We start from the raw sequence: 72,089 nt of genomic DNA, 5'->3' as shown, positions 1-72,089 counted from the left end.
CGGCTGTATGTGATGAAACCTAAGATGACCTGGGGTACTAGTGTAAGAAATAACACGTAAAAAAACAAAAAACTGCATAGTTTCCTAGGAACGCGAAGCGAGGCGGCCATCTCCATCTCTGTCGGCGCCCTTATGATCACTCGTTGTCCATTGCTGTTCTGGTTAATGTTTATTGGCTTATTTCACTGTAGAGCTTCTAGCCCTGCTCATTATACCTTATCCAACCTTTCAGTTCCACCACCCACACATGCGATGACATCATCTGGTTTCAATTATGTTTCTAGAGACAATATCTCTCATCACTCAATGCCTAGGTTTACCTCCACTGTATTCACATCCTACCATACCTTTGTCTGTACATTATACCTTGAAGCTATTTTATCGCCCCCAGAAACCTCCTTTTACTCTCTGTTCCGGACGTCCTAGATGACCAATTCTCATAGCTTTTAGCCGTACCCTCATCCTACTCCTCTGTTCCTCTGATGTAGAGGTAAATCCAGGCCCTGCATTGCCTAGCTCCACTCCTATTTCCCAGGCGCTCTCTTTTGATGACTTCTGTAACCGTAATAGCCTTAGTTTCATGCTAGTTAACTTCTTGACGCTACCCATCCCGTTAGCGGGATGATTTTCGTCAGCAACCGCTGAATGGCATATGCCCACAGTCAAATAATATTACTAAAGAATATTCATATTCATGAAATCACAAGTGCAATATTGCAAAACACAGCTTAGCCTTTTGTTAATCCACCTGTCGTCTCAGATTTTGAAATGATGCTTTACAGCGAAAGCAATCCAAGCGTTTGTAAGTTTATCGATAGCATAGGAACACATTATGTACACTAAGCATTTAACTTCTTCGATATAGGGGGCGCTCTTTTAATTTTTGGATAAGATATTTTGTCCCGAAAAGATGCTTGACTATGCATATAATTGACAGCTTTGGAAAGAAAACACTCTGACGATTCCAAAACTGCAAAGATATTATCTGTGAGTGCCACAGAACTGATGCTACAGGCGAAACCAAGATGAAATTTCAAACAGGAAATGCCCCAGATTTTGAAGGCGCTGTGTTCCAATGTCTCCTTATATGGCTGTGAATGCGCCAGGAATAAGCTTACACTTTCTGTCGTTTCCCCAAGGTGTCTGCAACATTGTGACATATTTGTAGGCATATCATTGGAAGATTGACCATAAGAGACTACATTTACCAGGTGCTCGCTTGGTGTCCTCCGTCAAAATTATTGCGTAATCTCCAGCTGCGTGTATTTTTCCATTTGCTTCCGAGGAGAAACCCAACTGCCACGAATGATTTATCATCAAATAGATATGTGAAAAACACCTTGAGGATTGATTCTAAACAACGTTTGCCATGTTTCTGTCGATATTATGGAGTTAATTTGGAAAAAGGTTCGGCGTTGTAATGACTGAATTTTCGGGGGGTTTTCTTAGCCAAACGTGATGAACAAAACGGAGCGATTTCTCCTACACAAATAATATTTTTGGAAAAACTGAACATTTGCTATCTAACTGAGAGTCTCCTTATTGAAAACATCCGGAGTTCTTCAAAGGTAAATTATTTTATTTGAATGCTTTTCTTGTTTTTGTGAAAATGTTGCCTGCTGAATGCTAGGCTTAATGCTATGCTAGCTATCAATACTCTTACACAAAATGCTTGTGTAGCTACGGTTGAAAAGCATATTTTGAAAATCTGAGATGACAGTGTTGTTAACAAAATGCTAAGCTTGTGAGTGAATATATTTCTTTCATTTAATTTGCGATTTTCATGAATAGTTAACGTTGCGTTATGGTAATGAGCTTGAGGCTATGATTACGCTCCCGGATACGGGATTGCTCGACGCAAGAAGTTAAGTAGCTAGGTCACAAATCAGAAAAGCAATCAAATTAATCGTTTACCTTTGATCTTCGGATGTTTTCACTCACAAGACCCTCAGTTACACAACTAATATTCCTTTTGTTCCATAAAGATATATTTATACCCAAAATACCTCTGTTTGTTTGTCACGTTATGTTCAGAAATCCACAGGAAAGAGCGGTCACGACAACGCAGACGTATATTCCAAATAATATCCATAATGTCCACAGAAATGTCAAACGTTTTTATAATCAATCCTCAGGTTGTTTTTAAAATATATATTCGATAATATATCAACTGGGTGTGTAGGTTTTTCAATAACACCGGGAGAAACAATGTCCGCTTTACTCTGTAGTGCAAAACTCACTCTGAGAGCCCCCACCTATCCACTTACGCAATGTGATCTTTCACACTCATTTTTCAAAATAAAAGCCTGAAACTATGTCTGAAGACTGACACCTTAGGGAAGCCATAGAAAAAGGAATCTGGTTGATATCCCTTTAAATGGAGGATAGACATGCAAAGGATCAGAGGTTTCAAAATAAGAGGCACTTCCTGATTGGATTTTCCTCAGGTTTTCGCCTGCAATATCAGTTCTGTTATACTCACAGACAATATTTTTACAGTTTGGGAAATTTTTGAGTTTTCTATACTAATCTGACAATTATATACATATTCTAGTTTCTGGGGCTGAGAAATAGGCAGTTTCAAATGGGTATGTTTTTTAGCCAAAAACGAAAATACTGCCCCCTACACGCAAAAGGTTAACGTTAGAAGCCTCCTCCCTAAGATTGTTTTATTCACTGCTTTAGCACACTATGCCAACACAGATGTCCTAGCGGTGTCTGAATCCTGGTGTAGGAAGACCACCAAAAACTCTAAAATATCCATCCCTAACTACAACATTTTCAGACAAGATAGAACGGCCAAAGGGGGCGGTGTTGCAATCTACTGCAGACATAGCCTGCAGAGTTCTGTCCTACTATCCAGGTCTGTACCCAAACAATTTGAACTTCTACTTTTCACCTCCTCTAAAAACAAGTCTCTCACCGTTGCCGCCTGCTATAGACCACCCTCTGCCCCAAGCTGTGCTCTGGACACCATATGTGAACTGATTGCCGCCCAGCTATCTTCAGAGCTCGTGCTGCTAGGTGACCTAAACTGGAACATGCTTAACACCCCAGCCATCCTACAATGGCGGCAGCGTAGCCTAGTGGTTAGAGCATTGGACTAGTAACCGGAAGGTTCCGAGTTCAAACCCCCGAGCTGACAAGGTACAAATCTGTCGTTCTGCCCCTGAACAGGCAGTTAACCCACTGTTCCCAGGCCGTCATTGAAAATAAGAATGTGTTCTTAACTGACTTGCCTGGTTAAATAAAGGTAAAATAAAATAAAAATAAAAAATCTAAGCTTGATGCCCTCAATCTCACACAAATGATCAATGAACCTACCAGGTACCACCCCAAAGCCGTAAACACGGGCACCCTCATAGATATCATCCTAACCAACTTGCCCTCTAAATACACCTCTGCTGTTTTCAACCAAGATCTCAGCGATCACTGCCTCATTGCCTGCATCCGTAATGGGTCAGCGGTCAAGCGACCTCCACTCATCACTGTCAAACGCTCCCTGAAACACTTTAGCGAGCAGGCCTTTCTAATCGACCTGGCCCGGGTATCCTGGAAGGATATTGACCTCATCCCGTCAGAGGATGCTTGGTTATTTATTTTTTAATGCCTTCCTCACCATCTTAAATATCCATGCCCCATTGACGAAATTTAGAACCAGGAACAGATATAGCCGTTGGTTCTCTTCAGACCTGACTGCCATTAACCAACACAAAAACATCCTATGGCGTTCTGCATTAGCATCGAACAGCCCCCTGTGATATGCACATTTTCTGGGAAGTTATAAAAGCCAAGGCTAGGTTTTTCAAGCAGAAATTTGCTTCCTGCAACACAAACTCAAAAAAGTTCCGGGACACCGTAAAGTCAATGGAGAATAAGAACACCTCCTCCCAGCTGCCCACTGCACTGAGGATAGGAAACTCTGTCACCACTGATAAATCCAATATAATTGAGACTTTCAATAAGCATTTTTCTCCAGCTGGCTATGCTTTCCACCTGGCTACCCCTACCCTAGTCAACAGCACTGTACCGCCCACTGCAACTCGCCCAAGCCTTCCCCATTTCTCCTTCTCCCAAATCCAGTCAGCTGATGTTCTGAAAGAGCTGCAAAATCTGGACCCCTACAAATCAGCCGGGCTAGACCTATCTGGACCCTTCCTGTTTGGCCCTGTCCGGGGGTGTCCTCGGATGGGGCCACAGTGTCTCCTGACCCCTCCTGTCTCAGCCTCCAGTATTTATGCTGCAGTAGTTTAGGGTCAGTTTGTTATATCTGGAGTACTTCTTCTGTCTTATCCGGTGTCCTGTGTGAATTTAAGTATGCTCTCTCTAATTCTCTCTTTCTCTCTCTTGGAGGACCTGAGCCCTAGGACCATGCGTCAGGACTACCTGGCATGATGACTCCTTGCTGTCCCCAGTCCACCTGGCCTTGCTGCTGTTCCAGTTTCAACTGTTCTGCCTGCGGCTATGGAACCCTAAACCGTTCATATTTACTCTTGAGGTGCTGTCCTGTTGCAACCTCTACAACTACTGTGATTATTATTATTTGACCCTGCTGGTCATCTATGAACGTTTGAAAATCTCGGCCAAGTTCTGTTATAATCTCCACCCGGCACAGCCAGAAGAGGACTGGCCACCCCTCATAGCCTGGTTCCTCTCTAGGTTTCTTCCTAGGTTTTGGCCTTTCTGGGGAGTTTTTCCTAGCCACCATGCTTCTACACCTGCATTGCTTGCTGTTTGGGGTTTTAGGCTGGGCTTCTGTGCAGCACTTTGAGATATTAGCTGATGTACGAAGGGCTATATAAATACATTTGATTTGTTAGAGGACTGAGGGTCTTCCAAATATTGAAAGTGTGTAAATAGTTACCCATGTTATTTTGTAAATGTATATATTTTTTCCTCATATTTTTTGCTCCATTTTTGGGGGGTGTGTGTTAGAATACCATTTTGGCATTTTGTATATAGTTATTTGTTTCAAAATGTATACCTTCACCAATTTGGCCACTTGGGTACATTTGGGCTACTTGTGTGGGACACCTGGGTGACTTCATGATAAATGTCATGCAGCACACTCATTTTGGAAGTTATCATTCTGAAACGTTGCACAAGTACTGTTGCCCTCTTATATTTTTCACTGAAATTGTCCCCATCATCCTATCTGAATGTTTGTTTTATCTTGTTCATTTTAAAGATGATGATACAACAATAAAAATAAAAAACATTTTTTTCATTGTATTATCTAAACCAGATCTATTGTGTTATATTATCCTACATTCAATTCACATTTACACAAACTTCAGAGTGTTTTCTTTCAAATGGTACCAAGAATATGCATATCCTTGCTTCTGGGCCAGAGCTACAGGCTGTTAGATTTGGGTATGTCTTCAGGCGGAAATTGAAAAAAGTAGGGGGGGTTAACCTTTACCAGAGAGGAAGAGGTGAAGTGAGAGGGTTTACTCCGCCCAAAATATGCCCACAAAAGTAAAAACCCAGAAGTGAGCCATTTTTGTATGGAGGTCAATGAGAGAATGTTGAATTTGGTTTAAAAATTATGTTTAGCTAATTTACTACTTGAGGCTAATTTGATCAAATATAAGTTTCAAAATGGTTAGTTTGTTACGAATGCACTATTATAAGGGGATATACATGGCGTTCTGGCAACAAAAACAAAACATCAGAGTTGTGCCTCTTGTTCACATACATATCTGGTCTCAAATTGGCTAGAATGGTCCCTCCTGACCTTGCCTCCTCCCACCTGCTTTCCATTTTTGAGGACATGTATTTCCATTGTAAGAGCAGTCACTCTACTATCTTGTCAATATAATAGATCATATTTCCCCTTACCTAAATAAAGGACCCCCCCCCCCCCCCAGAGGAAGTTGCAGTCACTATTTTGATGTAATTTCCTGTTCTAGAGATTAAATGCACGTTTAGGTTCTAACTCGAAAGAATGACAAAGGCAACTTATACATTTTCACAAATTGGGTGTGGGAATTTCCACATGGAATTGTTTAACATCAACAAATAGCCACTGATGGCTGTCAGTGTAGTTAACTAGCATGCTAACTTAATCTAGCTAGCTAGCTAATGTTATTTTTTGTTGCTGATATGTGTTTTTACACATTGTAATGGACACAGTGCAACCTTTGGTAGGCTGCTGCAGGCTTCAGCTGTGGTACAGCAAAGCCAAGTCAGTCCGTGCTCATGGTTCTCACAGGGGAGGTGAAATTAAAGACTAGATTGACTTTGCTCATGATCATGCATGCTGCAAATGATATGTAACTACAAGGTACTCCAATGCTTCCCACAGTTGTGTGGAGTTAGCTGGATGTCATTTGGGTGGTGGACCATTCTTGATAAACTGTTGAGTGTGAAAGCTTTGAGCTTTGCAGTTCTTGACACACTCAAACCACTGCGCCTGGCACCTACTAACATACCCGTTCAAAGGTACTTAAATATTTTGTCTTGCCAATTCATCCTCTGAATGACACACACACAATCAATTTTTCAATTGTCTCAAGGCTTAAAAATCCTTCTTTAATTAACCTGTCTCCTACCCTTCATCTATACTAATTGAAATGGATTTAAAACAAGTGACATCAATAAGGAATCAGAGCTTGCACCTGGATTCACCTGATCAGTCAATGTCCTGAAAAGAGTTTCTAATGTTTTGTACTCTCAGTATATGTTTCTTAGGGGTAGCTTTAGGGTAGAAGCTAAATAACAATTGTATATTATTTAAACGCAGATTGTTTGGCCCCAATGCAATGGGTAGACAGGGCTAGACTACATGTTACATAACCTAGGCTAGATTATATTATGATACATGTGTTTGGTGTGTTTGAATGTTTATTCAAATCGCTGCTGGGTTTTTATTTCAGCTGTTAAAAAATATGAAGGTACATCATGACGATCATATGTCGCTGATAGGAAGGAGTGGGAAGAAGGTGAGTATAAAGTGATAAACGTGAAGGGAGGTGGAGGGGGAGCAGCAGCTAAGTAAAACAAATGTTTTGTGTGTGCCTAAAGTAACATCATGCAGAACATTGTAAAATGGTTAAGATGGCGCCGACAGAGGGCGCCTCACACTCTGATAAAACATTGCAGGTTTCTACAATTTTCACCGTATTTTCTAGTGTTTTTCTCAAATCTTCTTAATCCATTTGCTTCATGCATTGCTACATAGTTTCTTCAGTGATGCGTCAAGATACTTGGGAGTCCTACCAGAGAGTAGGAAGCAAAGATGCCGACAGAGAGGCAGACGTGGCAGGGTCTTAGTGAGATTAAGACGCTGGCGACCCGTCCTCCTTCAATCAATAATTAACAAACTTGACGAACTCAGAGCGAGGATCTCCTTCCAGAGGGACATCAGATTCTGCAACATAATTAGTTTTTCTGAGACTTGGCTTTCCTCCGACATCCAAACAGATTATATACAACCAGCAGGTTTTACAGTTTTTCGAGCGGATAGGAGGCGGGCTCTTTCTAGCAACAGCAACGGTTGTAGACTCTGCTTTATGACCAACTACACAAAGGAAACGTACTGAAACTTGCAAGCTTCTTCTGTCCCGACTTGGAATACTTGGTCAATAAATGTCACCCATTTTACTTTCTGAGAGAGTTCTCAGGGATTATCGCCATGGTTGTGTACATCCCGCCCCAAGCCAACACCAAAAATCTCTCAATGATCTCCATTGGATCCTGAAAAAACTGGAGACCGCATTCCTGGAGGCAGGGGGACTTTAAGAAAAGTAATTTGAGAACCGTGCTCCCAAAATATTATCAACACATCGACTGTCTAACTTCAGGAAATTCTACTCTCGATCACTGCTACAAGCATATTGACACAGGTATAAGGCAGTCTCCCGTCCTCCTTTCGGCAAATCCGACCATGACTCCACCTAACTTCTCCCCGTCTACAAACAAAAACTCGGGTGGTCAGGTCTGTAGAACGTTGGTCCGACCAATCAGAATTCCCTCTCCAAAACTGTTTTCATCACGTGGACTGGAATATGTCCCGGTTCGCCTCTGGAGATAACATTAGTGAATACAACTACTCAGTCACAGGATTCATAAAAAGATGCACGTGATTCAAAACTATCCTGAATCAAAAACCATGGATTTATAGCAGCCTTGTCGGAAAACTGAAAGAGGGAGATCCTGCTTATAAACAGGGAAAGGTGACCGGGGACAATAGTTTGGTTAAACACTACAAATACGACTTATGCAGATCGATCAAGAAGGCGAAACACAAGTATAGGGATAAAGTAGAGGAGCAATTCAGCAGGTCAGACACAAGGCTTCAAGTGGCTAGTCAAAGACCATGTCAACTCCTCCCTCCCGACACACTCAACCATCTCCAGTTTGCCTACCGCTGTGACAGATCCATGGACAACGCAATCGCTATTGAACTGCACACTGAACTTACACACCTGGACAAAAGGAATGCATATGTGTTCATCGACTACAGCTTCACTTTCAATACCATAGTGCCCTATAAGCTCATTACAAAGCTCACGGCCCTGGCTCTAAACTTCTCCCTATGCAACTGGGTCCTGAACTTCCTGTGGTGGTGAACCTGGGGGGGCCCAGGTGGGGGGCCCAGGTGGTGAAAGTAGGCAACATTACCTCCTCGACACTGATTCTCAACACAGGGATCCGCAAGCTGGCGTTCTCAGTCCCCTCCTGTAATTCCCTGTATACCCACGACTGCTTGGCCTCACACAGTTTCAACTCCATCATCAAGTTCGCTGATAACACAACAGTAGTAGGCCAGATTACCAACAACAACGAGACAGCCTAAAGGGAGAAGGTGCAGGAAAACAACCTCTCCCTCAAAATTAACAAAACTGATTGTGGACTTCAGGAGGAACCAGTCTGGACACGCCCCCACCCTAATCAACGAGGACGTAATGGATATGGTCAATAACTTCAAATTCCTTGGTGTACACATCGCAGAGAAGCTGAAATGGTCTAACCACACGGACGCTGTGGTGATGAAGGCACAACATCGACTCTTCAATCTCGGGATGCTGAAGAAATTTGGCCTGTCCCTAAGGGCCCCCACAGTGCACCATCGAGAGCATACTCTTGGGCTGCATAACAGCCTGGTACGATAACTTGACCGCCACAGACGGTCGACTGCGTGGCCACTGTCGTGTCTTTACTATCATTAAATTGAAGACTTAGTTTTTATCAAAGATTCTCTGTAATTAGTATTACACGATCAAACTGATTAATCATGTAACTGTAATTAACTAGGTAGTCGGGGCACCAAGGAAAATATTCAGAAAGTTATAATTTCCCAATATATATATATATTTCCCAAATATTTTCATATCTGATCAATATTCTTCTGATTAATTAATGATTTACTTTACCTCACGTTAGTCTCATTCCAAACGTCGTAAATTGTTGGTTATTTGCACGAACCCAGTCTTCACTATGAGTCATCCATACATCAATTGTCTTAAATCATTTATTTATTACTAACTACTGTAAGTAATTCACAGAAATGCATAAACAAAACAAACAAAGTAAATATGGTTACAAGAAATTATAGGAGAATGTGCCCTAGTGGGCTAAACCGGGAAGTGGGGGTCGACTAAGAAGTCACAACAGAGTTAATAATTATAACAATTGAAATGCTAATCCTTTACACATGAACGCTCACTCATTCGGGAACAATTGCAATCAATATATATATTTACGCTCAGTGTGTCATCTTAATCGCCGTTGAAAAGTTTGTTTCTTTTGTAGAATTGTCTCTCACTCTCTCTCTCTGTCGTGGTTATAGTGGGTAGTTCAGAGTGACATTCATTCATTTGTTGTAGAATGGATGTTTTGGCGGTTGTCGTTCTTCGCGTTCAATGATACCGAATTCCTAGCTGCAGACTAGTAATTAATATCAAAGACTTGTTCTTATTCTGTCGGTATGGATAGTCTAAGAGTTTAACCACGTGGTATGGTTAAAAGATTTAGCAATGGTCTGCAGCCTTTGTCCTCCCGTGATTGAGAGAAACATGGTCTACTGAGAATTTCTCAAAGTTGGGTTTTATTCGGAATTGCAGAAAAGGGGCTGTCCCAGGATGCCTGACCCGAACTGGGCTAATGGGCGGTCCTCTGATTTATTTAAACTCAAAAGGGAATTGGAGTTTCCTTCATTAAACAGTCCAAAATCACATTACACAATTTTACAAAGAGTATCATCCTCACTCATTCTTCTTATACAACAATTAGATGTAAACCTCATATATGAGGCTAATATATAAACAGTGTTATGGTAATGTGGTTGCACCGTCTCCCATGAGCTTCCCTAAGTTGTAACAAACGGACCAGTTCGTAGCTGGATTCTTCACCGATCTTTTATACCTTCTCCAGAACGTAAACGTTGTTCGGACTTCAAGTTCTGTGAGCTGGAAGAAATTCCTTTGTTCTCTATGAAACTTCACTCTATCTCTATACTGTGTGGCCATGAGGCAGGGTCTTCCCTGTGAATTTACGACCTCACTCTGACCACAGCAGTCTGGTTGTAGAAGCAGAGAGCGGGGGATGGTGCTCGCTGTACCCAAAGAGGGCACCACCCAAGCCATGCCCTGTTCTCCCCTCTTCAATCACTCAGACAGGGACAGTACAGGAGCATCATGGCAAAAACTGGAAGACTGGCCAATAGTTTCTACCCTCAGACCACCAGGCTGCTGAATACCACCACAAGTCGGCAACCTGCTCCCCTCTCCCTGGTAGAACGTCAATTAACCTACATGCTGCTCCCCCATGGACATTCATCACTGTTGCCGTTGTTAATATGTATATTATAGATTTTATTATTATAATTTATATCGTTTTTATTTCACTCATCCCCACACTCCCTCAATTGTCATGCTGCTCCCCCTATGGTCATTCCCCCACACCCCCTAAACCAGGCCTGGGCAATTATTTTCCATGGAGGGCCACATTAGACTACATTTTTGCCATCGCGGGCCAGAATCATACGACAGGATTATACCTCATGTCTATGACTGTGTGGTCAGATATATCTACGGTAAATCACGTCCAGATATGCTACTTATTTAATTTTTTTAACATGAGCAGAAATAAACCACATACATCCATGTTCTCCTTTTGGTAGGTATTTTCATTATTAAACATGCTGTCACGTTCTGACCTTTATTTCCTTTGTTTTGTATTTATTTAGTATGGTCAGGGCGTGAGTTGGGTGGGCAGTCTATGTTTGATTTTCTATGATTTGGGATTTCTATGTTTCGGCCTAGCATGGTTCTCAATCAGAGGCAGGTGTCATTAGTTGTCTGTGATTGAGAATCATACTTAGGTAGCCTGGGTTGCACTGTTTGTTGGTGGGTGATTGTCTATGTTGATGGCTTGTTTCAGCGCAGCTCGCATTAGCTTCACGGTTGTTATTTTGTTTATTGTTTTTGTATAGTGTTTCAGTGTTCAGTGTTTTCTTTATTAAAATTCATGATGAACACATATCACGCCGCATTTTGGTCTCTCCGACCGTGACACATGCAATGAACCACACGGAGAGAAAAGTGCACTGCATTCAGCACCACGGACAGAACTCTTGTTAACGGGTATGCACAAAACACAAGAAAGAGAGAGAGCTCAACATTACATTTAAACTACTCAATCAGTGTGAGGAGTGAAGTCTCTGATGGGCATTGACTAGAGCAGTGAAGTCAGGTATAGTTTCTGAAACTATGCTCAGGATTGCTGAGAGGTGAGAGTCAGTAAGAGATGATCTGTGCCTTGACTTGTTATATTTCATCACTGAAAATGTCTGTTTCGTACATAGGTTCACCCAAACAGTGCAAACACCTTCTGAGCATGACTCCTAATCTTTGGAAAGTTTTGTTCGTCGAGTGATGCATAGAATCTTGTCAGTGACATTGTTCTGAATAGTTCTCCAATCACTGCATCAGACTGACGATAGATCCACATTGAAGGTGAAAGGAGAGGAAACCAACAGCATATCATTTTCCAACACTTTAAAATCCTCACAGTTCAAAGCACGCAGCAGCGATGTGTACTTCTCCCGCTGGTCATCTTATAGGGAACAAACTAGTAGTGTCGGAATTTGGATGAGATTGTTGGCTTCTACTTGGCGGGTCGGGAGGAGTAATTTTCCTTTGAAGTCTTTGACAAGGCTGTACATCTGATGTGCAAAAAGGCCCTTCTCTTGTAGTTTGGAATTCAGTTCATTCATGAGGACCATGATGTCCACGGTGAAGGCAAAATCAGCCAACCGTTTTCTATCTTGCAGTTGAGGGAAATCCACATTTTCCTTTCATTTGCAAAAACACAGCTTCTTCGACTTCAGGTCCCACACCCTTTTAAGCACCTTCCCCAAACTCAGCCATCTCACATTTGTGTGGTAGGGGAGATCTGCACTCTGTCTCCCCCAACAGTGAGACAAACAGACTGTGGTTTAAAGATTTTGCTCTTATGAAGTTTACCACTTTAGTGACTGTATCCACAACATGGCTCATTTTCAGAACACATTTACAAAGCACCTCCTGATGCATAATGCAATGCAGGAAAATAATTTTCTGATCTGGGTTCAGCTCAGCTACTTGATCTTGTATCCTTTTTAAAAGGCCAATGTGTTTTCCTGTCAAGTTTGGGCACCCATCAGTGGGTATACTGGATAACTTTTCAAAACTCAGTCCCAGCTTCGCAACACACTAAGTAACCTCCTCCAATAAATCTGTGGTTGTGCTCTTCAATCGACTGCACTGAAGCAAGCTCCTCTGTAATTTCAAAATCTGGGGTTATGTCTCGTAAGAATATCAACAACTGCGCCATGTCACGTGCATTACTAATCTCATCCAGGGCCAAGGAGAAATAGGTGAAATCGTTTACCTCGTCTTTCAACTGTTGTTCCATTTTCTCTGCGATGTTCGTCTTGACAGGGAAACATTTTCAAACAGCTCTTTCTTGTCAGGGCAAAGTATTGCTGCTGAGTCAATTAAACATTATTTAATGAATTCGCCCTCAGCGAATGGCTTGCCATGTTTAGCAATTTTGTGGGACAGTACATAGCTAGCTCTCGCAATTCCGTCATTTGCTGAATCCAGTTTTGTGAAAAGTCCTTGCTGCTTTTGCAACTGAGAAAGCAACTCTTTCGATGCACTTGCCCTCTGCTCAGAAGGCATATTCATATATTTCTCTGCATGCTTCATCTGAAAGTGTCAGGACAAATTGTAGTCTTTCAAGACAGCGATGCTCTCTTTGCACACTAAGCACACAGCTTTCCCTGATATTTCAATAAAGAAATATTTTTATGTCCACTCTTGCTGGAACACCCTACATTCATTGTCTACTTTCCTTTTCTTTGAAATCTTTGAAAAACTAATTTTTGCGCAATTTCGAGCTAGATACTTTTCGTAACTGTGACGTGTGTGTCAGCCTGTCCTCATGCAGTTGTTATTTATACGTGCCTTCAAAATAAATGTCCCACAAGTGGTGGGAGTTAAATCATTACACAAAGGCGAGTATTTATTGGGCTTTTAAATTTGAATAACATATACGTTTTTCTAAACTTTACTATCACAAATTCTTTATGTGATCTGAGCATGATTCCGCGGGCCATATTGAATCAGGTCACAGGCCACATACGGCCTCGGGCCAGCCTTTGCCCTGCCCTAAACAGTCTTTACTCAGCCTCCACCCCAATGGACAATTATTTATCACTGTACAGTTATGATGTATACTGAACAAACATATGAACACAACATGCAACAATTTCAAAGATTTTACTGAGTTACAGTTCATATAAGGAAATCAGTCAATAGAAATAAATTCATTAGGCCCTAATCTATGGATTTGACATGACCTGGAATACAGATGTGCATCTGTTGGTCACAAAGATATGTGAAAAAAAAAAGAGAGGTGTGTATCAGAAAACCAGTCAGTATCTGGTGTGACCACCATTTGCCTAATGCAGTGTGACATATCTCCTTCACATAGAGTTCATCAGTCTGTTGATTGTGGCCAGTTTAATGTTGTCCCACTCCTCTTCAATGGCTGTGCGAAGTTACTGGATATTACCGGGAACTGGAACACGCTGTTGTACATGTCAATCCAGAGCATCCCAAACATGCTCAATGGGTGGCATGTCTGGTGAGTATGTAGGCCATGGAAGAACTGGGACATTTTCAGATTCAAAGAATTGTGGACAGATCCTTGAGATATGTGCATCATCATGCTGAAACATGAGGTGATGGCGGCGGATGAATGGCACGGCAATGAGCCTCAGGATCTCGTCATGGTATCTCTGTGAATTCAAATTGCTATCAATAAAATGCATTTCTGTTCGTTGTCCATAGCTTATGCCTGCATATACCGTAACCCCACCATGGGGCACTCTGTTCACAACGTTGACATCATCAAACCGCTCGCCCACGCAACACTATACATGTGGCCTGCGTTTGTGAGGCCAGTTGGACGTACTGCCATATTATCTTCAACAACGTTGGAGGCAGCTTATGGTAGAGAAATTAGCATTCTCATTCTCTGGCAACAGCTCTGGTGGACATACCTTCAGTCAGCATGCTAATTGCACACTCCCTCAAAACTTGAGACATCTCTGGCATTGTATTGTGTGACAGAACTGCACATTTTGGAGTGGCCTTTTATTGTCCCCAGCAAAAGGTGCACGAGTGTAATGATCCTGCTGTTTAATCACACCTGTCAGGTGGATGGATTATCTTGGCTCACTAACGGGATCTTAACAAATTTGTGCACTAAATTTGAGAGAAATAAGCTGTGCATTCTGTGCATATGAAAATTAAGACTTATATTTTTGTTCAGTGTATATAGTGATATTTATATTGTTGTTGTTTTTCTATTTTCATTATTTTATTTCACTTAATCCTGCATGTTGGAGCTTGGCGCCAAAGACTTCCACTGTACCCTGAAATCACAACTGCAACCCTGTACATGTGACTACTAAACACTCTGAATCTGAAGGATTTTTAGCTATAGGGAAGAGGCGTGGGATGGGACAGCTCAATCAGGTAGTGCAGCCTCCGCCTTTTAATTGACCTAGGAATCAATTATCATGGTGGCACTTCCTGTGCTGATGACTAGGGTGACAACTATTGTGTTTCCAGGGTCATGCTGTGTCGCACTAACAATGTGTTAACCATGTGCTAATGACCAAAGGTGAATAGAACAGAATACAGGTGATGCTGATTGAAGTTGGTGTGCCTTAATCCCCACAGATTCCCCCTCGTTAGCCCCACCATGAACACTATCCTGTTTAGCTAACACTAGAATCGAGAATTTCCTAGTGTTGATGCTGGCAAGTAGCTTATACAGTGCCTTCAGAAAGTATTCATACCGCTTTACTTTGTGTTGTGTTACAGCCTGGATTTAAAATGTATTAATTGAGATTTAGAGTCACTGATTTATACGCAATAACTCATAATGTCAAAATGGAATTTTGTTTGTATAAAATGTTAGATATTAATAAAAAATTCAAAGCTGAAATATCTTGAGTCTAAAAGCATTCAACCCCTTTGTTATGGCAAGCCTAAATAAGTTCAGGAGTAAGAAAGTCCTTAACAAATCACATAACAAGTGTTAAACATGATTTTTGACTGACAACCCCATCTCTCTTCCCTACACATACAATTATCTGTAAGGACCCTCAATCGAGTAATGCATTTCTAAAATAGATTCAACTACAAAGACCAGGGAGGTTTTTCAACGTCTCGCAAAGAAGGGCACCGATTGGTAGATGTGTAAAAAAAATAAAAAAATACCTTTGAGCATGGTTAAGTTCTTAATTAGGCTTTGGATGGTGTATCAGTACACCCAATCACTACAAAGATAAAGGCGTCCTTCCTAACTCAGTAACCGAAGAAGAAGGAAACTGCTTAGGGATTTCACCATGAGCACAATTGTGATTTTAAAACAGTTACATACAGGGTTTAGTGGTTGTGATATGAGAAAACTGAGGATGGATCAACAACATTGTAGTTATGTCCAGAATAAAAATATTCAAAAACATGCAACCTGTTTGCAACTAGGCACTTATTAAGTAATACTGTAAAAATGTGGCAAAGAAATTAACTTTTTGTCCTGAATACAAAAGGTTATGTTCTGGGCAAATCCAACGCAACACATCACTGAGTACCACTCTTCATATTTTCAATCATGGTGGTGGCTGTATCATGTTATGAGTATGCTTGTCATCTTCAAGGACTAGGGAGTTTTTGGGGGTAAAAATAAACAGAAAACAGCTAAGAACAGGCAAAATCCTAGAGGAAAACCTGGTTCAGTCTTCTTTCCAACATACACTGGGATACGAATTCATCTTTCAGCAGGACAATAACCTAAAACACAAGGGTAAATCTACACTAGAGTTGCTTACCAAGGCGACATTGAATGTTCCTGAGTGGCCTGGTTAAAGTTCTGACTTAAATCGGCTTGAAAATGGATGCCAAGTCTTGAAAATGTCTTTCTAGCTATGATCAACAACCAACTTGCCAGAGCTTGAAGCCATTTTTTAAAGAATAATGGCCAAAATTGGACAATCCAGGTGCGCAAAGCTATTACAGATTTACCCCTTTGGCAGCTGTGTAGATCGTTGACCAAAAATTACAATTAAATACATTTTAATCCCACTTTGTAACACAACAAAATGTGGAAAAAGTCAAGGGGTGTGAATACTTTTTGATGGCATTGTATATGTGAACATATTGCCTTGGATCTTCTGATAAGATAGCATTTCAAAACAATGCTACCATAACCTCAGTCATTCTAGTGTCCTTCTGGAGAAACCCTGATCCACCTAGCATAGCTAGCTATGCATTGATAGCATCATTGCTGTCTGGCTAGCATAAATAATTAAATCAAAAGAAGTAGCCTGGGTGTGTGTATTGAATGCTTACACCATGTGGTAAACCCCCAGAATTTGGCCAAATACAAAAGATTTTCATACTAAATCACATGATTGTTGTTAGTTTATCATGGAATTTAATTTTACAGTAGTTTGACCTTTGAGGTCAAAAACGCAACACACATAGGCAGTGCAGTACTGTGTCAAGATTAGCTCAATCGCAACAGATTATCAAGTATTTTTCAAGTCAATAACACATGTACATGACCTTGCTTCCCCAGTCGATAAGGACACGTGTTGCCTATACAGAGTATTAAGTAAGGTATGGATTTTGGGGTTATTTGAGATATTGGTATGGAAAGGTTAGGTGAGGAGCAGGATACAGAGGAGGAGATTATAAGAACTTGGCTAGAACCCTGTGCAACCTTTAACCTAGTGACCAATCTAGTAAGTTATCTGTTATTGGAAAGTATATTTTATACATTATGTCAACATATTGTATAACATGCATTAGCAATGGTACCAAAAATTGAATGAGAAGGAGAGGAGCCAGATGATAAGATCTTGGCTAGAAGCTGCACCTAGATGACAACCTTTCACCCAATGACCAATTCAAATCAAATCAAATCCATTTTTATTTGTCACATGCGCCAAATACAACAGGTATTAAACATTACAGTGAAATGCTTACTCACAAGCCCTTAACCAACAATGCAGTTTTAAGAAAATAGAGTTGAGAAAATATTAACTAAAGTTTTTTTTTAAATCGATAACAATAATGAGGCTATGTACAGGGGGTACCAGTCCCGAGTCAATGTGCGGGGGTACAGGTTAGTCAAGGTAATTTGTACATGTAGGTAAGAGTAAAGTGACTATGCATAGATAATAAATAGCGAGTAGCAGCAGTGTAAAAACAAAGGGGGTGGTGTCAATGCAAATAGTCCGGGTGGTCATTTGATTAATTGTTCAACAGTCTTATGGTTTGGGGTTTGAAGCTGTTAAGGAGCCTTTTGGACCTAGACTTGACACTCCGGTACCGCTTTCCGTGCGGTGGTAGAGAGAACAGTCTATGACTTGGGTGACTGGAGTCTTTGACAATTTTTTGAGCCTTCCTCTGACATCACCTAGTATATATGTCCTGGATAGTAGGAAGCTTGGCCCCAGTGATGTATTTGGGCCGTACGCACTACCCTCTGTAGCACCTTACGTTGATGTCTTTGCTCATTTTCAGTTATCAGTTTGAAAGATAGTGGCCAAGGTTCAAAGGTCCCTTGCTTTCAGCTCAGTTTTATTGGAGCTTTGGTTATGACTTCCTCACTCGCCCGAGTGTCAGCAAGCAGACCAGTGGACGAGGCTTGGTCCCAGACACACACATAAACACACACCTGTCAACGGTGAGTGGAGCCCCCAAAGAGCAGACGGTGAAATTGTAAAGGACGGCAGAGAAAGATACCTGGGAGAAAGACAGGTAGGGTGGCAGTGCTTCATGTCATGTTTTGTGTGCTTGTTAGGTGTAGGGGTTAGACTGTTGACATTGGTCAAACAAGCATGTCGTTAACATTTTATTTGCATAACCCCTCTCAGGTGATCGAAAGATGTTCGACTAAGTATTGACACACTGTCAGTATGATGAATTCAACTGCAACATGCTTCAACTAAGTTTAAAGAAAACATGTTAGCAGAGTTAGTCTAGCTAAATGGTTTTAGACTGTTTGAGTATACATATATGTAGTCCTGACTATGGTTTTGCACAGTTAAAACTGTTAAAAACTGGGTGTACTTTATTGGCTAGTGATGTTGATGGGCTAATCGAGTCTTTGTATTTGCCCCTTTATTTGCATAAATGGCATGTCAGATGGATAGTATTAACCACAATGCACCATTTTGCATAAAAGGAAAAGTATGCGTAAAAGGACCAAATAGAGAGAGAGAATAGGTGAAAATAGAGTCAAACAAAAATGGCATGCTATGTGAAAACGTAGAAAATCCACGTATCATCAGGTAACAGAATCTGAGAAAGCATTTTATGAAGGTCATGGCAGGTCATGAATATAAATTTGAAGGTCCAAAAATCGATCCCAGTGGAACACCCTCTACATTTGATCTCAAGAGGGGGAGTATACTCCTGGAGATATGGTCAATGGTATTATCAACAGTATCAAAATCTTATCCAAATCAAAATCTTTATGCGTCCAGTGGGTTCGACCTCCCAAGTGCCTTTGAAGTTCTGACTTTGGACTGTAAAGATGACCATAAAGTCTTATCAATGTCCTTCACTGTTCCCTATGCAGGCGTTTCAGAGGGCCAATCTGTTAGCATAAATCGATTAATTGTTCCTTCGTTTCTCCTCTTACTGAAATACAGTCAGTGTTGAATACACACACAAGCGTGCACACAAACACACCCACAAACTAGGTCAAAGACAAATATTGACATTGAGAATTGTTAGAGGCAAGCATTGAATTGAAGGAGATTGCGGAAATGGGTAAACTTAGGTAAACAAACATTCTACAATGTACCGAGTAGACCACTACGTTGAGAATTACTCTAACAGTAAATGTATATGGGGCAAATGTCATTGCAGATAACACTACAGTAATATACACTGACTTTGACCCCATTTAATGGTAACACAAACATGCAGATCCAGTCAAAAGTGTGGACACATCTACTCATTCATGGGTTTTTCTTTATTTGTACTATTTTCTACATTGTAGAATAATAGTGAAGACATCAAAACTATGAAATAACACATATGGAATCCTGTAGTAACCAAAAAAGTGTTAAACAAATCAAAATACATTTTATATTTGAGATTCTTCATAGTAGCCACCCTTTGCCTTGATGACAGCTTTGTCCACTCTTGTCATTTTCACAACCAGCTTCATGAGGTAGTCACCTGGTAGTCACCTGGAATGCATTTCAATTAACAGGTGTGCCTTGTTTAATTTATTTCCTTCTTAATAACCTCTTAAAGCTAGGGGGCAGAATTTTCACTTTTGGATAAATAGCGTGCCCAATGTCAACTTTCTGCTACTCATGCCAAGAATAGAATATATGCATATTATTCATAGATTTGGATAGAAAACACTCTGAAGTTTCTAAAACTGTTTGAATCATGTCTGTGAGTATAACAGAACATATGTAGCAGGCAAAACCCTGAGGACTAACTGTTCAGATTCCCCCCCCCCTCTGTTCACTATATTGTCTTTGCCATTGGATATTTAATAGGAACCAATTTTCAGTTCCTGTCGCTTCCACGCTATGTCGCCAGTCTTTGGAATATGGTTGAGGTTATTCCTTTGTTCTATGAAGAAGTAGGCCAACTCTGAACTGGGGACACTTTTGTGAGTTACGCAAGACGTGAAAAGCAGAGCTGGTTTCTTTTCGTTCATGTATTGAATAGATTGCCCCGTCTACAATTTGATAGATTATTAACCTTTAAAAATACCGAACGTTGTATTACAAAAGTAGTTTGAAATATTTTGGCAAAGTTTATAGGCAACTTTTGAAATATTTTGTAGTGACGTTGTGTTTTTGTAAGCTGTTTTTTTCTGGATCAAACACGCTTTATAAATGGACATTTTCAAAATATATGGACGGAATTAATCGTACAAAAGGACCAATTGTGATGTTTATGGGACATATTGGAGTGCCAACAAAAGAAGCTCGTCAAAGGTAATACATATTTTATATTTTATTTCAGCATTTTGTGTAGCGCCTGCTACGCTAGCTCCTTTGTTTGCTGCTGGTGCAGATATCAGATAATAGCTTCTTATGCTTTCGCCGAAAAGCATGTTTAAAATCTGACATGTTGGCTGGATTCACAACGATTGTAGCTTTAATTGAGTATCTTACATGTGTGATTTAGTGAAAGTTTGAATTTTATAGCATTTTATTTGAATCTGGCGCTCTGCATTTCCCCTATCCATAAGAGGTTTTTAAGGCGTTTGAGCCAATCAGTTGTGTTGTGACAAGGTAGGGGTGGTATACAGAAGATAGCCCTATTTGGTTAAAGTCCATATTATGTCAAGAATAGCTCAAGTAACCAAAAAGAAACAACAGTCCATTATTACTTTAAGACATGAAGGTCAGTCAATGCTGAAATTTCAAGAACTTTTTACGTTTCTTCAAGTGCAATCGGAAAAACCATCAAGCACTATGGTGAAACTGGATCTCATGAGCACCACCACAGGAAAGGAAGACCCAGTTACCTCTGCTGCAGAAGATACGTTTATTAGAGTTACCAGCCTCAGAAATGGCATCCAAAATAAATGCTTCACAGAGTTCAAGTAACAGACACAACTCAACATCAACTGTTCAGAGGAGACTGTGTGAATCAGGCCTTCATGGTTGAATTGCTGCAAAGAAACCACTACTAAAGGACACCAATAATAAGAATAGACTTGCTTGGGCCAAGAAGCATGGGCAATGGACATTAGACTGGTGGAAATCTGTCCTTTGGACTGATGAGTCCAAATGTAATATTTTTGGTGTCTTTGTGAGACACAGAGTAGGTGAACGGATGATCTCCGCATGTGTGTTTCCCACCGTGAAGCATGGAGGAGGAGCTGTGATGGTGCTTTGCTGGTGACACTGTCTGTGATTTATTTCAAGGCATACTTAACCAGCTCCCACAGCATTCTGCAGCGATATGCCATCCAATCTGGTTTGAGTTTAGTGGGAATATAATTTGTTTTTCAACAGGACAATGGACCTAACACATCTCCAGGCTGTGTAAGGGCTATTTGACCAAGAAAGAGAGTGATGGAGTGCTGCATCACATGACCTGGACTCCACAATCACCCGACCTCAACCCAATTGAGATGGTTTGGGATGAGTTGGACCACAGAGTGAAGGAAAAGCAGCCAACAAGTGCTCAGCATATGTGGGAACTAATCATTCCAGGTGAAGCTGGTTGACAGAATGGCATGAGTGTGCAAAACTATCATTAAGGCAAAGGGTGGCTACTTTGAATAATCTGAAATATAAAATATATTTTGATTTGTTTAACACTTTTTTGGTTACTACGTGAGTCCATATGTGTTATTTCATAGTTTTGATGTCTTCACTATTATTCCACAATGTAGAAAATAGTCAAAATAAAGAAACTCTTGAATGAGTAGGTGTGTCCAAACTTTTACTGATACTGAACATCATACATGATGTAATACATGTACATGTACCATGCACAAAATAAATGTGTCATATTCCAATGAAATCACTACATATCTCAGCTAGACAATACAATGTGTACATTTGAGTCATTTAGCAGACAGGAGCAATTAGGGTTAAGTGCCTTCACTTTTTGTATGTGTTTGTATATGTATTTATTAAGTATCTGTCACGATCTGATTTTAGAAATCCTTGTTTATTCTCTATATTTTCGTTAGGTCAGGGTGTGACTAGGGTGGGTACTCTAGTTTTTGTATATCTATGTTTTCTTTTTCCGTGTTGGCCTAGTATGATTCCCAATCAGAGGCAGCTGTCTATCGTTGTCTCTGATTGGGAATCATACTTAGGCAGCCCTTTTCCCACCTTCAGTTGTGGGATCTTGTCTTTATTTTGTATTTTGTATTGTATGTATTTTTGCAAGACGAAGCTTTTCGTTTGTTGTATTGTTTTGTTTAGTTTTTTCACGCTGCGCCTTGGTCTACCCTTAACGACGAACGTTACAGAAGATCCCACCACCAATGGACCAAGCAGCGTGGTCAGGAGGACTGGACCTGGGAGGAAATCCTGGAGGGAGCAGGACCCTGGACAAGGGCCGGGGAGTATCGCCGTCCGAAGGAGGAGATAGAGACAGCGAAAGCATAACGGCGACGATACGAGGAGTAAGCTCAACGAAGCAAGCACGAGAGGCAGCCCCAAAAACATTTGGGGGGGGGACACGGGGAGATTGGCGGAGTCAGGGGTTTAGACCTGAGCCAACTTCCCATGCTTACAGTGGGGAGCGTGTGACTGGTCAGGCACCGTGTTATGCGGTGATGCGCACGGTGTCTCCAGTGAGCATTCACAGGCCGGTGCGCTCTGTGCCAGCGCCCCGCATTTTCCGGGCGGAAGTGATCCAGCCAGGATGGGTTGTGTCAGCTCTACGCTTGAGACCTCCAGTGCGCCTCCACGGCCCAGTGTATCCGGTGCCTGCTCCACGCACCAGGCTTCCAGTGCATCTCCCCAGTCCGGTGAGATCTGTTCCGGATCCACGTACCAGGTCTCCAGTTTGTCTCCCCAGCCTGGTAAGCCCTGTGGCAGCTCCACGCACCAGGCTTCCAGTACGTCTCCTCAGTCCGGTAAGACCTGTTCCGGCTCCACGTATGAAGCCTCCAGTGATGATCCATGGCTCGGAGCCTCCAGTGATGATCCATGGCCCGGAGCCTCCAGTGATGATCCATGGCCCGGAGCCTCCAGTGATGATCCATGGCCCGGAGCCTGTAGTAGTGATCCATGGCACGAAGGCTCCAGTGATAATCCAGGACACGGTGCCTCCAGTGATAATCCAGGACAAGGAGCCTCTGGCAACGGTCCCCAGTCCGGAGCCTCCGGCGACGGTCCCCAGTCCGGTGCCTCCGGGGACGGTCCCCAGTCCGGAGCCTCCTGTGGTGGTCCGGTGCCCTCGGTGGCGGTCCGGAGCCCCCGGCGATGATCCACGGTCCGGTTCCTCCTCCTCCGATCTGCGGTCCGGAGTCTCCATCGACGATCCACAGTCCGGTTCCACAGAAGCGGAGGGATCAGCGTGCGGAGCGGGGGCTACGTCCCGAACCGGAGCCGCCACCGAGGATAGATGCCCACCCGGACCCTCCCCTATAGAGTCAGGCCTGAGTCTGCACCTTTGGGGGTGTCGGTTTCTGTTTCTGTTTACCTGTTTTTTTGTGAAAGTTTCACTTTATTAAAATATGTGGAATTACATGCACGCTGCGCCTTGGCTCATTTATGATCTATGATCATTGAAGACAGTGAACGTGACAGTATCCCCATTTATTTGGACACATTTCAGCTAGTCGGCTCAGGATTCGAACCCACAATATTTCAGTTACTGGCCCGACGCTCTTAACCGCTAGGCTACCTACCGCCAATATAAGTGTATACAAGTTATAGTGTTAATATTGTGTATTGGTAACAGCACTTCCTTTCTCTCGTCAGATTTGAACATGGACTTCCTCCTCAACTTCCTGTTTAGCCCTCTGCCCACCTCGGCCATCGTCTCCCTGTTTGCCTTGATGGGGGCTGCCCTGGTCTACCTCAACACCAGGCCTAAACCCCTCACTATGCCTGCAGACCTCAACTGCCAGACCGTAGGAGTCAAGGTAAGGACACTCTCCGGCTGAATTCCAAATTGACCCCTAGCCTCTACCTACACCCTAGGCACTCCTGTATCTGAGAGGATTGGATCACATGGTTGAGGGTCAATTCCATTTAATTTCAGTCAAATCAGGAAGTCATAAACAGATTCCAATTGCAATTTTCCTCATTGCTTTTCAATGTGTCTTCCCTTATGTCATTGCTCTCCCTCATGTCCAGGATGGAGCGAGGAAAAGTGCCCTGCAAGAAGATGACAACCTGATGTCGTATTTTCATGACGACGCCAGAACACTGTACGAAGTTTTCCAGAGGGGACTACAAGTCTCAGGTCACCACCATATCTCCTTCTGTCACATATATCTTGTGTCTGCACTAAGAATAAGAGAGAGGTTTTTGGAATCTACATTAGAATACATAGTAGTATTCATGTCTGACTGAGCGTAGCAAGGACAGTGAGATTGTGTGGTTATCATAATGAGGAGATCAAATCCATGTCTCCTTTACAGGTAATGGACCCTGTCTAGGCTACAGGAAACCAGGGCAACCGTACCAGTGGCTGAAATACAAACAGGTATGACACTATCACTGATATTACTTATATAGGCCAGCGTTTCTCTGGGTCTGAATTCAGAAAAGATTTTGTATACAACATTTTGGAAAAAATACTGAATGAGCCAATGGCTTTTCTAAGTGGTTCATGCTTTTACATTCATTTGTGTTTGTATGTGTATTTATTTGGTATCCCAATGTGTTAGGTCCTGTCCTAACACATTAAGGCACTTACATCACACAAAAAAACGTACATCATATAACATTATTACACCACTAAATATCTACAATACAACATTTATAATACCACCATTAAACAATATTACATTGCACACTACCGTTCAAAAGTTTGGGGTCACTTAGAATCTTCCTTGTTTTTGAAAGAAAAGCAATTTTTTTGGTCCATTAAAATAACAACAAATTGATCAGAAATACAGTGTAGACATTGTTAATGTTGTAAATGACTATTGTAGCTGGAAACGGCAGATTTGTTATGGAATATCTACATAGGTGTACAGAGGCCCATTATCAGCAACCAACATCACTCCTGTGTTCCAATAGCACGTTGTGTAAGCTAATCAAAGTTTATGATTTTAAAAGGCTAGTTGATCATTAGAAGCAATTATGTTAGCACAGCACTATTTTGCTGATTAAAGCAGCAATTAAACTGGCCTTCAGACTAGTTGAGTATCTGGAGCATCAGCATTTGTGGGTTCTATTACAGGCTCAAAATGGCTAGAAATAAAGCACTTTCTTCTAAAAACTCGTCAGTCTATTCTTGTTCTGAGAAATTAAGGCTATTCCATGTGAGAAATTGCCAAGAAACTGAAGATCTGGTACAACGCTGTGTACCACTCCCTTCACAGAACAGTGCATACTGGCCCTAACCAGAATAGAAAGAGGAGTGGGAGGCCCCGGCGCACAACTGAGCAAGAGGACAAGTACATTAGAGTGTCTAGTTTGAGAAACAGATGCCTCACAAGTCCTCAACTGGCAGCTTCATTAAATAGTACCCGCAACAGTGAAGAGGTGACTCTGGGATGCAGTGACTCTGGGATGCTGGCCTTCTAGACAGAGTTGCAAAGAAAAAGCCATATCTCAGACTGGCCAATAAAAAGAAAATATTAAGATGGGCAAAATAACAGACACTGGACAGAGGAATTCAGCCGAAAAGGCCAGCATCCCGGAGTCGCCTCTTCACTGTTGACGTTGAGACTAGAAATTTCTAAGTGACCCCAAACTTTGTAGAGAGCGTGTGCTAGCGTGTTTGCGTGTCTCTTCAGTCTGCTTTGTTCCATGAAGTGTAGATTTATGTTTTTTTAAACCTGATTTTACTGCATGCATGAGTTACTTGATGTGGAATAGAGTTATATGTAGTCATGGTTCTGTGTTGTACTGTGCATTTCCCAGAGTCTGTTCTGGACTTGGGGACAGTCAAGAAACCCCTTTGTGTCATGTCTTGTGGGGTATGCATGGGTGTCTGAGCTGTGTGCTAGTCATTTGAACAGACAGCTTGGTGCTTTCAACATGTCAATACCTCTCACAAATCAAATCCAATTTTATTTGTCACATGCACCGAGGTGTAGACCTTACATTGAAATGCTTACTTATAAGCCCTTAACCAACAACACAATTTTAAGAAAAATATTTTTTTAAAGTAAGAAATAAAAGTAAGAAATAATTAAACAGCAGCAGTAAAATAGCAATAGCGAGGCAATGTACAGAGGTTACTGGTACAGAGTCAATGTGTGGGGGCACCAGTTAGTCGAGGTAATTGAGGTAATATGTACTTGTAGGTAGAGTTATTAAAGTGACAATGCATAGATAATAACAGACAGTAGCCGCAGCGTAAAAGAGACAAAAAAGACTAGTGATGCAGTCAATCTTTCCTCTACTTTGAGCATTTTGACATCCATGGCATTGATATTAGCTCTCTGCATACATTTAAGGGGCAGTCTTGCTGCTCTGTTCTGGGCCAACTGTAGTTTGCCTATGTATCCCTTTGTGGCACTTGACAATATGACTGAGCAGTAGTCCAAGTGTGACAAAACTAGGGCCTGTAGGACTTGTTTTGATGATAGCAATGTCAAGAAAGCAGAGCAGCACTTTATTGTGGACAGACCTCTCCCCATCTTAGCTAACGTTGCATCAATATGTTTTGAAAATGACAGTTTACAATTCAGGGTGACACCAAGCCATTAGTCTCCTCAACTTGCTCAATATCCACATTATTCATTACAAGATTTAGATGAGGGTTAGAGTTTAGTGAATTGTCTGTCCAAAATACAAAACCTTTAGTTTTTTAAATATTTAGTAGTAGCTTGTTACTTACTTGCCATCTGATAGCACAACATTATACACATCAGCTACCACAGCAAGTGAAATCACTGCAATCCTTAACAAAGACATGCAGTCAGTTTTTAGAAAAGATGGCAAAGATTGTCAACTTTACTCAGTGCCAGTGGACGGTCATTAGTAAAGATAGAAAAAAGTGAGGGGCCTAGAAAACTTCCTTGGGGAATGCCATACTCTACCTTGATTATGTTGGAAAAGCTTCCATTAAAGAACACTAACTTTTCTGTTAGATGGGTCATTCTTGATCCACGATACAGCAGGGGATATAAAGCCATAATAATACGTTTTTACAGCAGCAGTTTATGATCGATAATGTCAAATGCTAACACAGCTCCCACAAGCTTCTTCTTATCAATTTCTTTCAGCCAATCATCAGTTATTTGTGTAAGTGCCGTACATGTTGAGTGCCCTTCCTTATAAGCATTGCGAAAGTCCATTGTGAATTAGTTTACTGTAAAATAGCATTATAACTGGTCAAACACAATTTTTTCCAAAGGTTTAGTAAAGGTTGGTAGCTGGCTGATTGGTCGGCTGTAAAGGGTGCTGTCATAGTTGATTTGTACCTATCATGTACCTAATACTTATTTTCCACCATAATTTGCAAATAAATTCATTAAAAATCCTACAATGTGATTTTCAGGATTTTTTTTCTCATTTTGTCTGTCACAGTTGAAGTGTACCTATGATGAAAATTACAGACCTTTCTCATCTTTTTAAGTGGGAGAACGTGCACAATTGGTGGCTGACTAAATACGTTTTTGCCCCACTGTACACTATATTAGGCCCAGCCTTTGGACATGTTTTCATTTTTTAAAATTGTAGCCTAGATATGGCTACAATATTATGATCACTACATCCAAAGGATATGGATACTGCTTTAGAGCACATTTTTGCAGCATTAGTAAAGATGTGATTAATATATGTGGATGATTTCATTACTGTGCTGTTTGTAAATACCCTGGTAGATTGATGAATAACCTGAACCAGGTTGGAGGCACTGGTTACAGTTTGAAGCTTTGTCTTGAGTAGACAGCTTGATGAAAGCCAGTCAATATTTGTCACCCAGAAAGTACACGTCTCTGTTGATATCACATACATTATCAAGCATTTCACACATATTATCCAAATACTGACTGTTAGCACTTGGTGGTCTATAGCAACTTCCCACAAGTATGGGCTTTAGGTGAACCAATCTGTAGCCATATTACTTGAACAGCATTTGACATGAAATCCTCTCAGCTTTACAGGAATATGACTGAATATAAACAGCAACACCTCCCCCATTGGCTTCCCTGTCTCAACTGTTGATGTTAAAACCATATATTGCTACCACTGTATCATCAAAATAATTATCTAACTGAATTTCAGAGAGAGCCAGTATATGAATGCGTTCTGTTTCTAGCAAGTTATCGTTTTCATTAACCTTGTTTTTTAGGCTACATATGTTAATGTTAATAATACATACGTTCATTTGTAGCGCTTATCTGGGTTGTTTGATTGTTGTTATTGCTTTCCTGGGAGACTTGTTTTTGCTTTATCAGAGTTAGTCATGACAGTGACTTGACCGTAATTAGAACTTTTGATGGACAGACGGATGCGTAGTGCATTCTTTGTGCATTTGATCAAGCTCTGTATGTATCGACACCATAACATCCTTGACTTTGACCTTTAATGTAATGCCTTCCACCACAGGTGTCCAATCGGGCTGAGCACCTTGGGTCAGGGCTGATCCATAGGGGCCTGAAGCCGACCCCTGATACCTTCATTGGTATCTTTGCTCAGAACAGACCAGAGGTGAGACTTTTTTTCTAGGTTGAGTATATTTCATCTATCACTGTCATATTGATGCATACAGAAGTTGCAGTTATTGAACTGTTTGAAAAATCCGAATTGGTAATGTACTGCAGTGCCAGCTGTGCCACCAGAGACTCTGGGTTTGCGCCCAGGCTCTGTCGTAACTGGCTGTGACCGGGAGGTCCGTGGGGCGACGCACAATTGGCCTAGCGTCGTCCGGGTTAGCGAGGGGTTGGCTGGTAGGGATATCCTTGTCTCATCGCGCACCAGCGACTCCCGTGGTGGGCCGGGCGCAGTGCGCGCTAACCAAGGTTGCCAGGTGCACGGTGTTTCCTCCAACACATTGGTGCGGCTGGCTTCCTGGTTGGATTTGCGCTGTGTTAAGAAGCAGTGCGGCTTGGTTGGGTTGTGTATCAGAGGACGCATGACTTTCATCCTTCGTCTCTCCCGAGCCCGTATGGGAGTTGTAGCGATGAGACAAGATAGTAGCTACTAAAATGTGGTAAAAATCGTTTTTAAAAACAACAAAAAAAGAAATGGGAAAGACATGAGCTGTGCACATGAGTGTTGATCCATTGAACATTGACCCTTTGCGGCTTATTATTGCTCCCTGCTTGTTCTTTGGTCCAGTGGATTATCAGTGAGCTGGCCTGCTACACCTATTCCATGGTGGCGGTGCCCCTGTACGACACCCTGGGACATGAGGCACTGGAGTTCATTATTAAGAAAGGTAATTGGGCCTTCTCCACCATGTACTGCACTTCATTAACAGTGTTAATGAGGACAGGTTTAGGCCTGTCATTCCCTAGGGGTTCCACAAGGCTTGTTCCCAAGTCCACTATATTTTACCTTGACTAATCTTCTTCTTATTTTTCCTCTCTCACTTGTTAACTCCACCTCCTCCTCTCTATGCCACTGCTAGTATAGTGCAAGCCTTCATAAACCCTTTATAACTCTCACATAGATGCTTTAGAAATCATTTATAAACAAATGTAATGCTATAAAGAATGTGGCAAAAGGGTTGTGCCACATTTGGCAAAATCAAGATCCATGGACCTGTTGCAACCCAGTATGAATACATACATGCATGCATGCGTACAAATTAAGAAAAAAGAAAAAAGCTGAAATGTCTTGATTCAATAAGTATTCAACCCCTTCATTGTGGCAAGTCTAAATAAGTAAAAATGTGCTACACAAGTCACATAAGTTTCATGGACTCCCTCTGTGGGCAATAATAGTGTTTAACATGATTTGTGAATGACTACCTCCTCTTTATGCCCCACACATACAATTATCTGCACGGTCCCTCAGTCGAGCACGGAATTTCTAACACAGATTCAACCACAAAGATTTGTGAATGACTACCTCCTCTTTATGCCCCACACATACAATTATCTGCAAGGTCCCTCAGTCGAGCACTGAATTTCTAACACAGATTCAACCACAAAGACCAGGGAGGTTTTCCCAAATCCTCACAAAGAACGACACCTATTGGTAGATGGGTAAAAATGAAAAAAATTAAAAGCAGACATTAAATATCAAATCAAATTGTATTTGTCACATGCGCCGAATATGACAGGTGTAGACCTTACAGTGAAATGCTTACTGTCGCGTATGCTCCCTCTCCGGCCTTTAGGTCACCAGGCTGCTCATTATGGAGCACACCTGTCACCATCGTTACACGCACCTGCGCGTCATGAGACTCACCTGAACTCCATCACCTCCCTGATTACCTTCCCTATATATGTCACTCCCTTTGGTTCCTCCCCCAGGCATTATTGTTTCTGTTCCAGTATCATGTCTGTGCATTGTTCGTGTTTGGTATTATGTTACGTTTAGTTATTAAAACACTCACTCCCTGAACTTGCTTCCTGACTCTCAGCACACATGTTACACTTACTTACCCTTAACCAAAAATGCAGTTTTAAGAAAAATAAGTGTTGAAGTATTTACTAAAATAAACTGAAGTTAAAAAAAATTAAATTTAAAATTTAAAAATAACAAATAATTAAGGAGCAACAATAAAATAACAGTAGCGAAGCTATATACAGGGGGTACCGGTAGAGAGTCAATCTTCGGGGGCACAGGTTAGTCACTGTAATTGAGGTAATATGCACATGTAGGTAGAGGTTATTTTATCTTGGATATCCAATCCAAGATGGCGTAGCAGTCGGACGTCTTGTCGTGTCGTGTCCCTTGTATATATCGTATATATCGGGTTTTTTAAAATATATTTTTCTTCGCATATATTTTAAAACATTTTGCTAAACCTCAACTTCCAAATACTCTCCTGCAACCCGCCTCACCCAATGTTGCTATTTTTTCTGAAGTATTTATATTTACTTCGGATCCGGATCCCCTCAACTGAAGCTAGCCAGCGAACTACCAGCTATCAGTCAGCAAACCATTGCTAGCGGTCTTCAGCTAACCAGTCATCAGCTAACCTTTAGCTCGGAAAGCTCTCGCCAGTTCGAACAACGCGACTCTGTCCAGAGCATAACGGACCTATTATTATTTTTATCCCTGGATTCCCACTGGATTCCCACCGGATTCCCACCGCAAATGGAACATTTTCAACTGGATCTTCACAACTAGCTACCCGCAACCCCGGATGATTACTCCTGGCTAGCGTTTCCACCCACTTAGCTTGAAGCTAGCCCGGCCAGAGCTCCTGTGCTACCACCGAAGCATACTCCTGGGCTACAATATCCGGACCCACGACCGGATGTCACCTCATGAAGAGGCATAAACAGACTCACCCCATCGCGACGCCCCCCCAAAGGCTAACTTTCTAGCCCTTGCTATCTGCTTACTTGCTAATTCGGCCTGCTAGCTTGTTTAGCCCCGGTCCGCTAACTGCTAGCTTGTTTAGCCCCGGTCCGCTAACTACTACCTTGTTTAGCCCCGGCCTACTAACTGTTAGCTTGTTAGCACAGGCCTGCTAACCGTCTGAATCGCCGCGTCCCAAACACTCACTGGACCCATATTTACTTTCAATCTCTTTTCGATTTTTAATTTGTTTATACCTTCCGGTAACCTGCCTCACCCAATGTGATACAGAATCGCTATTATTTTAAATTTTTAGAACATACTCAAGAACCTCCAGAAGCTAACCGGCTAACTAGCTGCAAGCTATTTAGTCATTGTACTCGCCAGTCCAGCTTCCCTGCCCCATCCACCGCTGCCCCCTGGACACTGATCACTTGGCTACATAGCTGATGCATGCTGGACTGTCCATTAATCACGGTACTCCATTCTGCTTGTTTATGTTTTATCTGTCGGCCCCAGCCGCACTCAGGCTCTGTGTGTAGACCCTCCCTGCCTAGTCAACCCCATTTTACCTGCTGTTGTTGTGCTAGCTGATTAGCTGTTGTTGTCTCACCTACTGTTTTAGCTACTGTTTTAGCTAGCTCTCCCAATTCAACACCTGTGATTACTGTATGCCTCGCTGTATGCCTCTCTCAAATGTCAATATGCCTTGTATACTGTTCAGGTTAGTTATAATTGTTTTAGTTTACAATGGAGCCCCTAGTTCCACTCTTCATACCCCTGATACCTCCTTTGTCCCACCTCCCACACATGCGGTGACCTCACCCATTACAACCAGCATGTCCAGAGATACAACCTCTCTCATCATCACCCAGTGCCTGGGCTTACCTCCGCTGCACCCGCACCCCACCATACCCCTGTCTGCGCATTATGCCCTGAATATATTCTACCATGCCCAGAAATCTGCTCCTTTTATTCTCTGTCCCCAACGCTCTAGGCGACCAGTTTTGATAGCCTTTAGCCGCACCCTCATTCTACTCCTCCTCTGTTCCGCGGGTGATGTGGAGGTAAACCCAGGCCCTGCATGTCCCCAGGCACCCTCATTTGTTGACTTCTGTGATCAAAAAAGCCTTGGTTTCATGCATGTCAACATCAGAAGCCTCCTCCCTAAGTTTGTTTTACTCACTGCTTTAGCACACTCTGCTAACCCTGATGTCCTTGCCGTGTCTGAATCCTGGCTCAGGAAGGCCACCAAAAATTCTGAGATTTCCATACCCAACTATAACATTTTCCATCAAGATAGAACTGCCAAAGGGGGAGGAGTTGCAGTTTACTGCAGAGATAGCCTGCAAAGTAATGTCATACTTTCCAGGTCCATACCCAAACAGTTCGAACTACTAATTTTGAAAATGAGTCTCTCCAGAAATAAGTCTCTCACTGTTGCCGCCTGCTACCGACCCCCCTCAGCTCCCAGCTGTGCCCTGGACAACATTTGTGAATTGATCGCCCCCCATCTAGCTTCAGAGTTTGTTCTGTTAGGTGACCTAAACTGGGATATGCTTAACACCCCGGCAGTCCTACAATCTAAGCTAGATGCCCTCAATCTCACACAAATCATCAAGGAACCCACCAGGTACAACCCTAAATCTGTAAACAAGGGCACCCTCATAGACGTCATCCTGACCAACTGGCCCTCCAAATGCACCTCTGCTGTCTTCAACCAGGATCTCAGCGATCACTGCCTCATTGCCTGTATCCGCTATGGAGCCGCAGTCAAACGACCACCCCTCATCACTGTCAAACGCTCCCTAAAACACTTCTGTGAGCAGGCCTTTCTAATCGACCTGGCCCGGGTATCCTGGAAGTACATTGACCTCATCCCGTCAGTTGAGGATGCCTGGTCATTCTTTAAAAGTAACTTCTTCACCATTTTAGATAAGCATGCTCCGTTCAAAAAATGCAGAACTAAGAACAGATATAGCCCTTGGTTCACTCCAGACCTGACTGCCCTCGACCAGCACAAAAATATCCTGTGGCGGACAGCAATAGCATCGAATAGTCCCCGCGATATGCAACTGTTCAGGGAAGTCAGGAACCAATGCACGCAGTCAGTCAGGAAAGCTAAGGCCAGCTTCTTCAGGCAGAAGTTTGCATCCTGTAGCTCCAACTCCAAAAAGTTCTGGGACACTGTGAAGTCCATGGAGAACAAGAGCACCTCCTCCCAGCTGCCCACTGCACTGAGGCTAGGTAACACGGTCACCACCGATAAATCCATGATTATCAAAAACTTCAACAAGCATTTCTCAACAGCTGGCCATGCCTTACGCCTGGCTACTCCAACCTCGGCCAACAGCTCCGCCCCCCCCCCCCCCCGCAGCTACTTGCCCAAACCTCTCCAGGTGCTCCTTTACCCAAATCCAGATAGCAGATGTTCTGAAAGAGCTGCAAAACCTGGACCCGTACAAATCAGCTGGGCTTGACAATCTGGACCCTCTATTTCTAAAACTATCCACCGCCATTGTCGCAACCCCTATTACCAGCCTGTTCAACCTCTCTTTCATATCGTCTGAGATCCCCAGGGATTGGAAAGCTGCCGCAGTCATCCCCCTCTTCAAAGGTGGAGACACCCTGGACTCAAACTGTTACAGACCTATATCCATCCTGCCCTGCCTATCTAAGGTCTTCGAAAGCCAAGTCAACAAACAGGTCACTGACCATCTCGAATACCTTCTCCGCTGTGCAATCTGGTTTCCGAGCCGGTCACGGGTGCACCTCAGCCACGCTCAAGGTACTAAACGATATCATAACCGCCATCGATAAAAGACTGTGCAGCCGTCTTCATCGACCTTGCCAAGGCTTTCGACTCTGTCAATCCCCATATTCTTATCGGCAGACTCAGTAGCCTCGGTTTTTCGGATGACTGCCTTGCCTGGTTCACCAATTACTTTACAGACAGAGTTCAGTGTGTCAAATCGGAGGGCATGCTGTCCGGTCCTCTGGCAGTCTCTATGGGGGTGGCACAGGGTTCAATCCTCGGGCCGACCCTTTTCTCTGTATATATCAATGATGTTGCTCTTGCTGCGGGCAATTCCCTGATCCACCTCTACGCAGACGACACCATTCTATATACTTCCGGCCCGTCCTTGGACACTGTGCTATCTAACCTCCAAACGAGCTTCAATCATTTGCCTACCTCCTCATGCCTTTTGCACACAATGTATATAGACTCTCTTTTTTTTCTACTGTGTTATTGACTTGTTAATTGTTTACTCCATGTGTAACTCTGTGTTGTCTGTTCACACTGCTTTGCTTTATCTTGGCCAGGTCGCAGTTGCAAATGAAAACTTGTTCTCAACTAGCCTACCTGGTTAAATAAAGGTGAAATAAATAAATAAATAAAAGGTAAATTGGCTATGCATGGATAGTAGCAGCAGCGGGGTGGACAATGCAAAAAGTCCAGGTAGCCATTTGATTAGCTGTTCAGGAATCTTATGGCTTGAGGGTAGAAGCTGTTAAGAAGTCTTTTGGACCTAAACTTTGTCCTGAATACAAAATGTTTTTGTCAAATCCAATACAACACTCTCCATATTTTCAAGAATAGTGGTGGCTGCATCATGGTATGGGTATGCTTGACATTGGCAAAACCTGGGGAGTTTTTCAGGATGAAACTAAATGGGATTTAGCTAAGCACAGGCAAAATCTTAGAGGAAAACTTGCTTCAGACTGCTTTACACCAGATACTGGGAGAGGAATTCACCTTTGAGTAGGACAATAGCCTATAATGCAAGGCTGGAGTTCTACACTGGAGTTGCTTACCAATAAGACAGTGACTGTTCTTGAGTGGCCAAATTAAAGTTTTGACTTAAATCTGCTTGCTTGAAGAATTTTGAAAAGAATAATGGGCAAATATTGCACAGTCCAGGTGTGCAGAGCTCTTAGAGACTTACCCCAAAAGAGTCACAGCTGTAATCGCTACCAACGGTGTTTCTAATAACAGTATATTAACTCAGGGGATGAATATACTAATCAAGCTATATTAGTGTTTTATTTTTATTATAATTTTTGACATTACATAGTGTTTTGTATGGTCAACGACAAAAAAATTATAATTTAATTCATTTCAATCCCACTTTGTAACGCAACAAAATGTATAAACATCCAAGGGGGGTGAATACTTATGATACCCACTGTACATACATGTTCCAGCTGCCACATTTTCAACTGATTATTTGTGATTTCAGCGGACATCTCCACAGTGCTGTGTGACAAACAGAACAAAGCCGAGACACTGCTGGAAAACTGTGAGAAGGGAGAGACGCCTCAGCTCAAAACCATTATCCTCATGGATGCCTTTGACACCGAGCTGACCGCACGGGGCGCAAAGTGTGGGGTGGACATTCTGTCCCTGAAGGAAGTGGAGGTACTGTACTGTATGACAGTATATAGGGATGTATAAGAAAATAAGCATTTACACACTGGCATTGGCATTGAGCAGGTGCTGGGGAACAAAATATTTGTCAAGTAAAGAAAGAAAGATTGCACACTTTAATATTCGCTTCGAAGCTTTTCGACACTTGGGGTCTTCATCAGGTGCCTCCAACCACGGCTCTGGCTCTGACAGTGACTGAGGCTTCAAACTCAGAACTGACTTTTTTCCTACAGAATTTTGATTATTATTATTTTTTGTTTCTCCCGAGGGGTTCCTCAAGGGTCTATGATAAGTCCAGCTGTATTTTACCCATGCTCAGAGAACAAATTGACCTTAATCATAGATAGGAGTTGGGAATGTAAAGCTGATCCTAACAACCATTTGTGGGTTAATACTGCAGGACTTACATTGCCAATTTAAGCTGTCTTATCTCTAATCCTGTATTTTCTTAATGAGGTCCCAACTGTAATGGGTCAAGAAAGTTATAGTGGTAATCGCTACTCTCTAGGGCAGTGTTTCGCAAATCCCTCCTCACGTCCTTCTACTCAGTTCCTCTTATCTGACCTATTCCAGTTAAAGCACACCTCAACTAATGAAGTGCAGGGTTATTAGTTGACGAGTTGAATCAAGTGTGCTGGTACTGAAATTCCATAGTCTTATACCAGCGCAAAGCAAGACAATGCTGAAATGCATACAATTTGTGGAACTGTCTGGAAGTACTCAAGAAGAGGTTTGGTAAACAATGCTAAAGGGTAGTTAAGCAAGTATTAGTCCCTAGTATTTCAGTGGCCATGCCCAATGTAGAGCAAATGCTGTCCTCTTTTCAAACATTGCCGAAAAACTGTTTTAGATAAATTAATTGAATCCTAAATATTTTCTAGGCTCTGGGGAAGGACCATCTACACAAGCCAGTTGTAAGACAAATTCATACAATATGTTACTTGTATATTTTTTATCCAGTCTAAAAAAAAAAATCTTTGAAATATTTAGCTGTATTTAAGCCACCTGCTTTTAATTTCAAAATAGTTATTTTCTGCCAACATTGTAGAAATACTACAATAAATGTGTGTTTTTGCTTCCCCTACAGCCACCAAAGCCAGAGGACCTCAGCATCATATGTTTTACCAGTGGAACTACAGGTTGACCATACTGTACTTTAGTGTGTGTGTGTGTGTGTGTGTGTGTGTGTGTGTGTGTGTGTGTGTGTGTGTGTGTGTGTGTGTGTGTGTGTGTGTGTGTGTGTGTGTGTGTGTGTGTGTGTGTGTCTCTTGTATATCATGTGAACACCCTCCAAATATTAGTTATTGGTTTCAGGTGACCCTAAGGGAGCCATGCTGACTCATGAAAATGTGGTCTCAGATGCAGCAGGTGTGATTAAAACCTTTGAGGTATGCATACTCCATCAGGAACTGACATATAAACACTGCCTAGGTCCAGGTTTTACCCTGTAGGAACGTTATCTTACCCATAGAATAACATCTAGAATCCCATAAAGTAATTCAATAACATATACAGTGAGCTCCAAAAGTATTGGGACTGTGACACATGTTGTTGTTATTTTGGCCCTGTACATCAGCACTGGATTTGAAATGATACAATGACTATGAGTTTAAAGTGCAGACTGTCAGCTTTAATCTTAGGGTATTTTCATCCATATCGAGCGAACAGTTTAGAAATAACACCACTTCTTGCACAAAATTGTTATTCCCCCCCAAAAGAAATGCTTACCGTCCCTGTTATTGTCATGGTGAGAGGTTAGCGTCTCTTTGATATTTGTGTGTCTGTAACTTTCCCACTCAAAACAAGGTTGGTTATTAAAATCAGATCTAGCAATAATATCAAGGGGCTACAAATCCAGGGCTTAAAAACAAAACTGTCATTGTACGCTGATGATTCATATTTTCTTTTAAATCCACAATTTGGATCCCTCCACAGCCTCATAGAGGATCTAGATACTTTTTCTAACCTCTCTGGATTGCAACCAAATTATGATAAGTGTACTATATAACATATTGGATCACTAAAAAAATACAACTCTTACATTACCATGTAGTTTACCAATAAAATGGTCTGAAGGTGAAGTGGACATTCTCGGAAGAGAGAAATGATCTCAATACAATACATTTTAATAGAAAATGAGCAAAAATAGATAGGATCTTACTATAATGGAAAGGAAATACCTGTCTATTTGTGGAAAAAACACCCTGATTAACTCTTTAGTCATATCCCAGTTGACCTATTTGCTTATGACCTTGCCTACACCCAACGGCTTGTTTTTCTAATTATTTGAGCAAAAAATTGAAAATTTTATTTGGAACGGCAATTCAGATAAACGGGCCTATTTATATAATGCTATTTTAAAAACAAACCATAGAAAGTTTGTTGCAATTTCAGTTTAATCCAACAGAAAAGACATAACAAGTATTACAACAAATATTATGGTTAAACTCAAATATACTAATTGTTAAAAGAACGTCAATAAAACATTTTTTTATTTTTTATTATGTATTATCTTTGTAAATTATATCATTAATAGGACTGGTGGAGTTATGTTACACATGCAGCTAACAAAATATATGGAAACGTCTGCTCTACCCAAAATTACAACCAACTAATTGCAGCATTTCCGTAAAAGTTGAAGAGGCAAGTGGAGGGGGGGAAGTAAGGAAGTAGGGCCAACAGACAAGTAAGGAACTTGTCTGTTGGCCCTACATTAAAGAACACAATTGGTTAAAGAAAATTGTGATAAATAAAAAAGTATACCAGTTTAATTTAAGGACCAAAAATGGACAGCTGTGCCATACAGATTGCAAAATAGTTGGGAAGAGATTTTCGATGTACCGATTCCATGGCACATGGTTTATGAACTGATACACAAAACGACGGCGGATTAAAAAATTATTGCAACCAATAGAATGTTATATATTGGGGATATAACCATCCCAGCTCTGCAAATTTTGCTGCGAAGAGACAGAATCATCCGATCATTCAAGTTGGTACTGTCCATATGTAGCTTGTTTTTGGTGGCAGATTCAGGAATGGCTGAAGAATTGCAACATTTACCTCAAGCTAACTCTGCAAATAGCACTGCTGTGGGATTTGAAAGGCATAGTCAATAGGTCAATAATATAATAATACTCTTAACAAAAAAACATATATATATTTACAATCTGTAGAAACTATGAGAATAGAAAGGTTCAGAACTTTTGTGAAACATCACAGCACAGTTGACAAATATATGGCAAATAGTCAAAACTGGATGGTGTTCAGAGATAGATGGGAGGGGTTGAGGGTAGCTAAAGGATGGGACTAAAAACAAACAAAACATAACTATTGTAAAATATACTGTGTCCGTAAAATATATATATGATGTATAAACTGGAAGTAGAATCCTAAATGTTGTTGTCAAGTAGTTTACTCCAATTACGGGAGGGGTGGTAGGGTTAGGGGAAAGTAATATAGGAAAATATTTTATACTGAACAAAAATATAAACACAACCATTTCAACAATTTTATTGAGTTACAGTTCATATAAGGAAATCAGTCAATTGAAATAAATCCATTAGGCCCTAATCTATAGATTTCACATGACTGGGCAGGGGCTCAGCCATGGGATGGGAGCAAGGCCCAGCCACTGGGGAGACGGGCCCAGCCAATCAGAATGCGTTTTTCCAGACAAACCGGCTTTATTACAGACAGAAATACTCAGCAGTTTTTTCAGCTGTCAGGGTGGCTGGTCTCAGACGATCACGCAGTTGAAGAAGCCAGATGTGAAGGTCCTGGTCTGGCATGGTTACACGTGGTCTGCGGTTGTGAGGCTAGTTGGAGGTACTGCCAAATTCTCTAAAATGACATTCGATGTGGCTTGTGGTAGAGAAATTAACATAAAATTATCTGGCAACAGCTCTGGTGGACATTCCTGCAGTCAGCATGCCAATTGCATGCTCCCTCAAAACGCTCCCTCAAAGGGATTTAAACAAATTTGTGCACAAAAAATTATATTTCACAGACCCAATACTTTTGGAGCTAACTGTAGTAATTTAATATGATCACTGTGATCTTATCCTCGTGTGTGTGTGTGGGGGGGGGGGGCATATGTGTGTGGGAGAAAAAGAGAAAGAGAGAGATCTTATAATAATGTAGCTTCTTGTGAATGGCAAAAAGAGAGGCAAGCATTCACATGGGATTTGGTTCTGGATTGCCGAGATTTGTAGTCTTGTAATCATAACCTTCTGAATCAACTTGTGTCCCTCACAGATTTCCGTGGTTCCTACTACTCAGGATGTGTCCATCTCCTTCCTGCCTCTGGCACACATGTTTGAGAGGGTTGTACAGGTGAGTTCACAGTCTAACTGCAAACTGGTATTGAATTTTTTTGCATTAACTCAACATTATCTTTGAGTACCTCCAGCTTTAGCATGGAATCCATGACAAATACTTTATGACAAATAGTAACTTTTTACAATGTATTTATTTAGTATTTTATCCAGGCAAGTCAATGAGGAACAAATTATTCTTTCTTGTTACAAAAAAAAAAAAATCTATTGACAAGTGACATTTATCTCTTACATTTTTCACCTATGGGAGCAGCGGACATTGAGTTCACTGAGTTGAGTATTGAGGCTGATGGGTGCTAGTCTAGAAGTGCTTGTGTTCTCTCCCAGACAGTGCTGTACGGTGCTGGGGCCAGGGTTGGATTCTTTCAGGGAGACATTAAACTACTGCCAGACGACATGAAGAACCTGCAGCCCACCGTCTTCCCCGTGGTGCCGCGACTTCTGAACCGCGTATATGACAAAGTGAGTTATTAGTCTGCGGTCCTTCTCCTGAAGTGTGCACTCATACTGTACACTAACCTCACCACTAATCTCAGCGCTTTACCTAAACCTTACCCACAGCAAATTGTTGCGTGTCAATAGAGTTACAGAGTTACAGTTGAGAGCTGTAATGGATAGTTTGAACATCTACAGACCATTCAAAATTGATGTAGTTCTGTCCTTGAGCTGTTCTTGACTATTAATGTTCTGTATTATGTCATGTTTCATGTGGACCCCAGGAAGATTAGCGGCCGCTTTTGAATAAGCTAACTGGGATCCAAATAAAATACCAAAGAGGACTATCTATATAATATGAGACCAAAATGAGTATCCTTTCTCTTTCTACTGTAGGTCCAAAGTGGAGCCCAGACCCCCTTCAAAAAATGGCTCCTGAATTTTGCCATTAACAGAAAGCTTGCCGAAGTTAAGGAGGGTGTCATCAGAAAAGACAGTATATGGGACAAGCTCATCTTCCACAAAGTTCAGGTATTGTACTCTCCAAGTAGGAGTGAGTCATCGTGTTCAAGGAGGTCAACAATGCTATTGCCAATGTTGTGCCAACAATCCTTGGAGGCTACATGTAAACCGTTTCCTGTGCCTAAAAAGGCAACAGGGGAGAATAAGAATGTTCCACTGCAGGGGCTGTGAATTGGGAGGTTGTTATGGTACAGAATGCTCTACAATCTAGAACGTGTCGTGTCGGTTCTCTGCAGGAGTCGTTGGGGGGACGTGTGCGAGTGATGGTGACGGGAGCAGCGCCCATCTCTCCCTCCGTTCTCAACTTCCTACGGGCATCTCTGGGGTGTCAGGTACTTTAGCACCATCTACCCATCTATTATCTACCATAGATCTACCATCTACCCATCAATTTTTTTCTACCACTCAAAAGGGCTTTTCACACTGCATGCTCTTGGCCCATGGCTATCCTTTACCCTAGCTTACGCTGTTTTTACACAAGCATGTGTTAACCCTGGGCTAACGGAAACCCAGCGGTCACTTTTTGGAGTAGAATATTCAAATTAGATGACATTGGAGCTGTGATTGTGATTGAAGTGCAGTGTGAACAGGACTTATGGGTTTCCAAAACTCTTTAGTGAGACACCTCCGTCAATGATCATATACATATTACTGTGTTAAGGAGCACTTGTCAAAACAGGTCATGACTCACATCAAATACACCTAGAAAGCAGTCAAATAGATGCTTCAACATCACACACACATGCCACTGGAAGGTGTTAACAATACCCGAGTTGCCAGTTTGATTCCTACATATATGGGTAATTTCTATTGAATTAACATGCTGAGGTAGGTCACTTTGGATAATAACAAGACCGTATTATAAAGTATAAATGAAAAAAGAACATATCCTGACCAAACAAGGATACATTTGTAAAATAAAAATCACCATTGCACACCTTGAATTTTTGAAGTCTTCATCAGAATCCCTGCAAGGAGAGAATAGTGTACGACTTCCATTATATTTTCTGTAAAGACCATAAGTTTGTCATTATTATGTAATGAAACCAATCCTGTGCCATTGTGGATCTTGTAATAGCACTGAGCAACTGAGGCCATGTGCTTTTGTTTGGAGAGCAGAGATGACCTCAAATGTATTGATCTGTCCGTGTCGCTGTGACAACCAGATCTCATTGACCCTACTGATCTCTCGGTTCTGATTGGTTCTCCAGATTTTTGAGGCATACGGCCAAACAGAGTGTACTGCCGCCTGCTCCTTCACTATGCCGGGAGACGCCACTTCTGGTATGTCACTACAAATATTTACAACCTCACAGAGGATGCTGTATTAAAAGGATAGTTCACCTAAATGTCTAGTCTTTTGTTTCCTTACACTAAAAGCAGTCTTGGACAAGGAGAGACTGCAATCCTTGCTTTGTGTTTGTTTACCTAGCCACTTGTACCAACTGCAATGTAACTTCGTAATTTGGTTGAACTATCCCTTTAAGTTGAGAACACTTGCATCCTTTCTTCTTACTTCCTTCTCAAAATAGGGACCTTATATATTCACCCAAATGATAAAGCAGGTGTTTCTATCCTCAGGGCATGTTGGAGCTCCTATACCTTGTAACATTGTGAAACTGGTTGATGTTGAAGAGATGAACTACTTTGCTTCCAATGGTGAAGGGGAGGTAAGTGGTTGTCACTACCTAGCCATGCTGCAATGTATGGAAAAAACCCAAAAATGTAAAAGAAAAATTTTCAAATTCCCTTGGGTGTTGTTTTCTTCAAACCATAAAACAAGGTGGTTATATAGTAAATGTCCAGAATAATCTGGCTATCATTTTTGGTGAATGTAGCAATGTCAGGGGTCATTCAAAAGCATGGGGGGAGGGGGGGGGGGCATGGTCTTTCCCCGATTTCCCCAGACTTTTTAATTTATAGAAAATTAGCTCAAAGGCACAACATGTAGCTTTTTGGGCGATGCGACCAAATCCGCATACACATGTGAGTTATAGATCTGTCATTGTCTTTGAAAGCAAGTCTGAAAAGTGGCAGGTCTGTTCTTTGTGCGCTGTGTCTTTACTTGCTGTTCTTAACCCTTGTTGTGTTAAGGGTCAAAAATGACCTGCCACTATGTTTAACAGCGGCGAAAACCCCCTAAATGATATTTTTTTAACTTGAAATGTAATGACTTTTCCAAAAGTGACCCAAACATTAGAAAAAGTGAAACATCGCCTTTGTTCATATTTCCATGAAAGCTATACACCACCAGGGTACAAAGATTGTCTTAGGGTCATTTTTGACCTGGCAGTTATAAAATAATTTACACACCACAAAAGCTATACATATACACACACACGAGAAATGTAGAATATGTGTGCTACTGATTGAACTCAGCCAGCAGCTCCTGAAGAGGAAGATCGCCATGGTTGGCACAGTTAGAAAGAACAAGCCTGAGCTCCCCCCTGCACTCCTCGCAACAAAGGGGAAAGAGGCCTTCTCAACAAAGTTTGCCTTCACACCCACCACCACTCTAGTTTCTTACCTCCCAAAGAGGAACAAGAATGTGGTTCTCGTGAGCACACTGCACAAAACGGCTGAGATCAGTGATCGTGAGGACAGGAAGCCAGCCATCACCCTGGACTACAACCACAAAAAGGAGGCATGGACAATCTGGACAAGGTGATTGGAACTTACAGCTGCAGGAGGATGACTGCCTGGCCCCTGGTCATCTTTCATAACATCATTGATGTGTCCTCATACAATGCCTTCGTGATATGGAACAAGATCAACCCTATCCGGATGCCTGATAAGCGGAACAAGAGGGTGTTCCTGGAACAGCTGGGAAAGGCACTTGTAACCCCACACATTCAAAGAAGGGAGCACCTCCACCGCACAGAAGCCTCTGCAGCACTTGTGAAAGCTGTTCAGGGGGCTGAATCTTGTCCTGATCCACCTGAGACTGCAGCTGGGGCAGGCAAGAGGAGGAGATGCCAATTCTGCCCCCCAAAGAAGGACTGTAAAACAAATACTATGTGCTTCACATGTGAGAAATACATCTGCAAAGTCCATGCACACCCACTTGCATACTGTCCTGCATGTGCTAATTAGAGTTGATTGATTTATGTTCTTCACATTTTTTATTTGTATCTATTATCTTATTTTATTCTTATTTATTTTTGTTGTTTATACACCTTGTGGGTGGGGGCAATGGTTAAAAAAAAATGGGAGAATACTAGTATTCCTCATTGCACAGTATATAAGAATATATCACTATGTTGCCAAAAAAGTTCAAGACTTATTGTTTCCCTTCAATTAAAATGCATTCAAAACTACATTCTGCACATTTCTGCTACTTTCTTAGGCTATACAAATGCTATCTCTTGCTAAAAAAACATGTATGTTTACACCTATGCAGTACCTTTAGCAATAATAATAAACCTCTACTTTAGGAAAGAAAACAATTATGACAGGTGTGTTGTAATACAAACGAGTGGTGTCCACTGATTAAATGCAGTCTTTCTGCATTGTGAAGAGGGAAAACTCAGATAGTCAAAGTTTGTGATGAATGACAGGTTGTTTCTTCATGCAAAATAGATTTGGGGTTTAAAATTAAAATGACGCTGCTTTATTTTAGGGGTTCAGTGAAGGCGGGTCAATTTTTACCCTTAAGGACAATGGGAGTATACAGAATGTTAAGACTACACAATAGTTAAGTTGCTTCTTTTTACTGTCAGTTTTGCACACCAGCTTCAAATAACTGATATATTTTTGGTTATTGAAAATAGATTTCAAAAGAAGTTTAGATGTTATGATGATCCTCTACAATGATTCTCTACACATTGTTTGTTCAGTCACAAACAAATGAAAGTATGAAAAAAATTTTTTTTAATTGCATTCACTAAATGGTGGAGTGATTACTGCATTTTGCGGCTTCAACTTTCTTTTTTTTTTAACATATATACTCTCTCTTAGTTTAACCTTTTGAATGAATTGGTTGCTATGGCTTGCCTGCCTTAGAATTGGGAGCTGGAGTTTTTCTTGGTCAGGCCACATGGCCTGATCAGGTCATATGGTCCCCGGCCGTACTTAGAACACAAGGAGAACACTTCACTTACTGATGCATACTTTTCTATTTCCTCAGGTCTGTATCAAAGGTAAAAACGTGTTCATCGGATATCTAAAAGACCCTGAGAAGACAGCAGAGGCCCTGGACAAAGATGGCTGGCTACACACCGGAGACATTGGCAAATGGCTACCGGTGAGATTCTCGTAGATACAAACTGAACCGTAGGAACAATAAAATAACCTGAATTTATCTCCGTATACAATCAATCTGACATCAATTTCCATGACAGTGGTAGAGGAGTTTAATATCAGGACTGAGTAGAATAGCTTTCCGGCTCTCTCCTGTTCATTCAACTCAAAGCCAGACAAGCAATCAGTGGGGTGAATTACTGGGGTTGTGTGTCATCTGCAGCATCGTTATACTTTCCAAACCCAACTATTCTATTATTACAAGCAGGACAAAGGGCAGTGCAGATTACCGTTATGGGTGGTAATTCATCTGAATTGAATTACCCGATTCAAGATTTCACTATTTCTATACTGGGGTCTACATCTGTTACGGTTTTCTTCTATCTCCTCCTCTGACGAAGAGGTGTAGCAAGGATCGGACCAAAATACAGCGTGGTAATTTTGATACATGTTTAATAACCGAATAAACATGAACAATACAAAAACAATAAACGTAACATGAAAACCGAAACAGCCTATTTTTTTATATTTTCTAATAAAAAATTATTTATTACCTTCAATACCATTCATTCTTTACAACTCATAATTTTCATACATACTCCAATAATGGTATTTTAATTTAACTAATTTAACTAAACAAAAACCCCAAACAAAACCTCAGGGGAGCATCTTCCCTCCCCGTCACCCTACAAACTACCTTTCTCTATCTCCCTGTCCCTAATCTATCCCCTTACAAATCTAAATGACACCCAGCCCTAAACCCCCCTTCCACCTCTCCCGAGCAGCATGCTGCCCCCACTTCCTCTCCTCCCTCTTCATCCTCCCCCTCAAATCTCCTTCCACCCTCCTCACTATCCCTTCCACCCCCCAATCTCTCCCTGTCTTCACCATGTTCTGCCTGGCTTCCCACAGCCCCCGTTTAAAGAGACTCATGAGAAGCCAGAGCAGAAACCTGTCCCTATCCGTCCCTCTCGCTCTCCCTACACCTCTCTCTAACCTGGCCCACGTCAATACAAAATCCCCCCTTACCAAACCTAACAACACCCGTGCCCTAGCCCATACTACTAAGGCAAAGGCACAGTCCCAAAAGACATGGCGCACAGTCTCCTCCCTGCCACAAGAGGATCTTGGACAGGTGGGGGATTGCACCAAACTATACCGGTACATGATGGAACGTACCGGCAAGCACTTATGGAGGCTCAACCAATTGAGCCTGATGTCCAGACCCCGCGCCTGCACTCCCTCCCAGACCACTTCCGAGATGCCCACTACAGGCGCCGGACTCCCTGCCTTTCTGACCTCCTCATACAGGTGCCTGTGATCTAAACCTACTCTGGCAACTTCAACCTCAGGGTGCTCACGCAGCCACTTGGCCTGCATGAACAAAAATTGCGTCCAGCTTGAGGGGGAAATGTGGTACCCCCCTACCTCCCTCCCCGATGGGACAGAGCATGCGTGCCCTGGCGACCCACTCGCACCTGCCACTCCACATGAACTGAAACACAAGCCTCACTAGAGGCCTCCTCAGACAAGCCGGCAATGGGTAGATGTACACCAAATACAAAAGAGACGGCAACACATCCACCTTTAGGACCAGGACTTATAAAAAGACAAATACCTAGCCTTCCACATTGCTAGCTTCCTCTGTACCACTGCGATACGCATGTTCCAGTTTAGCGTCGCTGAACCGGAGGTCTCAAAATGGACCCCGAGAATCCTCAGGGCCCCCTCACAGAGAGATAACCCCCCGGGCACATCCGTTCTACCGCGCCATCTTCCGAAAAACTTGACGGAAAACTTGACGTTCAGAACCGCTCCCGACGCTCGGGTGAAATCCCCAAAGATGGCAAGGGACCTTGTCAGGCACGAGTCCTTGCACAGCAGCAAGGAAGTGTCGTCGGCGTACTGCGTCATCTTAACACGCAGCCCACCACTTCCAGGGATCAACAAGCCTTCCACCCCTGTGTCTGCCCTAATGGCAGCCCCCAGAGGCTCCATGTACAGAACGAAGAGGAGAGCCGAGAGTGGGCACCCCTGCCTGACCCCAGACGAGAGGTCAAAAACGTCACCCAAGTGACTATTTACACTAACTCGGCACCCCGCTCCGACATATAATGTACGAATCCATCCTATGAACTTCTCCCCAAATCCTAATCGACCTAACACTCTGAATAAAAATGATCTATTCACATGATCAAAGGCTTTCGCCTGATCTAGTGCTGCTACCATTAAAGGCAGTCCTCTATCTTCAACCAAAGCGATGGAGTCCCTGATTAACTGTAGGTTCCATCTAATAGAGCGGCCCTCTACCCCACACGTCTGATCCTCATGGACGACGTAGGGAAGGGCTGTGCGCAACCGGTCTGCTAAAACCTTTGCAAGTAGCTTGTAATCTACACACAGCATGGTCAACGGCCGCCAGTTGCCAAGGTCTGTTACTTCCCCCTTCTTATATAAAAGTGACAGCACACCAACAGCCATTGATCCCCCGGGACCCCCGTCTCAAGGATGGCCTTCAAGACTTCGAGGACCACTGGTCCAAGTATACCCCAAAACTTGAGATAAAACTCAGCCGGCAGCCCATCCATCCCAGGCACCTTCCCTTTTCCCATCCTCCTAAGAGCGCTCTCAACCTCTTCAAGTGAGATCTGGGCCTCCATCACTTCTCTAATGTCCTCCGGCAACCGCCTGGACAAGTGTTCTAAAAACACATTTCCCTGCTCTACATCTATTTCCCTTTCCTTAAATAAACCTTGGAAATGATCAGTTGTCACCCTGACCATATCCTCAGGTTCTCTAACTATACTACCATTTTCTTCCCTAACGCCATGCATTACCTTCCTACTCTGTCTGGCCCTAACTGACTTAAAGAACATAGCAGAACAAGTCTCATTGTGTTCTAGAAAGCCACTATGCGCACGCTCCAGGAAAGCTCGAGCCTTCCGCTCCTGCAACTCCCTGAGCTGCGCCTTTAGGGTTGCGGATCTCTCCCAGTCAAACGACCCGCCGAGGTTGCCTGCCTCGTACTCGAGTTCAATTAACCTTTGGATACGATCCACCTCCCTCCTCTCCTCCCTTTTTTTCCTCTTGCAATACCCTATTATAAAAGCCCTAATCCTCACCTTAACTAATTCCCACCACTCTAACACCCCCTCGCACATGGACCGGAGGCCTTCAAGCCTCCAAAAGAAACCAAAAAACCCGTCAACAAAAGCCTGCTCCTCCAGCACATCCCGATCCAACTTCCAGTACCCCCTACCAAAGAGGCAGACTGGCGACCCCACCTGCAGGAGCACCCTGTCGTGATCCGAAAAGAAAACAGGCAACAGCCGCCCAGACAACTTACCCAAAGACCTGGGTACAAAAATATAGTCGAGCCTCCGCGCAACCCCCCTGGAGTTGCGCCATGTAGGACCGGCCATTTTCGGAGTAGTGTGCAGGCCACCATCAACCAGACCATGGCAAGCCATTAGCCCAGTGATGGCGCCTGCACTGCTATCCCCCCCTATTCCTAAATCTGTATTAAAATCACCCCCTATCACTAATTTCCTATTTGTGACACACAGGGGCGCCAGACAGTCCACCATCTCCCTCCTGTCTGCCACCACCCGTGGCCCACACACCACCACTAATCTAAATTTACAATCCCTTATCGTGACATCCACCCCTATAACCCTCCCCTGCATCACCACAAAAGAACCCTCCACTTTTACCTCCCTGTGCCCACACAAAATCCCTACCCCCGATGAGTGCACCCCCCCCCCCCCCCCCCCCAATACCCCAAACCGACTCCCCCTTGTCCCACTCCCTCTTAAACCTACTAACATCCCCTCCATCCCTCAGGTGAACCTCCTGTAAAAAACAAAAATCAAACCCCACACCCTCCAAATAACTAAAAACCACCCTCCTCTTAACAAAATCCCTTAAACCTCTTACATTTAAACTAACAAAAGTAAAATTAGACCCCATGAAAGAAAAAGAAAAACATGTAATACACTCAAATACTAAACCCAGACAGAAAAAAACAAAGACAGGAGACTCACCCGATGCTCCCCTGCTCCATATCTACCGGTGAGAACACCATCCGTACTCCCGACATCCCCCCCTCTTCCTCCATCTCACCAACCCAGGATGCAGGAATAGTGTTTGGCTCCGGGGTGCCCTGCACCCTGGGTCTACCCCCACACTCCTCCGCCTCCCTAGTACTGCAGCTGGTTTGGAAAAAAATAGGGGAGGCTGAGTCCCCAAACAAAAAACTCCCCACCTCCTCCTGTACCCAGTCCTGAGTCTTGTTAGGTGTGACCCCACCCAACAGAAGTTGAGGGCCTGGGGAAACCAGCAGCAACCCAGAGGTTTCTCCCACCCCCATCACTCTCTTGACCATCCCCTCCCTCTCACTGTCGGCCAATCGCACCCTCCTCTTCATTCTCTTCTTTGGTGATGGCGGCAGTGGAGAGATACCACCCCCCCCCCCCCCCCCCCGCCAGCTCCTCCACCATACCCCTCATCTCTTCCACCAGGGCACTTTCCCCCCACTCCACTTGCTCTTCCACCGTCTCCTTCTCCACCACCCCTCCCTCGCTTTCTTCTCTCTCATGCTCCTCCACTCGCTTGCCTTCTTCCGCCGCTTTTCCTGGTTCTCCTACTCCCGTGCTTTCCGTTTCCACACCTTAGGCTCGTCACAATTCTTCGCCTCGTGCTCCCCAGATCCACAAAATCTGCATTTTCTTGCGCTGCACGAGGCGAAGATGTGGCCATAGGCCATACAGTGCCTGCAAAATGGAGGCTGACGTGCATAAAATAACGTCCCCCTGTCAGCCCCCAGGGAGAACATAGCAGGAGGATGGAGGTAGCCACCATGTCCCTTTGGGTCCTCCCTGAGGAGGGCCTGGAAGCCTCTCCTCCCATTCCAAAACCCAAGGGAGTCTTTGAGGTGCCTTGCTGAGGAGACGTTATCCATGTATCTCCCCAGAAAGGCCCTCACCTCTTCGTCCTTAACGTATGGGTTGTAAATGTTGACAGTTACAACCCTAAAGTTGTTCCTCGCCAGGCTTGTTATTTCATAGTGGCTCATCGGCCTCTCACCTCCCACTGCTCTTGCCCTTCTCCGGATATCATCGTGTTTCTCCTCTGTATGTAGTGCCACGTCGAATGCTCCCTCCGACGAGTTGCCTTGGAAACAAAACACGTCCTTCACCGTCAGCTTTAGAATCCCCATCAATATTGTCCTTCCAAAAGTTTCCCGTCCTAAAGGCTCCAACTCCTTTTCCTTCCAAGCAAACCGAATCGTGTTGGCCAGCCCAATCCTAGGGACCGACCGTGTTGAGGGATTTTGCACCATCTCCGCAAGGAGAATGGCGAACCCGGCTCACGTTCTCTTCTCTTCCAAAACAAGAAAAAAAGAAAAACCAAAGTGACTGAGCCTATCTGGTGCAAACAAACACAGAGACAGGAACAATCACCCACGAAACACTCAAAGAATACGGCTGCCTAAATATGGTTCCCAATCAGAGACAACGATAAACACCTGCCTCTGATTGAGAACCACTCCAGACAGCCATAGACTATGCTAGATACCCCCACTAAGCCACAAACCCAATACCTAACAAAACCCCAAGACAAAACACACCACAATAAACCCATGTCACACCCTGGTCTGACCAAAATAATAAAGAAAACACAAAATACTAAAACCAGGGCGTGACAACATCATCATCAGCAGGGCCATTTTATTGTCGTAGTTGTACAAGGTCATAGTGTCTTGATTTATAAAATGTACACCGTTTTTATACAACATTTCAGTTACAAAAATGTCTAAATGCATTTTTTTTTAAACAATAAATCACATTTTCAAGTTCAATGGTTATGAACCAAACCACAGATTGGATCACACAATTGTGTCTAAGGACATTATAAAACGAGACCCCAAGACTGTCATTATTTGTAAGCAGAACTGGCTTTGTTGCTTCCGGCGGCATCACTCAGCCGCGGGGAGGCGTGTAGCCCCTACCTCCAAGGGGTCAGGCTTAAACTCATATCCGTCAACGAAAGAGGGAGAGAGGCGATGGAGTGCCAATGCTCCCGAAGTAGGTTATCCAGACGGATGGTCATCGTGATGAGTGCATCCAATGAGAGGGTGTTGTCTCGGCATGCCAGCTTTGTCTGGACCTCCTCACGCAAAACCTCTTCGGAATAAGGTGTGGAGCGACGGCTCATTCCATCTGCTGGATGCTGCCAATGTACGAAAGGGGAGTGCGAACTCCGCAACAGTCTGGTCCTCCTGCCGTAGTTGGAGTAGGTGCTCATCCCCCCTCTCTGCCCTCCGGTGGATAATCGAAGCCTCCTCTGAACAGCACCATGAACCTCCCATAAGAACACAGCTTCTCCCCTCTCCCAGATGGCCGTATTCGATCCAAACGCATGCCCTGTCAACAGGGAAATAACCTTGGCAACCTTGGACCGCTCGGTAGTAACCTTGGACCGCTCGGGGGCACCCGTTTGCTGAGCAAAATAGAGGGAGCACTGGAGAAGGAAGCCACGATATTTGAATGGAGTCTCGTCATATTTGTCATGAAGGGAAAAACGGGCATCACTGACCAGAGCAGACTGCTGAATGGGTTGGCTCGCTGGGTCGACTCATGGTAGAGGATCCTCCGCTCGTTGGGGGTGATGCCTCCCTAGTTGCGCTAGCTGATTGTGCTGCCGGCGAAGTAGGTCTCCCTGTTCGTCGACCATCTGGGAGATGTCTCGGTTGGCTGCTGCTTCCATTTTGAGAGGCAAGATTCTGTAATGTAGACGCAGGGAGTCAGGAAACAAGTGCAGTTAGTGAGTTAATTACAAAGAACATTGATGGATGCAAACCAAAGGCACTGTCTAACAGGGAAAAGATAAACAATATTGCCTGGTGGGTGATTAAAAAAAAGGAGTGCTATATAAAGAGAAGTAATCAGGGTAGTGATGGAGTCCAGGTGTGGCTCATAACGAAGCGCAGGTGTGCGTAATGAGGATTGCCAGGCCCGGTGGTGAGTAGAATGGAGACATCGAGCACTGGAGAGGGGGAGCGGGGGAGCGGGGTAGACATGACAGGCTATAACCTATACAGTACCAGTCAAAAATTGGACACACCTACTCATTCAAGGGTTTTCATTATTTTTACTATTTTCCTCAGTGTAGAATAATAGTGAAGACATCACAGCTATGAAATAACAAATATGGAATCATATAGTAACAACAAAAAAAATTTACAAATCAAAATATACAATCCGCCACACACTTCATTTATTCGATTGCCACTCAAACATACTTAAGTTCAAGGTCAGAATACACATAGAGAGAAAAGTGCATTAAAAGGGAATAACTCTGGTCAGAATCTGGCTTTTTGGGTTGAGATAGAATAAATGAAGGTGTGGCAGAGGTGTGTCTAGTGTCTCTGATCTTGACTTAATTCCCCAGTGGTGGAAAAAGTAATTTTCATACTTGAGTAAAAGTAAAGATACCTTATTAGAAAATGAAGTAGAAAAATGAAAGTCGCCCAGTAACATACTTCTTAAGCTAAATTCTAAAAGTATTTGGTTTTAAATATACTTATGTATCAAAAGTAAATGTAATCGCTAAATTATACTTAAGTATCAAAAGTAAAAGTACAAGTATAAATAAATAACAATTCCTTTTATAAACCAAACCAAACAGATAGCCAGGGGCATGCTCTAACACGCAGACATCAGTTACAAACAATGCATGTGTTGAGTGAGTCTACCAGATCAGAGGCTGTAGGGGTGACCAGGGATGTTCTCTTGATAAGTGTGTGAAACAGACATTTTTCCTGTCTTGCTAAGCATTCAAATGTAACGAGTACTTTTGGGAGTCAAGGAAAATGTACGGAGTAAAAAGTACATCATTGTCTTTAAGAATGTAGTGAAGTAAAAGTTGTCAAAAATATAAATAGTAAAGTAAATTACCGATACCCGAAAAAATACTAAGTACTTTACACTCACTGTAATTCCTTAATAATTCCACCACCTCTACATGTAAGGAAACCATGAATAACGTCTAGCAAACAAACCAGTTCCAAGTGGTTCCAAGTGGATTTTTTCAGATAGAAATAACACCATTCTCCATGCACTGTCATTTACAACTTGATAAGGGCAATTGATAAGAGCCAGGTAAATGAGTAATCCATTTGGAAAAGGAAATTGTAAATATAAATTACACTTGTTTTAGATATATTTGACATAGTAAACGCTGGAGACAAATGTGACTCCAGTCACACGGCAGCAAACTGAAACATATCAACTTTCCCACAGTAATGTTTATTAAATGCTGTTGCATTACAAAAAATGTAAATTGTATGGCCTTTTAACTTGCAAGGAGGGGCGCTCTTGAATGTCTTAATTATAAGCTACCACATTTCCTATTTCTATCATGTTAAATATTAGCCACTCTCAGTACTGACTGTCAGTAGGCCTAATAACAACACATATTGCACTGCAAATTTACTGTTTGATCCCTTCAGGTGGTATTGCCTACTGTACATTAACATCATTACATTGTTTTGTTTACCTTCATTTGCTTCCTCTGTAAACGGCCATGTGAATGTTGATGAGGATCATTAGTAACAGTGGATAATGATATTCTTTTAAAGACATGTAGGCTAATTAAATTGTAATGGAGCGGAGCGCAGACCAAGCCATAACAGTTTGAACCAGCCACTGTGCCATGACTGTGTCTTCACACAGTTCCATGGTTAGTGCAGGCAATAGGTGAGGGTATAGCCTGCTATTGAACACTATTCTCCCTATTATAATTCTATGTAAACCAATCTTCCATAATTACCATGGGATCATTTTTTCATTAATCAACTCACCGTTTTCTTTCTTTCGTGTGTAAAGGCTCCCCAAACCTGTTTTATATGATTCATAAATACTTTCCTAACCCTAATTATAAACTGAGTGGTTCGAGCCCTGAATGCTGATTGGCTGACAGGTGTGGTATATCAGACTTTATACCGCGGGTTTGACAAAACACTTATTTTTAGTGCTCTAATTACGTTGGTAACCAGTTTATAATAGCAATAAGGCACCTCGGGGGTTTGTGGTATATGGCCAATATACCACGGCTAAGGGCTGTATCCAGGCACTCTGTGATGCGTCGTGCCTAAGAACATATTTTAATATATTTTAATATATTTTCCTTTATTATTTTCAGAATATTTTTTAAATCTATCAATTGGTGCTGAAACAGACGAATATGCATATATTTAGATTACTTTCTTTCATTGATCCCTAATTCTCTGAACCCGTTCTTTATATATATTCTATTGAGTCTGTCAATAGAATTCGAACTAAAAGGTACAGCGTATTTAAAGAGACTGTTTAAGATAAATGTACTGAATTGAAAAATCCATGAGAAAAATCTGTGGCCAGCATGTAGAAGGGTTTTCAGCGGGTTAATTCAATTTATTCAGTGCGCGCCAGGGAACCACTCCTACAAAGCCCGTTATGCACCTTCACAAGGTAAGTCTGAATACAAACTACTCAGAAGGGCATAGGAAAGGTGTGCATAAGAAAGGCGTCATTTCCTAAGTCGGAATCCGGTCTATATAGAACAGTGAATGATGATGCATTCATGTGCTACCGAAATTATTGGTAACTCTGAAACTTGGAGAGTTATGCACCAAAACGCATCATAACTCAGAGCTGTTGATGCCAAAAACTGGTCTTAATGAGCTTCCAAGTGGGAAATACGAGTAGGAGACTCAGTTTCCCAGTTGGATAGTGAGTTTCCCAATTCTGAGTAGCACATGAATGCTGCATGACTTGACATAGGCCCAGGGTCAGTTTTATCACCTGTGAGGGCTGTGTCACAGATGTTACAGACGTCAGATGTTGGACCTGTCCTAACCCCCTAAGGCCATTAGCCTAGTTAACGATCTCTCCCTCTGCACTCTGTGGCCTCACCAGCCTCAACATGGGACGTTCATTATCTGAGAAAAGAAGGGGGAGAGAGAGAGAGAGGGTGGTGGTGGGGGGGTCGGGGGGGTAAGATAAAGATAATTGAGTTAATTGATTCGCTCTGTCATAATGTAGGCCCTTTTTAATTTCTCCAGGGGACCCTTTCTTTCTCAACACAGACAGATGGCATGTCCATTAGGGACCTGTCTAAGCTTGCTCTTAGGTTTCAGTAATTACACACGCATGTGTGTGTCTGAATGTGTGTGTGTGCATATGTATGTCTGTTTACCAGAGGAAGCTGGTGGTAGGAGCTACAGGAGAACGGTCTCATTGTAACAACTGGAATGGAATTAATGGAATGGAGTCATGTGGTTTCCATGTTGGATTTGTTTGACTCCATTGCACATATTCCATTGCAGCCATTACAATGAGCCCGTTCTCCTACAGCTCCTCCCACCAGCCTCCTCTGGTAAACACACATATATGTGCACACACACACTTTTACATAACTCAGTAATTATCTTTTCTCGTTCTCTCTCTATACTTATATCCTAGAGGCATATTTTGTTTATAAGGCTCACAATATAATATGAGCAATCATGATGACATACTGTATTACTCAAGATACAATCTAGTTCCTTGGCGATTTCCGATTGACAAGTTAGGATAATGTATATCTTGTTGAAAATACTAATGATCAAAATGATGGCAGAGTGGAGTCTTGAAGATTGTTGACCGCAAGAAGAATATCTTCAAGCTGGCTCAGGGAGAGTACATCGCCCCGGAGAGGATAGAGAACGTGTACATCCGCAGTGCACCTGTAGCCCAGGTGTTTGTCCATGGAGACAGTCTTCAGGTACAACACACACGCACAGCATAAAAACGTACACACATTTAAGCACACATGCCAAGCACAAACATTTCAGCAGCATATAATACTTTTTGTGTGTGTGTGTGTGTGTGTGTGTGTGTGTGTGTGTGTGTGTGTGTGTGTGTGTGTGTGTGTGTGTGTGTGTGTGTGTGTGTGTGTGTGTGTGTGTGTGTGTGTGTGTGTGTGTGTGTGTGTGTGTGTGTGTGTGTGTGTGTGTGTGTGTGTGTGTGTGTGTGTGTGTGTGTGTGTGTGTGTAGGCCAGCTTGGTAGCCATTGTGGTCCCTGACCCAGAGGTCCTGCCAGGTTTCGCCCAGAAACTAGGAGTCCAGGGTTCTCATGAGGAGCTGTGCAAAAGCCAAGTGAGTGCTCTATCAGAACCTTTCCACTAATAACGTTGTCAGAATATTTGAACACACCAGCATCGTGTTCATTACTTAGCCACCAAAGGGAAGCAAATGGACTGAAACAGAGATGGACTACCTATAATAATCAATAAGACTTATTTTCATTTTCTGTTCCAAAATGTTTTAAAACACTGTCCGTTGCGTGCCCTAATGAACATGACCTTGGGATTCATTCATCAAACAAAAGTGTGATTGTCCATAATGCTCTTCATACATTTGCACAGATACAAAGGACATACAAATATTGTATAAATGCTTGTCCATACATTGGGTGCCACTAAACACAAAACTGCTACTACAGTCCAAGTACTTCACAAGACCATGTTTCCAATGCACTCCTGACTGAAGCAAATCTATTTCGTACCACTGAATGATGGCCTGAGTTTGACCTCTCCTTTTTTCCTGCGGCAGAAAATCAAAAAGGCCATTATCGCTGACCTGGTCAAGCTGGGCCGGCAAGCAGGGCTGAAGTCATTCGAACAGGTGAGCGTTTCTCTTCAACATGCTTTCACCGATCCCCATTAAGACCTGGGCCCGTATTCATAAAGCGCAGAGTAGGTGTGCTGATCTAAGATCAGTCCCCCCTGTCTATGTCATCTTTTTCATGATGATCTAAAAACAGTGGTTCTCAGACCTCTCCTCTCTCCCCCCCACCTTTCCCCACCGCCTTTCCATGCATTTGAGCTATTCCAGAGCTAGCACACCTGAATCAGGTGAGCTAGTTCAGAGCAACAACAAAATTGTGAAACGAGTAGGGGTCCCAGAGGAGAGATTTGAGAACCACTGATCCTAGATCAGCACTCCTACTCTTAGACACTTTATGAATCTTGTCATTAACTCAGAAGCTCCCTGCCCTTCTTGATTTTATTTCACTCGACATGCCACTTTAAACATACTGTATACTCTTTACTGCAGTTAATCCTAAATGTGTTGAGCTGATTTTCTCAAATTTTCTCAGCAACAGTCAATGCTGTGGATTTGCTGTGTGAACTAGCTAAAGGTGGTGGTGAACTACTGAGCAAAGACAGACAAATACGATTGATGTCAATGTGAATTGGGTTTGAGAAGAGCCAAACCATGAAACTTTGTTGCCCATTTTTGTTTGAAGTCTTGGTTAGACATTTTTAAGCAAACAGCCACATTGTATGTTGACCAGCTCGGTTGCAGAAAAAGTTATGGCTAGATTAGGATAAGACTAGAGGAGACTAGGGACAAAGGACAAAAACCCTCATGGCCGGTGGTCTCCATGTAATCAATAAATTCACTTGTTGGAGCTGTAATACTGTACACAGGGATTATTTCAGTTCTTACAGTGACAAAGCCATTTTTGCCTGGTGTAAATGACCCAACAACATGGGTCATGTTCATTAGGCACCAATTGGAGGAACAATCATTTAAAACAGGGAGGGACTACCTTAAAGAATCTGTTGCAAAATGTTTTCCCATTGTGTCCTAATGCTCTGTTTCTATTTGTTGTGCAGGTGAAAGACCTGTACATGCACCCAGAGTTGTTCAGCATAGAGAACGGCCTTCTCACTCCTACGCTGAAGGCCAAAAGGGTCGACCTCAAGAAGCTCTTCCAGCCGCAGATCGACAGTCTCTATGCTAGCATGGAGTGACTGGTCTGAGGGGTAGAAGGAGGATGAAGTAGGACACACGTATACCCGAAGGTCACTTCCTGTTGACCTTTCAGTCGATAAATACTGTACATTTTATGGAAGAGAGAATTTACATGGGAAATGTGTAATTACTTTTGTTTCATTAAAACAAGCACCACCACTATCAGAGTACCCATTGTTAGCACATAATTTAATAAACACCAGATAATTAAAGTAACAGTGGAAAAAGTTACATCAAAGAATATGCTCGGAATGAGAATTTCTCAATGACATTCACATTGAATCCATGGAATGAAATTATGATTTTTATATTGACTCCAGAATGAAGCAACATTGTGAACTGTATACACCTCAAGGGCAGCTGGTACTCCTATACAAATATAATTCCTAGAAACATAATTATATTTTTATGGGTCCTCAAATGAGCCATTTATCAATAATAAATAGCCCTGCAAATGTAATTGATAATGGATATGCCATTATGGTGACCTGAGCCCGTATTCCTAAAGTCTGCCGTCCCCTCCAGCACTCCTACACTGAAACACTTTGGGAATACGGGCCCAAGTCACCAGTTCAACAACATATCAACCACTGGAGGGTTACTGGTTTGAATCCCAGCTCAGACAGGGAAATCTGGTGCAGAGTAAGCTGGCAACCAAAGGGTTGCTGGCATCATCTTAGATACCAACAAGTGCCCTTGAGCAAGACACTTAACCCCCAAATGTATTATTTATAAAGCCCTTTTTTTACATCAGATGTCACTAAATGCTTATACAGAAACCCAGCCTGAACCTCAAACAGCAAGCAATGCAGATGCAATAAAGATTTGCTTCAAGGGCCCTGCAATAAGGCTGGCTCATTGCTTCCAGCCCCTTCGGGTATACGTGTGTCCTAAAGGTTAGGTTGTGAGCCTAGACACATTTCGATTATCTGTAAATTAATGGACAATAAAGTACATCTTGATCTAGGATCTGTCTTTCAAACTATAATGTATAAGATTATATGGACAGAGGGGTCCTGATACTAGACCTGTGCTGAGACACTTTGTTATTAGGGGCCCTGAAGGTTTGCATCACACACACACACGACACAGCAGTAAATATACCTAAAAATAAGTTTCACACAATAAAGTCAAAGGTCATTCATGATGGAGTGTGAAATACAAAGATAACTGACACTCTGCTGTTATAGGGAAGGACATGTTTCATTTTTTTATTCACTTTGAGGGTGACAGTGTTTTACAAAAATAATAAGAACAATTCAAAAAATTAAAACAAAAGTTAGCATTTTCTTTTGGCTGTACAAAGAATACAGAGAAGAAAGTGCATGACGAAGCCCTGGGTTAAAGCTGGGCAGAGGAATTTGCATAATTGTATAATCGGCAAAGGACATCAGGAAAAATGATAAAACAGCGGATTCAAGTAAAAGGCCCAACTCCTAAACAAATGAAATCCCTATTGTTTAAGACTATAGTTGTCTCTTTCTCTGGCAGCGGTATCAAACTAAACTCCTGGAGGCCAGGGACGTATGCAGGTAGCCTGGCGGTTCAGAGCGTTGGGCCAGTCACCCAAAGGTCGCTGGTTTGAATCGCCGAGCTGACTAGGTGAAAACTGTCAGTGCCCTTGAGCAATGCACTTGACCCTAACTGCTCCTGTAAATCGCTCTGGATTATAGTGTCTGCTAAAATGAAAATGTTTCCTTGTAACTAGTATCTGATTTTGACCTGGGAAAGCAGGGATGTATTTCAATAGGCTAAAGTGGCTTCCTCTCCTTATCTGCACTGATGTGATTTTGACAGGTGAATGAAAAAAGTCCGTAAGCATTTACCATATTGCTCTCATTGATCCTACGTTTCCAGATCAGTACAGACGAAGGGTGAAATTCACTTTGCCAAGTAATTGACTATCAAAACACATCCCGGGATTGTGAACTCCTTAGTTGGTGAGCGACTGGGGGCGAGTCTCAACAGTATTCAAAGCCCAGAGCGCAAAAATACAATTACGATTCACCCATTGAAAGACACACAAAGACCTCAGTGGCTCAGTTGGTAAGGGCATGGCGCTGGTGGCACCGAGGTAGCGGGTTCACTTTCCACAGGGATCACATACACTCACTGTACTTCTCTTGAATTAAAAATAATCTGTTTAGTGGCATATGGTATTATGTATTACCAAGGAGAAAGACAAGAGACAATGAAGACCTCCAGGAATTGGGCGTCATACCACTCCCTGCCCTGTGGCAAATCTTAATGTCATAAACTTATTTCACTTTCTTCTCCTCACTGCTGGTCTCACTGGTCATTGCACTAGTCACTGCTGTGTCGTAATGGCACTTCTCTACGCACCGGCGGGGAAACCAACCCCGCAGGCGAGCTCCAGCTGAAGGAAGAACCAAAGAGATCACGTTAGAAATATACAGTAACAGTAATTATTATCATTCTGCAGTGTCGGGAGGGCCAGATTCACGTCATTCACTTGCATCTTTGCTATATATTTTTTCTCTCTGGAAGATGAAACCAGAAAAGGGCAAATACAGAACCACACACATTAAAAAAGTGTGTGATAGTAAATCTTGAGTATGTAACAGCTCTGTTTGGAAGTTTCCATTCTCTTCTGCAAAATGGCTGAAAAAATGTGCACAGGTGAGAAAGCTTTGAGTAAACCTGGTATTCTTCCATGTTCGGAGCCATACCTTTAGTCTGCTCGTCATCCAGCACTTTGTCCCCATACATCCACCATCTGAAGAAGCACAGAAAATAATTCATGGTTCTGAAATTCTCTGAAAATTTTTAGAAATCAATTAGTTCTCTGACATTCTCCGGCCATTCAGGTACAGTAATTTATCAATTGACAACCTGGCAGGCATGTGGGAAAGCACTCAGCTGAAAAAAGAAGCTCGGAATAGCCCGAACATAATACCTGGCTGCAAATGGAGCCTGTAAGAACCAACTTCAAAAATAACTAAATTATAGGGACAGGCTAATAACCCCAAAGGCGTAAAATATTGCCATTTCTCTTCTCTATTGAGGCACTCAGGACTTTTCAAAATGGTACTATCGCTATGGCAATGAGTAATACCATGACTACGGTAACTATCAGACTAGTTTTCCCCAATCAGAAGAGACGTGTATCACCATGGAGGTCATGGAGTTCACTTTAGTGGTTCGCCTCAAAATCTGCAGATTGGTTCCCCAAAAACCCTGCAGATTGGAACCCCCAAAGCCTGAAAATACATTCCCCACAAACAAACTGCAGATTGTTTCCAGCCATAAACTTGCAGATTGGTCCCCCACCCAAAAGCTAGCAGATTAGTTCTCAAAAGAAACTCACTTGGTCCCCCGGGTGGCAAGGATGGTCTCCCCCTTGTGGAGGCCGATGCGGGGCTCCTCGGTGCAGGGAGTCCTGAAGAAGGTGTTGAGGCCCTTGCTCAGTGGGCAGCAGGCTCCGTTGTAGTCCTCCACTACCCGATACTGAATCTGCTGGCCGAGCCACAGGATATAATATGGTTATTATACCATCATGATCATAACATCCCAACTTCAACATTTAAAAGTGGATTATAGCGACATATTTGTAAAGAAATATGATGCAGACGCGGCTTCAGAAAGGGATGCCAATGTAGTCGGCGTTTGGAAGGTACAGTGCATTCGGAAGTTATTCAGACCCCTTCCCTTTGTCCACATTTTGTTACGTTACTGCCTTATTCTAAAATGGATTGGGGGAAAAAAAATCCCTCATCAATCCACACACAATACCACATAATGACAAAGCAAAATTTTAGACATTTTAGACAATTTATATATATATTTTTTCTACAGAAATATTACATTTACAGTTGAAGTCGGAAGTTTACATAAACTAGTTTTAATGACTTCAACCTAAGTGTTTCAACCACTCCACAAATGTCTTGTTAACAAACTATAAATCGGTTAGGACATCTACTTTGTGCATGACACAAGTAATTTTTCCAGCAATTGTTTACAGACAGATTATTTCCCTGTATCACAATTCCAGTGGGTCAGAAGTTTACATACACTAAGTTGACTGTGCCTTTAAACAGCTTGGAAAATTCCAGACAATGATGTCATGGCTTTAGAAGCTTCTGATAGGCTAATAGACATAATTTGAGTCAATTGGAGGTGTACCTGTGGATGTATTTCAAGGCCTACCTTCAAACTCAGTGCCTCTTTGCTTAACATCATAGGAAAATCAAAAGAAATCAGCAAAGACCTAGGAATTTTTTTTTAGACCTTCACAAGTCTGGTTCATCCTTGGGAGCAATTTCCAAAACGCCTGAAGGTACCACGTTTATCTGTACAAATAATAGTATGCAAGCATAAACACCATGGGACCACGCAGCCGTCATTCCGCTCAGGAAGGAGACGCGTTGTCTCCTAGAGATGAACGTACTTTGGTGTGAAAAGTGCAAATCAATCCCAAACAACAGCAAAAGGACCCTGTGAAGATGCTGGAGGAAACAGGCACAAAAGTATCTATATCCACAGTAAAACAAGTCCTATATCGACATAACCTGAAAGGCCACTCAGCAAGGAAGAAACCACTGCTCCAAAAACCCCATAAAAAAGCCAGACTACGGTTTGCAACTGTACATAGGGACAAAGATCGTACCTTTTGGAGAAATGTCCTCTGGTCTAATGAAACATAAATAGAACTGTTTGGCCATAATGACCATCATTATGTTTGGAAGAAAATGGGGAGGCTTGCAAGCCGAAAAACACCATCCCAACCGTGAAGCACATTGGTGGCAGTATCATGTTGTGGGGGGTGCTTTGCTGCAGGAGGGACTGGTGCACTTCACAGAATAGATGGCATCATGAGGATGGAAAATTTGGTGGATATATTGAAGCAACATGTCAAGACATCAGTCAGGAAGTTAAAGCTTGGTCGCAAATGGGTCTTCCAAATGGACAATGAGCCCAAGCATACTTCCAAATCTGTGGCAAAATGGCTTAAGGACAACAAAGTCAAGGTATTGGAGTAGCCATCACAAAGCCCTGACCTCAATCCTATAGAATATTTGTGGGCAGAACTGAAAAAGCATGTGCGAGCAAGGAGGCCAACAAACCTGACTCAGTTACACCAGCTCTGTCAGGAGGAATGGGCCATAATTCACCCAACTTATTGTGGGAGGCTTGTGGAAGGCTACCCGAAACGTTTATCATGTGCCTTTAACTGAGGAGTGGCTTCCGTCTGGCCACTCCACCATAAAGGCCTGATTGGTGGAGTGCTGCAGAGATGGTTGTCCTTCTGAACATTCCTCTCATCTCCACAGAGGAACTCTGAAGCTCTGTAAGAGTGACCATCGAGTTCTTGGTCACCTCCCTGACCAAGGGCCTTCTCCTCCGATTGCTCAGTTTGGCCGGGTGGCCAGCTCTAGGAAGAGTCTTGATGGTTCCAAACTTCTTGGGGACCTTCAATGCTGTAGAAATGTTTTGGTACCCTTCCCCAGATCTGTGCCTTGACACAATCCTGTCTCAGAGCTCTACGGACAATTCCATCGACCTCATGGCTTGGTTTTTGATCTGACATGCACTGTCAACTGTGGGACCTTATATAGACGGGTGTGTGCCTTTCCAAATTATGTCCAATCAATTGAATTTCCCACAGGTAAACTCCAATCAAGTTGTAGAAACATCTCAGGGATGATCAATGGAAACAGGATGCACCTTAACCCAATTTTGAGTCTCATATTAAAGTGTCTGAATAGTTATGTAAATACGTTTTTTAAATATATTGTTTTATACATTTGGAAAATGTTCTAAAAACCTCTTTTCACTTTGTCATTATGGGGTAACGTGTTTAGATTGATGAGGAAAAACATTAATTGAATCCATTTTAGAATAAGGCTGTAACGTAACAAAATGTGGAAAAGGGGAAGGGGTCTGAACACCTTCCGATTGCACTGTATATACACGTTTTCCGAATGAATGGGAAAATAGAATAACATATTGTCTGGAATACTAAAGACACTGCAAACAAACATTCACCTAAGTAGATGAGGTTGCAAATATTTCACCATCCATCAATACATACGAGGTGTCTTTGAACCAATGCTACCCATTGCTGTCTGAACAGGAACAGGTCAGCTACTTACACTTCTCACCCGCTTGTCAGCTTTTTGTTTCAGTTGCTCAATCTAGAAAGCAAACAAACACAAGATAAAGGTTTATCATTGAAAATGCCAAACATCTCAAGTCTGTTAAGTGTGACAACCCATGTTCTGATGGTTCAGTTGGGTTGGAGCATGGCGCTAGCAATACCAGAATGGTGGATTTCATTACCAGATGGACCACACACATACTTACAACAACAAAATGTATTATATCTATCTATCTATATTTATTTCAGCCACACCCATTGCTGATAGGTGTATAAAATCAAGCACACAGCCATGCAATCTCCATAGACAAACATTGGCAGTAGAATGACCTTACTGAAGAGCTCGGTGACTTTCAACGTGGCAACGTCATAGGATGCCACCTTTCCAACAAGTCAGTGTGCAAAGCTGTCATCAAGGCAAAGGGTGGCTACTATGACGAGTCTCAAATATAAAATATATTTTGATTTGTTTAACACTTTTTTGGTTACTACATGATTCCATATGTGTTATTTCATAGTTTTGATGTCTTCACTATTATTCTACAATGTAGAAAACAGTAAAAATAAAGAAAAACCCTTGAATGAGTTGGTGTGTCCAAACTTTTGACTTGCACTGTATATTTACACACACATCTGACTGTCAGTCACATTGGATTCCATTTTACATCACCATAACAACATGACAATACAAACCTAGTGTTTTCTTTAAAAATGCTTATAATAGCATAACTGAATGTAAGTCAAAATTGGATAAAAATGTCTGCTAATGCTAATTGACAACATTACATCAACATCATTATCGCTTACGGTTAAGGTGTGCTGGTGACACTTGGCGTGGATGGGCCATTGAATGCCGTCGCCCTCTGGGCTCCCTGACCAGGTGAACACCTGTTTGAAGTTCTCCCAGCGCCGGCCCAGGTCGTAGGGGAAGATAAACTCTTCCCCCGTTTGGTAGTACTGAATTCTGTCTTTGGCCTGAGGATGGAGGGGACGGAATGGGAAAAAGAGAAACGAGGCAGGAATGAGAGAAACATTTAGTGAGTGAGTGAGCATGACAGAGTGAGAGAAAAATACATTTAAAAAAGTAAGAGAGAAAGATAAGAGAAAGGGAGTGAGACAGAGTGAAAAAGAGTGAGGGAGCAAAAGAGTAATTGATAATGAGACACACACACACACACACACACAGAAAGAGAGTGAAAGAGTTCACATGGTTCTTTCTGGCTCCAATGTTTGTCTTAGGGTTTACCTACCATCTTAAAATCCTAGTGTCACATTAGCTAAGTTCTTCTGTACTAAGCCCTTGACAGGCGAAGAGGCCACTAGAATAACACTGATGTCTAGTCTATTAGATTAGCTGAGATCTACTGGATTATCCTGCCTTTTGGACAAGTGGCACGGCTGTTGACAAATACACTCGCACCAGGGATCATGAAGGTTATGGCCTAGCAGGTGAAAAGAAACTTGTCCAGAAGAAAAAGGAGACGAGGAGTAATGAGGTTGTAATTTTCAAACAAGGTAAGGTTGTATAGTGGTTGTACAAAACCTAATCAAACTGCTTATTCCATGACAAACACTCACCTTTTCCTCAATCCAGGCCTCAACGGAGGTCTTGTTTCGAAGGATGACTTTCATCTTGGGTGGAGAGAAGAATAAAGGTTTGGTGGGAATTATTTGAGGGAAACATGGGCAACATGTGTAACACCTATCAAAAAGTACTACCATCATCTCTTAAAGAGATTTTGTATCGTTTTTAGCCAACAGCTCTGAAAGTAGCGCTCACGAGCCAAAAGTGGTCCCCGTAAATTGCTACTACTTCACATGTGCACCATGTCATCGCTCTCTCTCTCCCTATATCTGCTGTGTGTGCATCTTGCTAGCTGTCAATCCAATGGCAAGGGGCTGAAGCTCATTGGATAGAACTTACATTTCTAGGGGGCTGGCCCACGGCATATGTAGGGAAAATGGCACAGCATAGCTTCCAGAAAAACAGTTCAAACTAGGGATTTCGTGGCTAATTAAGGTAAGACAGTAAAGTTTAAAAAAATACATAGTAGTCGCTAAAGTTCCGGAGAATGTCTTTAATTAAATACACACTCAAGTATACAGTGTCATCTACTAGAGGTGAATCCACTAGACATTCATATGGGTCTACCCTGCACCTGGAAAATAGCTGAAAATGGACAATGGGCATACTATTACCATCAGTATAATATTACCCCCAATGAGCATGTTACCTGTATGAAGAACAACATGCCAACGGCTATGGTGGTGCCCAGTGCCAGCCCTAAGGCAAAGAGAGTGGCAGCGAAGGCGGGTACGCTGAACGGCATGATGGGTTGAAACCGTCTGACGGCGCTCATGTCGATCTTCACGGTACTCCAGCCAAAGGATATCTATAAAAACAATTAATAAGAATGCATTTATATTGAGCTTTTCTAGGACCCAAAGACTACTAGACGAAAATACACTAACAATTTAGAATCTCCATTGAGCAAGCTTTTCAGTCCAGGAGTAGGCTTAATCTGGTACCCTTTTCACACTACTGAGTCAAGTCAAACTGAGCCAAATTGTCCTGAGCTGGCCTGGTTACATATCCACCATAGTTGCTGGAAGCATAGTTGCTGGAAGCAAAAAGTACTGTAATATCTCCAAACGAAACAGTATGGTTCGAGTCGGCAATAAGGTGAGGTTATGGGTCTGGGAAACCAGCCTACAATGATGAATTGATAAGAGGTCAAATGCAAGTGTGCCACTGACTCCTCACCCTCTCGTAGAGCTGTGTGTACATGGTCATGATGAAGATGAAAGCGGCGTGCGAGCAGCCGAGAGGCGCCAACAGCAGGAAACTGGTGAAGTAGGCGTGGTTCTGGTGGCCGCAGCAGTTGTTGATCCACGGGCAGTGGTGATCCATCTTCATCACACACCTGAGGATGAATAAATGAATGAAATGATTTATCCATTTTAAAAAGCATATGAACTTGTCTCAGCCATGTGAATACAACAACACACACATTAAAAGTAATTGAGGATTAAAAACAATAAAGTCAGACTTATTTTCATTGTGGATCTTAAAAAAGGGGTGGAGGCGAGAAGGAAGAGGAGAAAGGCGGAGGAAAAAGTGGAAGGGGAGGAATATCAGCATTGTGAAACACAGGCTTGAATGATTGACATGCTGATGGCACTGGCAGGAAGAAATGTGATGTTACAGAGCAATTTCCTTATTATGAATCGTAGCATTAGTAGAAAGTATGAGTAGTAAAAATCAGCGCCCATTCTATGTGGTTAATCTCTAACTGCAATCTCCTTTGTTCCACCCAGCTGAGCACACCCCATATTTAAGTGAGTTAGTAGAGCTCAGGCTTAGACCGCTACTAAGAGATAAAGAACTAATGGATGGGTGCATACATTTCAGTAAATTGGCTTAAACTATACTGGTGTTTATTCATTAGTGCAAACAGTAGCAAAATGTTTTGCAACTTACTGGCCAAGATCCAGTTAGTCCCTCCCTGTTTCGTCCGGTTTGCTTCCAAGTGAATAAACCCTTTTGCTTTAAAGCCCAACATGTGCTATTCAATCATTTTGGGACCGAATTATAGGTGAGCTAAGTGTGGGCAAATAAAATTTTCAAGTAAATAATTAATTTACGTCAATGGGAGACTTGCCTGAAAAAAAAAAAAGCATACGCTACAAAGAAGCACAACTAGAGCACATTTGTAGCAGTGACAAGACAGAGTCAGGGTTGCCAAGTCTACCTGTTGCACTTGCGGCAATGGTGGGATCTCGGGGCCTTGTAGCCTTGGCACATTCTGCAGAACTGAAGGTACTTGGTGTCTTCTTCCTTCTCCTGTTTAAGAGGAGAAAACACACGTCAAGGGCCTGATGCATTCAATTTCTACTCTATCGGATATCCGGATAGACAAATTGTATTTCTTTTTTAAATGCTATTGACTCTAGACCAATCAGAATGACGCAAATACACATGACAGAGGTAAACGGGATATGCTGCTTTTCTCCGGTGGTTTAGCTAAAAGCAACAGAGAAAAATAAGTTAGATTTTCACCATGATAGAAGTATTTCTGTTACAAAAAGGTTGTCTTTGTCAGGTATAATGGAAAGTCCATTAGGTGAGTGCCTGTAATGCCATTTGAAGTGGGGGATATATCATACCGATGTCAAGGCAGCCTGGAGGGATAAATGCTCAGCAGTAGCTCAACGCACCGTTATAAAAACTACATTCAAAAGTGTGTCATTTTATTAAATAAAAAAAATAAAAAATGCCACAATAATTATTTAATTTAGACAAAGCTTTTCATTGTTAAAATGTTCTCTCCAAAAATGAACACTCACTCAAATAATATAACACTAATGTCCGTTCGGATATTCGATTAACCGTGCCCATCCCTACCTTGGTCCCACAGGATGAGCAGGCTTTTGTTCTAACCCAACACCAACACTCTGGATTGAACCAATCAAGGCCTAGTGCTGGGCTGGAACAAACGCCTGGCTGCACCCAATTGTCTCTCCAGGAGGACCAGGGTATAAGGCTAAGTGACCACTCTGTTCATCAACACATTGCTGTGTAGCAGCAAAATGATCAGTTTCCCTTGTCTCTGTATAATGGGGTTATTAATAAAGATGTATTTCTCAGCTTAGCTCCTTACTGGTTTCCAGCCAAGGGGGATGTAACCAGGGCCCACGAACATAGCGTTGAAGTAGTTGTAGAGAATGAGCACGGACCAGTTGATGAGCATGATGAAGTTGAAGCTCCCTCCCGTGGTATCCAATGGCCAGTACCAGATAATGGAGTCTAATATGGCCATGGAGGAGCACACGGCGATGACTGTCAGGGCTATCACTGGGCCCCAGTGACACAACCTCCGGACCTCATGGAGGTTCTCAAACGTCACGAGGGCTGTAAGAAAGTTCATAGTTTTTTTGGTTGTTTTTGTGTGTGTTGTGTTTAGGTTTTAAAGGCGTTGTGGTTGGGGAGTTTGTCGAACACAGAGGTTAGACGCACTGCTTCTCTCTACTATCTGGCACAGACAATGAAGACAACGGGCATCTTTTCTCTCGTCTTCTGAACACCCAGCAACCGGCTGGGTTGCAAGTTACAGAGGCAGTCCGTGTCCCAGAGTTCTTTGTGTTCCTGGCGATGAGCGGCATCCTTTGACAGCACGGGAGACTGCACTATCCCTGTGAGAGATGCAAGTTCTCCATCTGAGAGAAGGACATAAATATGACCACATTGTGAGTGACACTGATAGGGAATTGACTGTTTGAAAGATTGACATTGTATACTTTAGTTTAAAACAGTTGTTTGGCATAACAACACTGGAGCAAGTTAGCTACTTCAAATTAGTAGCTAGCAAAGTTGTTTAAGGTCTCCCAAATATAATAACCAACTGCAAAGCTACTTATTGTCAACAAGGGGGAAGTTATGTGTAACACTATTTTGAGTGTGACAACGTTATAGTTATGCCAACTTATTTTACAATAAGGCACCCTATGGTTTTGCTCAATTTAACCAAAGCACCTGTGACCTGCAAAACGCTCACACTGAAAATGGCCTGAGCCTTTTGCTTTTGTCATTACTTTACTGACATATAGGTAGCTAGCTAGTAAACTTAAAATGAGCAGACCGAGACGATGGCCCCGATTAGCTAGCTCATGGTAATTAGCTAGCTAGCTGACTAATTTGGGCAGACAGTCGGCTAACATCGTTAAAGTGCTTCCCTGCTCATAAATCAACATAAATATTTTGAATATGCCAGCAGTCAGTGTCCAGGAAAAGACAACAACAGACTGTCAGTTCGACAAACAAGAACCACACGGACAGGTGAAAATAACTGGGTTCTCAAAGCAAATTCAGGCAAAGCTAGCTAGCGAACATTACTAGCTAGCTAGTATCTACGCTAGCTAACGTTAGTAACGATGTCGTTGCCTGTCCTGACTGTTTTGTTTCCCAGTGCGAGCTAGCTAGCTAGCCAAGCATTAACGTTAGCCCATCCCTGATGTTTCAAATTGTGCGCGATTTACATGACATGTAAATTGCAGGCATTTTTCAAAGACCATAAACATATTATTTAATAGATAATCGTGATATTAATAACTACCGACAACATGTCAATGTTCATGAATGAAGTAAACTACCCACCTCGCTACTTCCTTGATTTAAGCCGTGTTCCAGTCTATCGCGAGATTACCGTGGGACCTGGCGTCAACGGTTTTTTCCATGAATTTCAAAATAAACGTATTTTCGGAGGCAATTACTTTTTGAACAGAAAGTTGTGAAATTTATACAAATTATTAATTTTGACACAACAAAAATAATAAGCGAATGAAATACCAATCATTTGAAATAATACAATAAAACCATGTCACAGTGTACATCAAATTGTGTTGAAAACGATTCATTAGTTGGACAGTTGGAGAAACTTATGAGAGCTAAACTCAGAAAAAAAAGAAACGTCCCTTTTTCAGGACCCTGTCTTTCAAAGATAATTCGTAAAAAACTTCACAGATCTTCAATGTAAAGGGTTTAAACACTGTTTCCCATGCTTGTTCAATGAACCATAAACAGTTAATGAACATGCACCTGTGGAACCATCGTTAAGACACTAACAGCTTACAGACGGTAGGCAATTAAGGTCACAGTTATGAAAACTTAGGACACTAAAGAGTCCTTTCTACTGACTCTGAAAAACACCAAAAGAAAGATACCCTGGGTCCCTACTCATCTGAGTGAACTTGCCTTAGGCATACTGCAAGGAGACATGAAGACTGCAGATGTGGCCATGGCAATAAATTGTAATGTCCGTACTGTGAGACGCCTAAGACAGCGCGTGTAACAACACCTGAACAGGATCGGTACATCTGAACATCACAACTGCGGGACAGGTACAGGATGGCAACAACAACTGCCCGAGTTCCACCAGGAACGCACAATCTCTCCATCAGTGCTCAGACTGTCTGCAATAGGCTGAGAGAGGCTGGACTGAGGGCTTGTAGGCCTGTTGTAAGGCAGGTCATCACCAGACATCACCGGCAACAATATCGCCTATGGGCACAAACCAACCGTCGTTGGACCAGACAGGACTGGCAAAAAGTGCTCTTCACTGACGAGTCGCGGTTTTGTCTCACCAGGGGTGATGGTCGGATTCGCATTTATCGCCGAAGGAATGAGCGTTACACCAAGGCCTGTACTCTGGAGCGGGATCGATTTGGAGGTGGAGGGTCCGTCATGGTCTGGGGCGGTGTGTCACAGCATCATCGGACTGAGCTTGTTGTCATTGCAGGCAATCTCAATCCCATTGAGCACGTCTGGGACCTGTTGGATCGGAGGGTGAGGGCCATTCCCCCCAGAAATGTCCGGGAACTTGCAGGTGCCTTGGTGGAAGAGTGGAGTAACATCTTACAGCAAGAACTGGCACATCTGGTGCAGTCCATGAGGAGGAGATGCACTGCGGTACTTAATGCAGCTGGTGGCGACACCAGATACTGACTGTTACTTTTGATTTTGACCCCCCTTTGTTAATGG

General features: G+C 42.5%; 2 protein-coding genes and 1 long non-coding RNA gene across 7 annotated transcripts; 1 reads left to right on the top strand and 2 right to left on the bottom strand.

The window, feature by feature from the left end:
* Window positions 1-18,165: 18,165 nt before the first annotated feature.
* On the top strand, window positions 18,166-59,401 carry acsl5 (acyl-CoA synthetase long chain family member 5). 2 transcript variants are annotated; one of them, XM_031799483.1, is made up of 21 exons: window positions 18,166-18,329; window positions 24,002-24,165; window positions 24,380-24,488; window positions 24,667-24,731; window positions 28,757-28,858; window positions 29,489-29,588; window positions 35,869-36,047; window positions 36,938-36,970; window positions 37,144-37,195; window positions 37,371-37,444; window positions 40,314-40,391; window positions 40,721-40,855; window positions 41,225-41,359; window positions 41,587-41,682; window positions 42,562-42,634; window positions 42,932-43,020; window positions 45,477-45,593; window positions 56,252-56,395; window positions 56,668-56,769; window positions 57,226-57,297; window positions 58,296-59,401. In XM_031799483.1, the coding sequence occupies exons 2-21, from the start codon at window positions 24,010-24,012 to the stop codon at window positions 58,431-58,433; spliced, it is 2,049 nt and encodes a 682-aa protein (XP_031655343.1). In that variant the 5' UTR covers window positions 18,166-18,329; window positions 24,002-24,009; the 3' UTR covers window positions 58,434-59,401. The 2 variants fall into 2 exon arrangements, with proteins under 2 accessions (XP_031655343.1, XP_031655344.1); XM_031799484.1 differs by having other exon boundaries at window positions 18,178-18,255.
* LOC116355475 (uncharacterized) lies at window positions 51,291-52,490 on the bottom strand. The gene is made up of 2 exons (XR_004204480.1): window positions 52,187-52,490; window positions 51,291-52,014 (listed from the first exon to the last, which is right to left on the bottom strand). It is a non-coding gene; the product is annotated as an uncharacterized LOC116355475 (long non-coding RNA).
* Window positions 59,402-59,616: 215 nt separating the features above from the next.
* Window positions 59,617-70,811, bottom strand: zdhhc6 (zDHHC palmitoyltransferase 6). 4 transcript variants are annotated; one of them, XM_020453823.2, is made up of 11 exons: window positions 70,707-70,811; window positions 69,214-69,769; window positions 68,305-68,396; window positions 67,317-67,476; window positions 66,787-66,945; window positions 66,131-66,184; window positions 65,360-65,527; window positions 64,548-64,589; window positions 61,763-61,911; window positions 61,125-61,171; window positions 59,617-60,811 (listed from the first exon to the last, which is right to left on the bottom strand). In XM_020453823.2, exons 2-11 carry the CDS (start codon window positions 69,478-69,480, stop codon window positions 60,693-60,695), a joined length of 1,257 nt encoding a protein of 418 aa, XP_020309412.1. In that variant the 5' UTR covers window positions 69,481-69,769; window positions 70,707-70,811; the 3' UTR covers window positions 59,617-60,692. The 4 variants fall into 4 exon arrangements, with proteins under 4 accessions (XP_020309412.1, XP_020309414.1, XP_031655345.1 ...); XM_020453825.2 differs by having other exon boundaries at window positions 61,763-61,908; XM_031799485.1 differs by having other exon boundaries at window positions 61,763-61,908; window positions 70,666-70,709.
* Window positions 70,812-72,089: the final 1,278 nt, after the last annotated feature.

Source organism: Oncorhynchus kisutch, linkage group LG20 (genome assembly GCF_002021735.2).
Source record: "Oncorhynchus kisutch isolate 150728-3 linkage group LG20, Okis_V2, whole genome shotgun sequence".
Classification (NCBI taxonomy): domain Eukaryota; kingdom Metazoa; phylum Chordata; class Actinopteri; order Salmoniformes; family Salmonidae; genus Oncorhynchus; species Oncorhynchus kisutch.
The sequence above is the reverse complement of the archived record's forward strand: the minus strand, read 5'-3'. Positions and strand labels throughout refer to the sequence as shown.

What these genes read in the sequence shown, in the direction of transcription:
- acsl5 (XM_031799483.1), top strand. Translation starts at nt 24,010, where the DNA reads ATGGACTTCCTCCTCAACTTCCTGTTTAGCCCTCTGCCCACCTCGGCC. An exon ending in GGAGTTCATTATTAAGAAAG is followed by an intron (nt 29,589 to 35,868) that starts GTAATTGGGCCT and finishes TTGTGATTTCAG; the next exon opens with CGGACATCTCCACAGTGCTG. An exon ending in TGAACCGCGTATATGACAAA is followed by an intron (nt 40,856 to 41,224) that starts GTGAGTTATTAG and finishes TTTCTACTGTAG; the next exon opens with GTCCAAAGTGGAGCCCAGAC.
- zdhhc6 (XM_020453823.2), bottom strand. Translation starts at nt 69,480, where the DNA reads ATGAACTTTCTTACAGCCCTCGTGACGTTTGAGAACCTCCATGAGGTC. An exon ending in ACACACAGCTCTACGAGAGG is followed by an intron (nt 66,946 to 67,316) that starts GTGAGGAGTCAG and finishes TTGTTTTTATAG; the next exon opens with ATATCCTTTGGCTGGAGTAC. An exon ending in CTGACAAGCGGGTGAGAAGT is followed by an intron (nt 61,912 to 64,547) that starts GTAAGTAGCTGA and finishes TGGCTCGGCCAG; the next exon opens with CAGATTCAGTATCGGGTAGT.